The following is a 72,089-nucleotide window of genomic DNA, read 5'->3' as shown; positions in this document are numbered from 1 at the left end:
GTTTTCAAAATAAACTCAAGCCACATTTGTGATCACCACACATTTTACCAAATGTTTATCCAAATGTTTAATTGCCACACAAGTTTTGAAAAGTTAATTTTCTGACCATTTCTCCAATGTCATTCTTAAATGTGCCACCTTGACATCGTGTTGACTCTTTCAGGAAGCAGTGTTAAGAAGAGTGAAAATGTGTCAACAGGCAATGTTGTGGGTGAACGTACTCCTCTGAAGGCATTAAACTTTTATGGATGTGTTTATGTATTATACATGTACAAGTCAGCAGCAAGTCTGTATTAGAAATAATCTGCAGAAGCAATAAATTAATACTATATTATTAATATTTGTTTACATGCTTAACAAATAGCTCCAGGTTTGTGGCCAAAATCCCCCTCATCACAAGCTACCAAACACTGGGATGCCCTGGTGTCCAACCCTCACTAGACTGAAGCTGTGATGTGCCCTTTTCAGCTCTGAAAACCTCGATTTGCATAAAGATTCTCAGCCTTCTAAATTATCTTTGTTTCTTTGTGGAATTGTAAAGGTTGAGTGGTGAGGGCTTAAAGAATCCTCTTAAATAATTAACTAGAGTAAACAAAGTAACATCTTGAAGAGTGAGGTTTTTTTTCCTCCTCCCTTTGGGAGAAAAAATAGCAAAATTCTTAAGGTAATAAATTAGATAGAAAGGGGCAGACATTCTTACAGGCTAGAGTAGGGGAAGAGGGTTGAAGAAACAATACAGGATTTTGACTAGCTGCTCTGAGCAAGAAATAATTTCTTGTGGTCATCATTACGAACCCAGCAACAACAGCTATGAGGCGAAGATTTTTTAAAATACGTGGCAGGTTTGCTGTAAAAGATATTAAAAACACACTGTTAATGGCATAAGGTGTGTGAGCACGTGTGTGTGTTTGTATATAAGTGTGTGCTTGTATACACAGCAGAAAATGGACTAATCCTTCTCAAAAGTGTTTAACTAGAGAACAAAGAATCTAAGACATAAAGCATTTCTGAGGTATCAACCTGTTCTGCCCACCAGCTGATGAAGTAACTACATGTGATTTTCATGAAAGATGAGGTTAAACCATAAAAAGTGAAAATGGGAACATTTTCTGATGCCATTGATAATTTAATGAGAATACTTAGGTGGAGCTGAATTGCATTTTCCAAGTAGGCTTTTATTGCAGTCACACACACGATGAATGAGGCGGCCCCAAGCGAAACAAGAGCCAAAGGTTTTCTTCCCTCTTTTCTAGTGTGCCTATCAGCACTCTTGGGAATTGTAACTTTGCAAGACAATCTAGCATGCATTTGAGCATTCGATATGCAAAGAACATCCAGGCTCACTGTGGCATCAGAAACTCCTTGTCATGGTTAAATTCCTTTGCAGAGTGGCCTCAAACTAACTGCGCTTATTTCCTGTTTTTTTTTGAAAGTCACACCTTAGCTGAACAAAACGATGCGCCTCCCTTTACATATATTGTGTTTACTTCTTCAACATTCCATGGACACATACTTTCTTACTCCAAAAAGTGCATTCTTTCAAAGTCTGTTTAAAACTCTTCTCTTCTATAAACTTCATCCAGCTTCTTTTAATTTATAGCACTGTCCCTTCAACATTCATTCATTCATTCACAAAACATTCTGAGTATTTACTATATACAAGCCAAAAAATAGAATTGGGGGCCTCAGAGATGCAGAAGTTGTATTCTCTACTTTCAAGGAACATTCAGTCCCATTAGACAGATGACAATGCAACAGTGGAGTACACTTCAGGAGGCGCCGGTGGGGAAGCTAACATAGGAGTTTCCTGAAAGTGACAGTGTCTGTGATCAGTCTTAACAGATGAGTAAAGTTAGCCAGGCTGAGCATCCAAGGTGTGGAGGTCAGTGCCAGGTCTGGGAACAGTAAAACAGGAACTTTCATTTATCATTGTAGCTTCTTTTGCCTAAGTGTCCTTAAGGGTCTGTCTTGAGGTTGACCTGCCCTTTCAGGCCACAGGCTATCTGAAGGAGAAATTAAATGAGATAATGTGCCTAACATAAAGTAGTAGGAGATGGCTTCTAGAATTCTTCTTATTATTCTTTAAATCTGGTTTACTGTTTATCTTCCTGAAGTACCATTAATGTGATCTTTAAATGAATATTTAAATCTTGCTGCAAGCTACTTTACTCTCTCTTATCTCTCTGGTAACAGGAAGGGCAGAGGGGGCTACAAGCTAAAATGAGGACTCAAGGAAGAAGTGAGAGAGGGCGATGGAATTAAACCAGCATCCCCAAACTTCCTGTTCAGAGCCCTCTGTTAACTCATCAGGGTGCTGACAGTAACTTCCTGGGGGATGAGTTGGGGAAAGGAAGCCGTGGGCTGTAGAGAAGCACACAGCTGGCTTAATTACTCCCTCCCTAACGGAGTGCCTCTGTAAATCACACTGGAGGGAAGTCGGGGGTATTCTTTGGTCTGAAACTCAATAGAGCTTTGCAATCTCCTGATGGATCATGATCTACTGATTTGAGAACTTTGAACGAAATCTTTCACTTCTTTTCTAAGCATTACCACCAATAAACATGGGTTTTGTGTTTTGTTTTAAATGTGAAACATGATATGATTTTTTAACTAATATGTTCTTGAAGTCTTTATTTCCTTTTAAGTAACTGGATCATCACCGAAATTGCTACATTAAAATGGGTGTTGAAGTACAAGTATATAATTTTTAATAGAAATCTCTGCCTCTCGATCAATTTCCACATCGCCTGTACATTTATATCAGATTTCAGAAGCCCACTGAAAATTAGCGAGAGAAGTGTGAAAAGACAGAAATAGTATCCAATCCTTGCACAATGTCTTATTTAGTAGAGTGGGGAAGCTGAGGAAAAGAAATAATAGTACTACTTTTTTTTTTGAGTGACCCATTAACTTTTTCAAATTATTTCCCACCTTCATTTAAACCTCCCAGCTGTTTTTGATAGATGGAAAAACAGAGACAGGTAGCGGCCAATCCAGTGACACCCAAGCCACACTTCCTAGAGCTGTTGCATCCCAGGCTCGGTCCTTGCTGTTTTCTGCCAAATCCCCCTGCTTTCTGTCACAATGAAGGCAAGTCTCTGATCACACCTCAAAATAGCCTGCACATTTCTCACTCTGGCTTTGTGACCAACGTCAGGAGCCCAGAAAAGCTCTAGGCAGAAGTCATCAATTCCAGTGTAGGCTGGGACCAAAGGGGTGGGAAAGAGGGGAGAGCTGGCAGCATGGAGATGCCGTGAAGGGGTAGGGACCCAAGAGAGAGCATGCCCTGCTAAGAGCAGGTGTTGTGCTGGAGACAGCTTGTGGGGGCACCAGAGCCAACTGTACACATCTCTTCCCAGTGCCCTCACCTTGGTAGCTTGAAATCAGCTACTTATGCCACAGAAATTGGCAAACACTGCAAAGTGAGGCTTCCACCCCTTCCCCACCCCCAGAGAGCTGGTGATTAAACATCTACCTGTGTGCTACTATCTAAGCACATTCAAATTCCATTTTTATTAATGGTATTGAGACAAACAAAACTCGTTACTCCTGTATCTAGAGTTTGAGACACCTGCTCTAGGGATTAGTGTCATCGGCACTGTGCCAGATCTGAATCTTTGTTAGTTCCCTCTGCCTTTCTTTCTTTCCTCTCTTTTTTCTCTCCCCTCCCATCACTCTCTAACTTCTAAAGGAGAAGACCAATAAGGAGGCCCTATAAAATTATTACGAAGAAAACAAGACAGAGGAAAGAATACAACTTGCCAACAGGTGTTTAAATAACTCCAGGTTCAGAGTTACCTTCTCTCAGTTGAAACTCTTCAGCCACCTCTATTGTTAACACCTGTGAAATTGTTCAATAAAACAATCCCGCAAGCCCAGTTCTGTCTCTCAAATGCGTAGTCTGTTACAATTCTTGTCAATGAGGCAGCACATAATTCATTTAGAGGGCCATATGAAGTGTTCGTGAATAACAAATTAAGATTTAGTTCAAACATTCCTGATGGGGTCTTGGTGCGCTTACCAGGTTTATGGATCTGTTTCATGGGAATGCACTTTACAAAGTTGCATTTGTGGGTTGTTTATTCAGTGAGAATGGGTATCCATTATATTTTTGTCACTGCTGAAGACATGAATGGAAGGAAAATAACCACTAGAAAAAGCTATTTCATAGTTTTGCATGTTGAAATACTGTGTTTAAAAAATGGAATAGTATGTCCAGCACTAGATGCTTTGTTGAATAAAATAACATAATTCTGAGTATCACTGCCTTTTTTATTTTCATGAAATAATATTTAGCCAACATTGGAAATGCTCGATAAATAAAACCAGTGGATAATCCAATGATAGGTTCTTAAACTGGTGTTCACAGACTCCAAAGAAGGTCATGAATAGAATTCAGGATGTCTATGAACTTGAATATGAAAACAATTACATTATTTGCACTCACCACCAACTGAAATTGAGCATAAACTTTAATTCTGAATATAGGCAACAACCTATGGTATTATTAGCAGTACCTGTCTCTATCACCAAAAGAAATCACAGATATTTTCCTATCAAATTACAGTTGTTGCAGATATCTGAAAACATTGTTTATACTCTTCACTTCTTCAAAATTATAGTAATTATTAGATCTACTGCTAGATTTTGTTTTTTAAAGCACATATATTATTACATCACACATTTGACTTTTATAGATTTTGATAACTATAATTTCATATAATTGGTTTTTCTTTGTAATCTCTATGCATTTTATTTTATGCATTTAAAAATATTATCCTGAGAAGGGGTCCACAGTATTTACCAGATTTCCAAACATATCAGACATATGGCATCAAAAAAACTTAAGAACCCCTGTTCTAAAAGTGACCCCAGATTTCATATAAGAACAAAGAAGACACAATTCTTATTCTCAAAGACCTTATTTTATTTTTCTAGATAGAATAATCTCAAACATTCAGTCTAAAAAGCAACAACAGGAATTCACAACTAGCATAGATTCTTCCTATATAAAGTTTGGTGCATGAACCAACAACTTTGGTATCAACTGAGAACTTGTTAGAAATGCAGAATTTCAGGCCCCATCCTAGAAGGTGCATTTTAATAACATCCCAGGTAACTGTGAAGTTTGAAAAGTGCCGACTTAGCTTTTAGACCCCATACTACTATGCTGACAACTTTTTTCTTCCTTTTGGGCCTGAACATCTAAAACAATGAAAAAATCCACAAAACGTCAGGAGGCCACTGATAAAGTCAAGTCTAAACAGATTAAACTCGTTTTTCTGAGGCTCATCAAAGAGAATGTGGCTCTTGAAAATTCTATTTCTAGCAGCACTGAAGAGTAAAAATCCAAGTTGAAAAAAAAAAGTCATAATTGAAAATCTTCTCACATATCCTCATGCTTAATTTGGTCATTCCTCTGTACGAAATAAAACAAGCTCATCTTGTTTAGTGTCACCTCAATGGAGTGAAATTGGCTACACCGTTCTTTCACTCAAAACACTATTCATAGATTTCTATTCTCGACCATGTTATTTATACTCTGCCTAAAAGTAGGTTTCACAGTTATTTAGAATCAGGCAGCACAAACAGTGTACTACTTTAATTTTAATCCGAACAGTGAAACACATTTGAATTTCCTAATATAATATTTGAGGAGAACCCCAAAGTGTAAGGGAACAACAATATATAAGAAAAGATACTCAACCCAGTGATTGTTTAAAAGCTGAAAACTGATTGAGTTCTACGTGTGGTGGAAGCTTCTGAAATTATATGCAAACTAGAGTCATGTGATTTGATAACTAGATCTTATTAATGGTTTGGAAGCAGTGTTTTCTGTTCACTGCTATCTCTGATGCTGCTTATTTAAAATTCTGATTTTTTTTCCATCATAAATTTTGGTATTGATTTTTATTTTTAAAATGTTTCATTAAAATATTATTTATCTTGATTACTGAGTTTGGGGGTATTCCTTAAATTTTGCACCTATGGTCCTAGTCCCAACTGTGCTGGATATACAAGGTCAGAGGTGAGGAAATAATTACAATTAAAATAAATTCTAACAAGAACAAAATGTGCATTTTTTCCAAACAATTGTTTTAATCTTTCAATATTATCAATGACGTTAGAATAATTTTTTGAACAACCATAATACTTGTGCCATGTTGCATTTATCCATCATTCACAAGTATAGTTAAGATCAGTTTTCAGCACATTTTACAGTCAAGAAACTCTTCCACTTGATTAGTGGGTAAACTGAGGCTTGTATCATTAACTCACAGGCTAATGGTTTCTTTACACTTCTTCCAAGTAAAATATTTACCAAAAGATAACCCCACTGTAATCTAAGAAGCAGAGTTTTATTTTTGGACATTGTGTGAAATGCTACTGTCATCAAAGTTAATCACCAAGAAAGTAAAAGGCTAATAAATGGCTAAGATGAATTAGAAAATCTGATCTTTACTTGGATTTCAATTAATGAAATTACACAGTATCAAAACCAGCACCTCACTAGGGCAGTTTAATATTAACAACTTTCATAACAGTCCCACAGGGCATAGTAAAGAGGAACTCTGAATTGCCGAATGAAAAATTGTATAGCACAGGTATTTTTGCAAACAAAATGTAACATTAAATACAAGAGGATAGGAAAAATAAAGTTAACCCCTATTATCCCATAAAGCACAATCTCAAACATCTCCAATGGTACATAGCTAAATAAAAATAGTCTGGTACCGTACCAAATCCATAAAACACAGGAAATAAGCAAATAAGACACTGTGACCAGTCCCTCCATTTGCTATTATATTCAGATTTGTTTGGTTTTAAGCAGCGGAACCCAAATCAAGCTGATTTAAGTTAAGGGAGATTTACTTTAAGGAAGAATAGGAAGCAGTAGGAACGTAGGATATAATGGAAATGTGGCAAGTTCTGCTGTTTGGTAAGTATAAAACAAAATGAATTTCAAAAACCAATATAAAAAATGTAAACTATTTCCTTTTTATATTGATGACATGTTGATATGACAATATTTCGATATATTGCCTTAAAATACATTACTCAAGTTAATTTTACATATTTCTTTTAACTTTTCTTTATGTGGCTTTTAGAAAATGTAAAATAACATATGCGACCCATTATATTTCTATTGGGCACACAGCTCTATAGATGCTGGTACTGGGTGTAAATTAGGGGAGGGGATTCATTGTACAAAGCAGGAAAGCAGCAAGAACTGGAGGTTTCTCTTTGAAGCGAGCATGGACCTGACAAGATACAATTTGTAAGAGAAATCAGCAGAGAAAGAGACCCACTGGATACCACAAATCTCGACTGGAAGGCATCTCTTTCCCATTCCTCCTTCCATCCCCTTCTCCCTTCCTGCTTTCCTCTCTCTTTTCTTACTATTCCTCTTTCTCCTCCTCCCTTCCTTCTTTCTTTCCTAACTTTTTTTTTTAAGAAGAAATCTGATTATCTTGAATGGATCAAACAGGAAAGTGAGTGATGATTAACCACTTACTGTATAATACTTTCTAGAAAATCTACAAATGAAACAAACAACATTTAAATTAAACATTCATTAAGACGAAAACTGAAGAGGAATTACTAATTCTCTCCTAGCGATGGCAACACCTCACTTGCTCTGCAGAACCTGTTGCCTAGGCCTTACTGAATTATTCTTGATGATCAGCTCCACGATGTTAGAGGTGATTCTTAAAGGTTTGTGGAGACCATCATTTATGTGTATGTCAAACAGATTGCATTTGTAACATTTAATGCCCACAATAACAATAATAAAACATGCTGGTGTGTGCTCTCTGTGTAAACACTTTCTTAAGATAGAGCCAGTGAAATGTTTTAGAAACTTTGACATTTATGGCTATATTTATAATCTCTTTTGGATCATTTCCTCACAGAGTCACATGTTTGTATATTTTAAATCCTCTGGAGAAATAAAAATGCTTAAACATAATACAATGATGTGATATGCATTTTATAAGCCCTTGCTCACCATCTAGACATGAGAAACTATATGGTGAATTGTGAGAAGAGTTTCTATGTGAACGTTGAATTTTCTAGATATGTGCCATAATATAAGGTCCTTACAAAGAGGAAGAAAAGATGTGTATTCAACTGGACAGAGACCTTTTTTTTTGGCTTGAAACTAGACTACTTTAAAAGTTGGAAACTAAATGTTTACCCAGTTGAGAATATGCACTGTGGAGAGTTCTTTGGGCAGATATGTATACTTTTTATACTTTCTAAGAAGGTGAAAGAATCCTAGGAATTTTATTGCCACTCTACACTCATATGAATTTACCTACTGTTTATTTTTTGAAATTTTCTGATCTGTAGCACAGCAGCCCCAAATAAATACATTATGGCTATAGAAAAACTTAATGATTATTCATACAAATGATAAAGGAACTACTTTTAGCTAAAGCAAAGATAACTTTTACTAAACACTTAATTTGGTATATACCAAGTATCTTACATGTGTTAATTTATTAAACAGTCACAGCAAGTCTAAATGGTTAGTGACCAAGATAATATTCAAATGGTGGAATGCCTCACACCTAAAGCTGTTCCTATTCCATAAGCCATCCTGTAGTGAGAGAGTGTAGAGATTTTGAAACATCTTTAAACTTTTTGACACATTCCTCCTAATGCGAGGAGAGATTTATAAGTATTCCCCTTGAATCTGGACCAGCTTTAGTGATTGGTTGACCAATAGAGTATGGCAGAAGAAACTGGTGTCTTCAGAGATGAGGCCATAGTAGAAGGCCGTTAAGCATCTACCCTGTTCATTTGAGACACTCATCTTTGGAACTCTGAGCAATGATGTAAGAAGCATAAGGCTGCCATGTTGTGAGGAAGCTCAGACTAGCTTTGGAGAGATTTCTTGTGCAACTAAAACAGAAGATTTTAAGTTTAGCTGAGGATTAGGAGTCCAATTAATATGAAAAGCCTTATCTCCTATTATTGATGATTTTTAAAAGACCAATTCTTAGGCAGACTCCATTTTTTCATTTTTATAATTATGGCTAATAATAATTATGGCTAATATTTTATGCCAGATTTTGTTCTAAGGACTTTTAAATGCATTGATGTATGAAATCTTCACTACAGTCCTAAGAAGTAGATGTTATCATTATCTATAATTTTACATATATATATATATAAAAAACAAACTCGAGGCACAGAGAAGCTAAGAGTTTACCCAAGGTCAGTCAGTTATTAAATGGAAGACCCAGGATTTGAATTTCTGGCTCCAGGTTCTGTGTTTTTAACTACCTCTCTTATTGCTGTGAATAAATTCTCAAATTAAAAAGAATACTTTTAAAAAAAAGTTAACAAGTAATAAGCATTTTCCCTCTCTGGTGGTTGTAAAGTATGGTCACAAATTCTTTACCACTTCTATAGTTGACAGGTGGGGTCTATAACCCCTCCCTCTGAATTTAGGTGGGCTTGTGAATGCTTCAACCAATTAAGTACAGTGGAAGTGACACTATGCCACTGCTGAGGCTAGGTAAAAAAGGTCACACACCTTAGACAAAGGTCTCCTTTGTTCACTGGGAAACTTGCTCTAGAAAACCTTAAACTGTCACATAAGAAGTCCAACTACCCTGAGTTCACCATGCTACAAGGAAGCCTGAGCCACATATAGAAGTCACATGTGGCTGCTCCAGTTGACAGTCCCAGCTGAGCAGCCTTCGAGCCATGCCAACCTGGGCACTGACATGTGAGTGAGAAGTCCCCAGTCTTTTGAAACCCTCAGCCCTGAGTCTTCCCAGCTGAGGCTTCAGACATTGTAGAATAGACAGACACGAGGTATTTCTGTTGTGTCCTGTTTAAATTCATGATACACAGAATCAATGAGACTAATAAAATAGTGGTGTGTGTGTGTGTGTTTTTTTTACGCCCTGAAATTTGAGTGATTTGTTACACAGGAAAGGATAACTGAGATATTCTCTTTCATCAACAATTTCTATACTCTACTCATAGAAGCAGGCCCTAGAAATAGTTTTCTGTTATATTTTTGGTCAGTCTTTTTTTATACTTTTATTTTTTTATCTTATTTATTTTTTCCCCCTCTTTTTTTCGGCCCCCTGCCTCCCCCTTCCACCTTTGACATATGGATGTTGCCGTTTCCCCTTAAGAACTCTATCTCTGAAGGAAGGGTATCTCCTCCCACAGCCCGGGGCTTGGTGCTCCTGGGGCCTGGCACCCCCCAGGGCACTGGGGAGGGGAGGGGCCTGGCACACCTGGGGTGGAGGGGTGTGGGGGGGGGTTGAACCCAGAACCTTCTGCGTGTAAAGCAGACGTGCTAACCACTACACTATGGAGACACCTCTCCCCTTTGTTTATACTTTTAAACATATGTACTTATTCAGTTTTAAACATTAATAGGTCCATTATGTTTATTTATTTTTAATTTAATTAATTTTTTTATTATGATGATATTTGTTAATGAAATCCAATAAATTTCAAGTGTAAGGTTCAACAGTAAGGCATGTATATATTTATTGTATGTCCATGGCACATGAACAGATTGGGTGACAGATTTCTTTCTATCACCACATATTTGACCCCCCATTATATTTAAATTATTGGTACCCTTGCTTTTTTTCACACTCACTTATTCAAGAGATTTTTTGATCGAGAAACTTCCACATGCCAGGCATTGTTTAAGGTGATGAGGAGACAGAATGAACAAAACAAAGCCCTAAAACTCATGAAGCTTATGTTTATGTAATAATGTCTTGCTTGATATATTCATATTACAGGTTTATATAATTTCTTTTATCTATCCATATAGATTATATGGTACTAGAGGTTGATTCGTATTGCCAGATACGAATGATGTTTCTAATATTTGGCTATTGCAAAAATGTAGGTGTATGCACACGTGGGGGGAATTGTATTTTTAGTTCTGACACTATCAAATTGTCTTCACCAGTTTGTACTCTTGCCAGCAGCACGTGAGAATGCTTGTTGCCTGATCCTAACCAATACTCCAGTCAATGTTCTGAGAGCAAAACTCCTTAAATGCATATTTTCTCCAATTCCTAATGAGGTTAACACTTTTAGAGTCTAATTGTAATTCTTTTTCATTGAATTGTTTATTTTTATTCTTCACCCATTTTAAAAATTGTTTGTCTTCTTTAACCACTTTAAGGTGTTCCTGCATTAATATAATTATGAACCCTTTAGCTGTTAAATATGGTGCAAAAACAGTTTGAGTCTAAGCCTGCTTTTAAGCTTCATATTGCTTTTTATCATACAGAATATTTTGATTTTTATGTGGGCAAATTTGTCCATCTGTTACTTCATGTCTTTTGGATTTTATAGCTTGCTTATGAAGGCCTTCATGCCAAAGTTATAAAAACAGTATCTTTGTCCTCTATATTTAAATTTTTTAACAAACTCAGGTTTTTTTTTTTTTTTTCATGCATATGGACGTTTAGTGAATGGGGTGTGGTAGCATATAGATTTCCTTTTCTTTCTGGTCTATTGATTGATTCTCAGTTCCTGACTAAATCTCACTCTTTTTGTTACTATGTAGTTTATTTTCACGTTTGGCAGGGCAAGTTGTCCCTCATTGTTCTTTTACAAAAATTTCTTAGCTTTTCTTTTATTGTTTTCTTTCAAAGTTTGGAAGTGGCTTGTTTAGTTTCTTTCAAAATTTCTTACAAGATTTTTATTAAGATTTAATTGAATTAATAGATAGGTTGTAGAAAAGTGATATCTTTACGATTCAGGAACATGGTTTCCTCTTCATTTATTCAAGTTTTCCATGAAGTTTTATAATATTTTTTTCATCTAGGTTTTGGCATATTTCTGTTTAATTTCTATGAATTTAAACTTTTTGTTATAATTGTGAATGGGACAATTATTAAAGTTCTATTTAGATTACTATATGTTGATCTTGAAATCAATCTCTTTCCTTATCATTTGTCACTTGGTTTTCTTTGGGTCTCTGAGCATATAATGATATCATCTATGAATAATGATTGTTTGGTCTCTTTGTTCTCTCAAATTCATAGTTCTTTTTTATCTATTCATTACCTAAGACTTCCAGTACAGTTTTGACAAATCAAGATGATAATAAGCACATCGTTCTTGCTCTTGAATCTAACATTTCATTACATGTACTTGCTGTGTGTTTCTGGTAGAAAATTTGAGCAAAATAAAAGAACTCATTCTATTTCTATCTTGGAGTTTGATTAAAAGTAGACACTGAATTTTACCCAAATACTTTTTTAGGGGAAACTATGAAGATATTATGTGGATTGTCTCATTTAATCTGTTAAGGTAGCAAAATAAAAGATTACTTAATTTTCATTCATTCAACACATTTATTGAGAACCTGTTATGTGCCAAGAACTATGATAAATGCCGGGAATGTAAATAAAAACAAGACAGACAAGTTTTTTTTGGTCTGAAGTTGATCAATATTTGCAAATACAGGATAAACCGTTATTTGTTCTAGAAGTGTTACTCTTTAATATGTTGCTGGACTTGATTTGATATTGTTTTGCATAGAATTTTTGCATCTATGTTCAGGAGTGGAACTAGATTGTGTTGCTCTGGGCGCCATTCAAAACTGACAGATTTACATGATCTCCGTAAACAAAATGAAGCATAGTGTTTCTCTCCACTTATTTAAGTCTTCTTTTAAATTCATAATGCTGTAGTTTTCTTCCTGTGGGTCTTAAACATTTCTTATTAAATATATTCCTAGATAATTTATTCACTTCATTATGAGTAGGATGTTTAAAACAAATCTTCTAATTAATTATTGCTTGTATATATAAAATGGATTGATTTCTGTATGTTTGGTTTATGATGGGTCTCTTAGATGAATTCTCTCATTAAGGGTATTAGTTTTTTAACTACTTTTTCCCTGTTTTTGAGACTTCTGAATAGACAATAATAATGTCAGTAAATAATATACTTTCCTCTTAAATAACTAAACATTGTTTTTTCCTTTGATTTTATTTCACGTGTTAGAAATTGCAGAACAATATTGAATAGTATTTATAATAATGAAAATCTTTGTATTTTTTTTCTTTTAAAGTGAATGTTCTTGGAGTTTTATATTAGGTATCATATATTGAGAGAAATAATCTGTACCAGCTTGAGAAAAAGATTTCATTTATATTCTGGTCCTTGTTATCAGGTGTTTTTACTAAAAATGGATGTCACATTTTTTTTCAAAATAATTTTTGGCATACTTTGGGATAATCACATTATTTTTCTTCTATGACATACTGATGTGAAAAATTATATTAATGAATTCATAATATTGAATTATCTTTGCATTCTTGAAACAAAACCTGCTGTTTTCATTATTTCATAAACAGCTGGATAAATTTAGTATTGCATTTTAGATTTTGGCTTCTAAATCTAAATATCTGTGAGATCACTTTGTTGCTGTTGTTGTTTTTTTTATATGTGTTAGTTTTATAAGTTTTTAGTGTTAGAGTTTGGCCAATATTTGAATTGGGATTTTTTCCCCCAAATATTTTAATGCCCTTGAAGAGTTAACAAGTCAGAAAATTATTTGTTATTTAAATTTTGAAATAATTTTTCTTTAAAGCCTCTGAACAGGTAAATGTTTACATTGTTTTTCAAGTACTTCTTAAGAATGTGTTCAGCTTCTTCAGTAGTTAATATTCACATTTTATATGAATGAGAATGATTCATTATATCAAGATTTTCAAATGTTTTCATATCTAAGATGACACCTCTTTTATCCCTAATTTTTTCTTGTCTCTGATTTTTTTCTTAATTAGGATAAATAGAGGTTTGTATATTTTATCCTTTTTGTTCTGATCATTGTTTGCTTTTTCTAAAGAGCCATTCTAAGATTTATTTACCTATTCTATTCCTTTTTGTTTACTAAATTTTAATTTCTGCTTTCATCTGCAATAATTTCTTCTCCTTTTTTCTTAGGCTTACTTTGTTTTGCTCTTAGCTTCTCAAGTGAATGGCTTAATTTATTTGTTTCTTTTATTATTTAAAAATTGTGAAAGTATGTTTTGTAAATTTGCCCAATTAAAGCTTTAACTAAAGACCATAGGTTTCAATATGTAGTGTGTTTATAATTTGCTAAGTATTTTGTAACTATACTTTTAAACTCTTACTTGACCCAGAATTATATAGGAGAATACTGTTTGTTTTGTTTTGTTACCATTGAGAGCTTGAAGAAATTTTAAAAAATTAATTGTTGTTCAACTATTATTCTTGTGGCTTTTGATCAAAGAATATGATCTGTATGAATCTGCTCTTTAGAAAATTTTGATGTTTTCTTTGTGATCCAATATATATATAATTTTAAATGTTTCCCAAATATTTAAAAAGAAAATATATTTTCTATTTGAAGTTATTATATTTCCATGTGTGTTTTCAAATTGACTCAATTCTCATATCCTTTATTTCCTTGTTTATTGTCTACTTTAACTCTCAAGAACAGAAAAAAAAAAAAAGCTTTCTTATTATGTATTTGGCACATGAAAGCTAAATCCTGAAAGTTACATCCTTCGAATCTTCTTACCAATAGTGAAAAAGAAAGATTATCTATGAGAGACTTAATTTTTTTCCTGGAAAGTCTACTTCATCTTATATGACTGTAATTCCAACTATTCAGTGGGGAGAGTAGTTCTTTTTTTTTTTTTACTACAATATTATGCTTTTAATTTTCCTGTGCTACTCTTTCTTAGGCATCTTTTGTAGACAACTATTGCTGGGTATGACCTAATCTCTGTCATTTAATATGATAAAGTCATTATATTAGTTATATGTTACATGCTTGTTCTTACTCAAATTGATCCACATTTTATTGTTTCAGTTTCTTTGCTATTTCTTTGATATTTATCTTTGACTCTATCATACAAATTTTCTTTTCTCTTTTCTCTCTTCTAATGTAAAAGCATATACCCTTTTAATTTTCCTAAATGTCACCTTTAAAAATTAAACATCTCTATTTCTCTCTCCAGAGAAATCAGTGTCTACCACTTCCAACGCATAATAAAGACATTAGCTCGCCATTCCTTCCTTCACATATCTTCCTTACCTTGGAATTTAGACCCAACTTCTTAGTTGCTAAATATTATTATTTACATATTATATCTTCTGTTTCAAGGATTACTGATGAAGTTTGCAATCTTTGTTGTAGCTACAGCATATGTGCAATAACTGAAACTTGATCTTACATAAAAATATTTCAGTACTTACTGTTGGTCTTTTTAATAAATACAACTTTCTTGAGCATGAGGTTTTAAAAACTGAACTCATTTTATGGTTTTCTGGGAAACTTGATTTTTTTTTTCATGAAGAGAACCTGATCAATTTTAGTTTTTTTAGAACCTGATCAATTTTAGTTTTTTATGTGGTATCAGAAAATGCTTTTTTATTGATTTCAAATGTGAATGATCACATGTCCAATTTTAGTATTCTTAGATCTTAGTCCTTCCCCCAAACCGGGCTTCTGAGGGTATTGCTCTATTAACTTCTGGTCCTGATTTTTCTTCCCTAATAGCTAATTTTTTTATGGTTTTGTTTGTTTTGTTTTGTTTTTTCCTTTCATCTAGGGTTCTTTTTTGAAAAATTAAAATCCCTAACTTCCATAGGAACTAGTCTCTTTATATTGATTTTGTTTAATACTCATCCAGCCCATTTGATCTGAATATTTATTTGCTTCTTAAGTTCAGGAAGTTACTTTCTCTAAACTCGAGAATCATTGCTATTTTTCTATTTGTTCGGCATCTTCTTTGGGGACATTAGTTTTCTTCATGTTGGATCTCTACTCTCTGTCCTCTGAATCCACCATCTTCTTTTTTAAACATTGTTATTACATTTTCATTTTCTTTTAATTCTGAAAAAGTGCTTCAAATTTGTCCTCTATATGGATTTCATCATAAGCAATGCCGATTAAGCACTTTATCCCTTCTAATGTATTTTGATTTTGATATTTCACATTCAGTTTTATACCATTTTCTTTCTTCATTAGCTTTCTATATTCTAGTTTTTTAACCAGTTTCCTTCTTACCTCAATATGTTTTCTTCTCTCATTTTTCATCTCTTGCTTCATGGGGTCCTTGAATATAATTTAGATCACAAAGCATATGCTGTTTAAAATTTATTCCCATTTCCTGTAGTAAATCTTTTCCAAAAGTATGCTCTTCCTCTGCCTCTTGAGTGCTATATGTTCATTTCTTAAAGTTACAAAATTTTTCATATGCCTCATAATGAGGTTTTATTTTGCCTGTTTATTCATCCTTGAATAATGACTATTTTATCTGGCCTGTTATTTCTCTGCAAAACAAGAGTGAATAGATTTCTCTTGAATCCCATCATACTTCACTTGGTTTTAATTCTAATCTTCTCTTAGATCTTATGCTATTTGACATTTTCTCCTGATGTTAGATTTATTCTGACCTATGGGAGCTGAGTTCATAACTTTCTATATGTATGGCAAAGCCACTGTGCCAAGGGCCAGATCTTAAATAGTTTGGCCTCATTCTTTTTGCTCCCACAAAACAAGTTGAGAAAAAAGAATCCTCATACACTGCTGGTGGGAATGTAAATTGGTACAGCTACTATGGAAAACAGTATGGAGGTTCTCCTCAAAATTAAGAATTACCATATGACATAGCAATCCCTCTTCTTGGTATCTACCTCCAAAATTTGAAAACATTTATCCATAAAGATATATGTACCCCGATGTTCACTGCATCATTATTCACAATGGTCAACACATGGAAACAACTGAAATGCCCTTCAATAGATGATTGAGTAAAGATGTGGTACATATATACAATGGACTATTATTATTCAGCCATAAGAAAAGATGAAATATTGACATTTGCAACAATGTGGATAAATCTTGAGATTATCAATGCTAAGCAAAATAAGTCAGAAAAGGCTGAAAACCACATGATTTCATTAATATGTGGGATATAAAACTGAAAGCAACAAAACAAACAAGACAAACAGAGACTCATGGACACAGAAAACGGTTTGGTGATTACCAGAGGAAAAAGTGGGGGGGAGGTAGATAAGGGTAAAGGGATCAAATATATGGTGACAGAAGAAAATTTAAATTTGGGTGGGGAACACGCAATAGAATGTACATATGACCTATTATCGAATTGTACGTACACTTGAAACCTATATAATTTTATTAACCAATGCCACCCAAGAAAATTTAGTTAAAAAAACAGGTCGAGGAAGAACCTTTCGACTTCACGGAGAATCCTCCACTCAATAAATAACCCAATGGCTAGCCATACATGGTGCAGTCACAGTGCCTGGTCTCATGCTATTTCTCAGGTTCTGTAGGATGTGCAAAGAGGAAACTCCCTGCAAGTCTCACAGCAAGTCATGTCTTCCTACTCCAGACCCTAAGTTTCAGGGTATTGTTAAAATGCCTTCAGGATTTTCTTCACTTTTTTCCTATCAAGGCCATGTCGCTGTATCAATAAGTGAGTTCTAATGTCTTTCATAAATAAGGTTTATCTGCAAAAACTTACTTGACATTTCTGCATGTGAAAGGTGTTCTCTAGTTCTTAACACGAAAGTAAGATTTCCCAACTTCTGTGTCCCCTTTGACACTTTAATTGAAATTTGGAAGGCTCTTGTCTTTAAGATGCCATCTTTACCTAGAAGGCAGCAATATCTAAATAAGCAGAACATGCCTTAGAGATAGCAATCTCTCTGCTGGGGGTTAGATTTGGGATGCCAATGCAGATCTATTATCCATAGGGCCAGCCAGAACTGAGGGACTCCCATGTGGCTCTCAGAAGCGTTTTGCTGTAAATCCTAGCCAGTCTCCTGGGTTACTACTAAATTCCAATGATTTTTTGTTTTCTGTTTCCAAATTGGCTAGGTTGAGACATAGATCTGAGTTTCTACCGTGGTTTTCACTTTTTTTTTTTAAGCCCAATCACTTATGATATGCCAGACACTTTACATGTATTATTTCATTTAATCTTCAAAAATGGTATCACATAGATGTTATTATAAATCCCAATGTACAAATGAAGGAATTGGAGCTTAGAAAAGGATTTAAATAATTCAACGTCTCTCAGTTAGCAAGTGTCAGAATCAGCATTTACTGGCCTGTCACCCGTTAAGACTCATGTTTATAACCAGTATTTCAAAAGCTTTCACTAGCTTTCCCCCCTCCAAAATGGTTTTCCTACCTTAATCATGAGTATTGGCAGCCATTTATAATCCCTGCCATCATGTTATACCTTCTTCTCATGGACCAGTGATCTACTAGATGAATCTATATTTACATCACACTTATTCTTCCCTCTTATCTCAGAATAAAAGATATATTTCTCCAGAGCAACTGCTTCCCTATGTACTCAAAATTCCATTCCCTTTCTTCTCCTTCCATTATTCTCCCTCTCTTCTTGTTCTTCCATCTCAGCATATAAACATGTTCAAGTCTCTTCCATCTCTTCTCAACATCACATTGACCTCTAGCCACGATTCTTTATTTTCTTTCCCTTCATTGTCAAACTTTCCCTTCCATCGACATGGGAAACTAGTTTGTACTAGCTTTTTCTATTTCCTTTTTTCCCCTGAATCCACTCAATTTTCATCCATTACAATCCCAGTAAAACACCCAAGCCAAGATGACCTGTTGCCTCCCAACTGTGAGATACCATAAACATGCTTTGGCCATCCATTTTCACTTTCTGTTACACTTGTCAACATTTACTGCTTCCTTTACAAAATTTTCTTCTCTCTTGTTTCTATGGCTCTACACTCCTTTATCCTCTTCCTGCTCCCTTGGCCTTTATTTTTCCAACTACTTTCCATTTATTTGTTTTTCCTTCTATCCAAATGGTCAAGCAAATTGTCCTAGCATTGCATTCTCAGGTCTCTTTGTTTTCTTTATTCAAATCATAAAACAATCTCATTCATGTCTAAAGTTTCAGCTAACACTTTAATGCTGATTGCTTCCAAATCGATGCTCAAAGCCTGACCCTTTTTCTTATGCAGTAAAACCATACTTCTGGCTGAGACAGAACAGCTATATGAAAATCTTCCCTAGGTGCCTTGATGATTTTATTTCTCTCTCATCCTCTTGGATTCTTGATTGGAAGTACTAGTAATGACAGTCACAAAATCATCCACCTCTTTACCAAGCCCTGACTTTAACCAGTTACTAAGTTCTGCATTTTCTATTATTATTATTATTATTTTTAGTTAATAATTTTTCTCCACCTCTACTTAGTTCAGGCCCTTATCCTCCTTGCTTAAATTAATTTCATGACCTCCTCTGGGGGTTTCTACATTGTCCATATTTCTAAAAAAGTGGTTATGTTGAAATGTAAATGTAATCATGTTACTCCCTTCTTAGAACCTCATCATCTTCAAGATAAGAGTCATAATACTAAGATTCACACTGAACTTCCTGAAATTTCCAGAACACCTCCACATTATCTCTCACCCTGCCTTTCTCTAAGCTATTCTTTATCCCTGGAATTTATCCTCCTTCCTTCGCAAACTTGTCTTTTGGGAAATTCACAGTCATTCATCAAGACCCAATCCAAACATCACGTATGTTTTAAATTTTGATTTTGCTTCCCAGAAACATGCTCTCATGGAACCTGGTACACACATTCCTATGCTAGCATTCAACATATAGCTTAATAGTGGGTTAGTTTGCTTCTTGGTCTCCCATTCAAGACTGGAAGCCCTTTTAAGACCAGAACATTAGTTTTTAATGACTCACCTGACTCCCCAAGTTCCATCATGGCAGCCAGGCCAGGTAATCCAGCTATTCTACCTTGTCATGGACATCTATCTTAAGCCACACCTAAGTTCTTCCTCAGTTTAGCGCTTCTGGGAATAACCCATGATGTTCTATGCTTGTGTCCAAGTAATAACAGCAAACTATTGGAGGAAGAGAAGAGAAAGCCTGTTATTATGCAGAACTCAACCACTAACTTACAAAAGGGATGACTTCTTTTTTCTCAAAATTGTAGACATTCATATTAAGCATAAGACAGAACATAAAGAAACTGTACAGTGTCATTAGAAACTAAACTACCCTAATAGGGGCACTGTCCAGAGGATAAATCATTGATTTTTCAATTTGCCTCTATCCATAAATAGGACTTTGGGCCAAACACAACCCATAAAGGAATATTGTCCAAAGAAGTTAAAAATAAGTTTGCCTCATGCCAGTGGGGTATTGACATTTGACTGAATCTGGAGAATTCCATAAGGAACTTGCTGTGAGACTGAGTTTTCACCAAATTCTAATTCTGCGATGGAGAGCCATCTCCATTTTCAAGGTTTTTGTCTTTGTTGTGTATTTGCCTTCTTGCCTATATCTACTCCATTTGTATTAGCTTCCTTGGTTACTATTTATCTTCTTGGGTTCTGGATTTCAATATTTAATCATTTCTATGATAAGTATCTGTTCACATTTTAACATCTCTGAAATTGGAATGTGCCTTACAGTTACTAATATCTATTAGTCATTGGTTGGCCCAGACCATTCATGATTTTGTTGCCCTTGTTTGTGCAAACTTGGTGGTTATTCCTGTGGCCTGACTGAATAACTGCAACCCCTCAACCCAGAGGTGAATATCTGGGCTGCTTCCACTCTGTACTTTCCCAGAGTAATCTGAATTGTCTATTTCTTTCACCTGTTGTCAGGAAGCTTCTTTGCCAGGGGCCACAAGGGCTACCATTTCAGGGGAGACATGAGCTGAGAAAAAAAGAGAGGAACTGTCCTGATCACCATTATCTCTGTGTGAAAACAGATGCAAGAAGGACAGCTAATCTCAGAGTTTCTCCCTGTACCACAGAGATTAGAAGCAAGCACTTCTGTATTTCAATAATGCAATGTAAGTGTTAGCCTTCCCACATTCCAGTGTTACCAGACATATTTGGAGAAAGAGAATGTTACCTCATTATAAACTCCCAAACAAACCACTTGGTGGGTTCCGTTATACTCTGCCAGCTTCTGCCTATTACTCTCAGCTCAACCACAGGTATAGCTGTCAGGGTTCACTCAGGAAAATAGACGCCATGCAGGATATTCAGAAGGGATTTAATATGAGCAATTTTGTTACACAGGTGTTGAGCAGTAAAAGAACAAACAGGCGGCCTGAAAACAATTGCATCTCTAGGAAGAAGCTACTACCCCTACGGTTGGGGAAATCAAAGGGGAAATGTGTATTTACCAGAGCCTAGGAGTGGAGAGGAAAAGTCCTGTGTTGCTGCTTCTCAGGGATGGGGATGCCACACTGCTGATAGCCAGGTGTCTGGGGAAGGTCAGGTACAGCTGGTGTCCTTATCACAAAGGGGCACAACCATAGGGCTGGTGATGCTCTTTCTAGGGGAGTGCCACAGGCTGGGTCTAGAAGTGTTTTTAAAAAGCTGGAGACTGGAGCAGTAGCTGCCCTCTGCTGCTGAAGAGATGTGCCAGGAATTGGAAACAGGAAGGGAGTCCTTTCTCACATCCTCCCACTTGCCAGTCGCCTGTCAGCTCCTCCTATTAACAAGATAAAACTAATTCTCAGAAACAATGCAGTTCACACCTATATTACAAAAAAGGAAAAAATCCCATATATGCAATGTGATCTTCTTGCCTTAGAAGATATAAAAATGTTCTACTTTGTGGTGTGGTACATCACAGCTTTTCCTTTATCCATCCTCTGGCTTTTCGACTATAGCTACAGGCTTGCTGATGGATAAGGGTCTCTTTAAACAACAAAGCTACTTAGTCTTCTTTAGCTAAAAGTACTTTGAAATGACATCTTTTTTTTACAACGTAAAAAAAAATCATATTTTTAAGTAGGGTAACCCCTACAGTCCTAAGTGGAAAGTGATAACAATGAGGATATATTTGCATTGTATCCAGAATTAGGAACTGGGATGAGGGAATGGAAGATTGTGCTTTCAGTTATGCTGTCACTGGATTAATGACCTCTCTGTAGGGTAGTGTCCCAGATGTTTATATGGACATTCTAGAGCACTAGCTTGTGGTGATACTCATGGATAACTAAAAAGAGCAAAGGTTTGTTTATAAGCATCTTTGGTTTGGTTCATCATTATCATAATCTGGGAGAGATCTTAAATATAAGGGAAAGAATTCTCTGTCAAATATGGAGTGAAAACTGAAAGATGACCTCTTTTCTCATTTTAGAAATAAAAAACCCTATGTTTCACTTATAATTTGAACACTCTACCATATTACCAGTATGTGTCTATTTCAGAAAGTACGTTGCACTGCCTCTCTAGGCTTATAGAAAAAAACTAATTGTTATTATTCTTCATAGCATAGTACAGTGGAAAAGGATGCTATATTTGGAATTAGGAGACTAGAGTTCTAGACAAGCCTTTGCTATTAGCCCAATGAGTCTCATTTAATCTCTCTGGCCTTAGTTTTCTCATTCGTAATAAGAAGGAAATGAATGAGATGATCTCTTAAGTTTATTTTTCACTTCCATAATTCTGTGAACCAAAGATCATCATGCTTCCTCTAAAGAAAGGACGGCATTAGTTACTGTCATTATTCAAAGAAAAGTCGACTTATTGTGGTGAAACCATATAAATCTTTGTCAGTGGCTTTGGTTTGAGAGTTACCCAAATCCACTTTCATTTTAGACAATACATTAACATGAATAGCCAGATAGTAAACAGAACCTGGACAATTTAGGCTCATTCATTCATGAAGAGATTTATACAGTACAATATTTTCCTTCACATAAGCTGTTTTTGTTGTGGTGGTAAAAATAAGAGATGATGAGATGAAGCAGTAATCTAACACTTTAGTAGAATACACTTTCCTCCAAATCAGTGAGAAATCTTTATTACAAAGTATTCTCTTCTGGTATGAATAAAAGCTGATCAATATGTAAACATTGAGATTTCTTTCCATAAATTGTGGATTTTGCAGAAATAATTGTTATATGCCTAAATAGTATTTGTTACTCCAGCTCATAATTACTCCATTTATTTCCCCATTCTCTCTTCATCAGTTTGATAATTTTTTTTCTCTTTTGTGGCTCCAAAATACAGAAAGAGTTACAGCAAGTTTGTGAAAACAGCTTTACATGAGGGAATGATTATATTTTAATCACCAACAAAGAACCAAACAAAGACTGAGTGAGTGCTAGAAGAGCCACCACACATCACTGATTCAGTATCTCTTTGCCAACCAATTATTTTTTAAAAATTGAGAGTAATTTCAGTTTAAAGTTTTGTTATCTCCTTGACTCTTCTTTTAAATGAAAAACTCTCCATCTTTATATTTGCTCCAAATATAACACAAAGTTAATTACGATCAAACGATTCTATACCCGATAATCAGATCTTAAGAGTGCAGAGCACTCATAAAGTTGCTATCCTTTGCATATGTAATAATACTAAATTGGAACTACTTTTAGCTAAGGTCCCAAGACAATAGAGGTCACTTTCCAAATCAAAGTGTGAGACACCTGTGTAGGATGTGTAAAGGAAGCAATTGTTTGAGACCCAATACTGAAGTTCTAGGTTGATTACCCACTTTTACCTCATGAAAAGGTTGAAAAAGATAAGGGGAAAAAATGGATTAAATGAAAAACAGAATCTTGAAGAGAGCTGTAGGTATACTATGAAACCCACCCCATCCTTAAAGTGGAGGCTGAGAGGGGAATGAGATGGGTTTTGGGGAAACACTTAGAGAGCTCAGTATGTGTCCTTTGGATATGAGTGTCAGAGGAGCTTTGTGTCTTCCTCACTCCTGCAAAATCTACTATTTGAAAAACTGTCTGGTGATAGAAGAAAGAAAGGTAAGTATGTTGGAATCAGCCCACACAGCCAGTTTTTTCTCACTTAACGATTTGAGAGTTTTCTATGAACCAGAAACAGGCTCCTTTGCAAAGAAAGAATGCTAAAATAGAGGTCACCTAAGATACTGCCCTAGAGGATTCTGCGAAAAAAGCCAAAAAGATTTTAGCACAGAGAAGTTGAAAGTATACTATGGGATGCCAAGAAACCTACAAGGCAGTTAGGGATCAGCTAGGAGAGTGCATTTACTCATGCCGAGAAAACTGTAGGTGGGAGTACCCTACTGATGAGGTGCCTTTGTTAGGTTTCCCTAAGAAGCAGAGTCTGAGACAAGGGCCTGCATACAGGTAGCTTAGTTTGGAAAGTGAATGAAGAGTGGGGAACAGGCAAGAAAGAACAAAGAATGAGGAAAGCCTATATGAGTGTGTGTTATTGAGCTGGACTATGAGCACCTGGGACTCAAGCCCATCGTGACCTCCTGGAGCAGAATGTACCTCAGAATTGTCCACATGAAGGACAGAAAAAAAAAAAAGAGTATTTATTTGTAGTACATAAACTCCCTTACACCTGCATGTGAGTTTCAAGTGGGTTCCCAGCTTCAGAAAATTTTCAGCACAAAAAGCAAGAAATGCATGCATATCAGGTAAGATAGGTGAGATAGCACCAGGTTACACCTGCACTTTGTACTTGTCACAGCAAGGTCTGAAGCAAATGGGAGATGTGAGGTAAGGCACAAGAACTGTCTGATTCATGGGGCATCTCCAAAAAATCTGAAAACAAAAACAAGAAAACAAAGAAAGGGTCTGCTTTAAAACTAAGAAACCCAAAGAATGGGGAAGCTAGATTATCACAACAGTATTTGTCAAGTTAGAAATTATCTGCTGTTATCCTCTCAGTCTTCCCTTCTTCCTACAATCCTGATTTTTAAAATTATTATTATCACTACACTGGACTGGAGATATTAATTAAACCTGAGTCTATTTTGTGACTTGGAGAGACCAGAGGACATTTGATTACCTAAGATGACTTGAAAAGTCTTGGGGCTTGCCCTAGATTTTATGTAAGGACAAGGCAAGAGCTAGCCCTACAGAATACATTTAAAGGAACAGTAGATAAAAAGGAAAGTACCTTTATGATTACACTCAACACAATATGTTTGTTCAACACAACAGTTGCTTATGTAATAAAGTTTTGGCTTTGGCCCTGCTATCACTTTTAAGTTTAAGTACAGTCCTCTGTGGTATGTCCACTTTTTTTTTTTTTTTTGTGGAAGGTAACTAGGAGGCAGGAAAAGAATCTTTCCTGTATTTTATTCAGTTGTTTCAGTATAATAAGCACCTGGAGACTCAAATGTATGGAAGGCACCTTTCCCCTGTGCGAAACTGTTCCCATACAGCCTCACCCAGCTCTGGGAAGCACAATTCCAGACGTTGTTATTCAATAGACCAAAATATCAGGGATGAAAATGCTAGGAACATTCGCTATCAAACTCTAAGTTGTATATTGACTATATCTTATATCCTGCTTATTGCATTGACCCCCGAATTCTGAGCTTCTGTGGCCATCCGTCACCAGCCAGCTTCCCCTCCCTGTGTGGTTGCAGACAAGCCCCAACCTGGTGTCACCTCACATACCTTTCCTCTTTCTCAGACTCTTCCACTGGTGCCATCTGGAACTCCAGATAGGGGGGGTCAGCTCATGTCAACCATTAACTTTTTCTGATCATTCTTTAATCCTTCCTTTTCTTTATCCTTCACATCCAATGCATCGGCAAGTCGTGACAGTTCTACCTCAAAAAATGTAACTCATATACATGCATGCCTCTCTGTTTTGTCCTTCATTTCCAAGTCTCTCCACTTTAACGTTTGTCTCTAGATACCCATTTATCCTTCCATAGTCTAGCAAACTCCCCATTACTGCTTCCAAATTACTGCCTCTGGAAAAAAAAAAAAGTTCCTTTGAGGCTCTTACCACTTGGTTATCCTATCCTCTTCCTCCAGGTCTCTGTTATCTCTCAGTCACTTCCTCTAATTCATGGAACACACACAAGGTTCCCCAACTAGTGTTCCCTAAAACACCCACGGTGTGTGTCATTTTTCATGACTGCACTATCTAAATAAATGAGCCTAGCTTCTCAGTTCCTTGACCTCCTCACCTCAGTCCGTCCTTGATCACCGTGTCCATAGTCACATCCTATATCTTCCTATCTTCCTATCATTAAAAATTTCTCCAACTCTAATATTGAAATATTCTCTTCTTAGACTTGTATCTTTCCTGCTCACTTAGTCTAGTTTCTGATCTCCTGCAATTCTTTAACCACACCGAGCCCTCCAATAGATTAACCCACCAATCACTTACCTCTTTTTCCAGAACCTGTGGTTCCATTTTAAAATTAATCTCTACTCTCCTCACAAATGTTGCTAGAGAACACAAACAAGTTGATTAATTTCACTTTAATGATCTCGCAAGCCAAATGGGCATTTGCAAGAATATTGTTATGTTTCTTTATCAAATCCACTTTTACCATTATGGTGGTTCTGCTAGAACTAATGTCGCTAAGTCGTAACTCTGTTTCTCCGAATGCCCTTTCCTGTATAGTAGCAGGTCACAGTTGACCATGAAGAATACATGTGGGATTTGGAAGGTGGATGTGAAACAGCAGTCATTAGGGCTAAAAGTCAGTGTAGAGATTCTGGCATAGTCACCGCTCGTACACAATGCCACTGAACTGCCTCATCCTGTCGTCTCACCCAGACTTGTGGCTCACCAAGTCCCCAAACCACATCTGGTCCAGTTCTTACAGGATCTCCTCCTTCGGCTTCACTGAGTCTGGGCCAGGTGCTCACCCAACGCTACCGTGCAGGGCCCCAGCCTCTCCCGCAGGAGAACCCCACCGTCGTCGAGGCTGGAGGTGGTGAGAGACAGACAAGGTTTCACTTCGTCGTCATAGGTTCCAGTTAGTCCACAGGGGTTGAGGTGTGTGTCCATGCGATCCAGTTTGTCCTTGCTCTCTCCCACTTCATGTCCAGTTTTCTAACTCTCCTTCCCAAGTACCACCCCTATTCACCAAAATTGATTTCAGGTCTAATACCAGATACGAAAGCTACAGCCCTGCATGATTATACCAGATCCCACAATTGTGTAAAGTCTAATCAATATAATATGTCCCTTATTTTATATGACACATAATAGTTCTGCTTCTTTAATTGAACCCTACCTGATAAAAGCATTCTCTCCTTAACACATTCAACTTCCCCCTGCCATTAGCTGATGATCATTCTTCATATTTTATTGCAAAAACAGAAGCCATCAGAGAGGAAAATGCCTCCCTCCTCTATCATTACACCACAATCGCGGCAGACGCGTTAATTCTATTCCCCTCAAAGACTGATCCCTCCAGACTCCATTCCTTATCATCTCCTTCTCTCGATTCTTCCTGCATCATCGACCCTTTTTGTTTCCACTGAATCACTTCAATCAGCTCTACTACCTCTTACCTTTAAAAACCCTTTCCTAGACCCCACATCTTCCTCCATAACTCTATTTCCCTGACTCCTTCATAACTCTATTTCCCTGACTCCTTCACAAGAAAACTTTTATGTACCCTCTCTCTACATCTTTATGATCTAGGCAGTCTTGAGTCCACTCCAAAATGGCTTCATTTCCCTCCTAGTTTCCCTAAAATTAATCTTCAGAAGTCACCAACAATTGCCACATTGCTAAATTCAATGGATATTTTTTGTTCTTGCTTACTTAAATATGAAGCTATATTCTGTTGACTTGGCCACTCCTTCCCTTTCAAAAAATTCTTCTTCTGTAGCATCATATTTTCTCATTTTTTCCTTTCACCGTATAGACTGCTCCTTCTCCATTTTATTGCTGCCTTCCCTGGCTCTATTCCATCATTAACTGTTGGAGTTCTACAGAGCTCAGTCCTGGGTTCTCTAGTGTATTTACACTTCATCCCAAGATGATCTCAACCACTTTCACATCATTAACATGCTGTCAGCTCCCCAACTTTCTCTCCTTACCAAACTTTGCCTCTCCACTGAAGATCCACATATCCTATTTACTTGATGTTTCCTTCAGATGTCTCGTCAGGAACTCTTGATCTTCCCCCATAAATCAGGCCCTCCCCAAGTCTTCCCTATCTCAGTAATGACATTAACTATCCATCCAATTACTAAAGCCAGAAACCTGGAAGCCATTATTAAATGTAATAAACTACTTTAAAATGTAAAGCAGATCATGTTAGTTCCCTGTCCATATTCTTCAGTTGCTTCTTACTGATCTTAGAATAAAATCTAAAGTTTAATCATGGCCAAAAAAAAAGCCCCACATGATTTGATCTCTACTTACATCCCCAACTTCATCTTGGGCTCTTCCCTTAGTGAGCCCTTCTTTTAGGTCCGAGAACATCCTTCCAGTTTAAATATCACCTCTTCAGAGAGGATGTCCCTGGCCACCCATTCTTAGTAAGTCTTGACTTTTTTATACCACCCTGGTCATTTCCTTCTCAGACTTATAAAATAATTTGTACTTACTGCATGTAATTTTATTTTAAATTCATTTGTTAACTTATTTATTCTCAGTCCCACCCATTAGACTGTAAGCTCTATAAAGGCAGGATTGTGCTACAGCTGTGCACCTTGCATAGTGATGGGCATTTAGTTAACACACAATAAAAAGTGAATTAAAGAATGAATGATAGCAGATAAGTTTTGAGGGAGAGGCGACTTCTTTGAGAATTTAAAATGTCTCTTGAATTTTCATGATGGAGCTATAGTGAGAATTATAGCCTACACATAGAATCTTTTTTTAAAAAGAGCATCTAAGAGGGCTAATGCTTCGTATAACATGCTCATATACTTTGAAAGTGGTCAATCAGCTTAATTTTTCACCACAAATGACCAACATTTTTCTTACTGAAGAATTAAGAATCATAAGTACATTTAGAGATTTTTCTCAGTACGTGTCTTTTTTTCCCCTTAAGAGTTGGAAGGCCTTAATGTCACAATCCACTCACCACCACATAGGCTGGGACGGCTATTGAGAGGTAAGTTTGCTCTTTAGAACAGATCGTCTTTATAAGGCTTTATTTGTGTTTTGGTTTTAAATGGTGAGTCACCTAATCTTTATTAGACTGGGGCAAAATACCAAATCATAGCTCACCAGTTTTAGTCCTTATTCATTAACTGAGCAATTGTTATGTGCAGTTAGTTTATGTATAATACATCCTAACAACCCATCCACAAAACACACTTTTAAGCTTTGAGATGATTAAATTTTCTTAGATTTTCTATAGCCGTTCATAAATCATCGTTAACTTCCCTGCTGATGGTGTCGCAAGCACAGACTAGACCATTCGCTTGGAAATGGTCACTTCACCTGACCATTTAGAAGGCTGTCGTTCCATGGGATTTTTGAACAGCAAAGATAAAATGAAATATAAGACTATTAGGTTTAATAGTGACAAATCCAATATCTTTAGATTACATTATCTTGACGTTGATCATTGTAAACCCCCAAACTATCCCAAAAGAGGACCATGAAAGGCCAACAAAAGGATGAATTGAAAAAAAAAACAATCACCCATCTAACCACAAACATCTTTCTTCTGGTGTCATAGGCTCAAGCTCTGAGAGACTCATTTATACCCAAAATGCTTCCAGAAACAGAGCCTGCTGGTCACCAATCCTCTTGACATAGAGCAAATGGTAGCTCTTCTATGGAAAAGGGCTGACTGAGATAAGAGTATGAAGACCAGAGTCTATACACAAAAATTATAAAGAAAGAATGTTGGAGAGACAGAATTTAAATAACAGCCCTGTAACTCAAAAGGTCTTGTCTCTCTTTCACAAGATTTAGTCCTGCTCTTTATGGAAGCCACCTCCAGCAGCTAATGGGTATTGTGGTGCTTCTGAGCTGTGACCTAAAAAAGAAGGAGATGCAAAAGCGACATAAAGAAATTCCCATTCTGGTCCTAGGGTTGTCTGGCGAGCTATTTCTATACTGTATGTACCTAAACAGCTCTTCTTGGGTGGCGGTTTAATGTTGCTATACCTTCACTTGCAATTACACTGAATGGAGCCGCAACAAATCTTCGTAATGCCAATCTCATCTTTCCACCTCATTGACAGCTCAGGAAATGCATCTAAAATTCATAGTAGCCTCATAGCCTATGGCAAGAGAAATCCATGCTGCTAAAATTTTATTTTAGAATTCAAGCTGGTTTTCCTCAGTTTAGGATGCTCCGTTTTTTAATCTTTTGCTGCCTACCACACTGTATCAAAATAACCAGCCAATATTGTTCAACTGTCAGGGGCCTCAGCTGCCTCCAAATTTTATCAGTGCAAATAAATACTGGAACATGTTAAAAATAATTCTAATAGATGGGAGCTCACATTAATAGAATTAAAAACAGGGAAAAAATAGCGTGTAAACTTTGACTTGACTGCCCCCCTACCTTTCCTTTACTGACTTAAAAAAAAAAAGGTTGATAGATATTCAGACTGATTTAATGTTTAGGCTGATAGGGATGCTAGGCTGGGTCCCAAATTTGTGCAATGTTCAAAGGGAGAGCGATTTTAAAATCCCAGAAAAAGAGATATTTCCAAATTAATGGCATTGCCCGAATGCCTTGGCTCCCTGCACCCCACCAGGAAGGTTTATTATTTTCTGGTAAAATGTTGCTCGGATGGGGAGTGGTAGTCAGCGATGCGTCAGAGCTGCTCTTTGAACACATTAAAAAGCTGAATGCACAACAAAGAACAGATGTTCCAGCATGCCTTATTTATGCACCCATCAGCAATCTTCCAGTGACCACAAAACACAGCCTTCCCCCCCCTCTTTCTCTCCATAATATTATTTTCTGATAAACTCTCCCTCTTTATTAATTAATTTATTTTTGACCCCAACTGAACTCCTGGGTAATTGTCTATGTGTGTGTGCACAACTGTGCACGTGTGTATGTGTGTGTGTTATTTGAAAGTCTGCCTCCATCAAAGCTGAATTCTATTGAACTGTGGAACAGGTGTGGATTCTGCAATTAGATCACATTTCAGAGAGAGAGACACTGAGGGTAATAATGGCGGTGAATTCTTCACAGTCGAATGCAGCACCATAGCGACCAGCAACAATGAAGGAGAAGAGATATTAGTATTAGGGGTGATTATTTTTAGTTTATGGGATCATCTGATTGAACGCTGGCCATAAGGCACAGTGAACGTGTGTTTGGGGCTCACCAGCTGTAAGGCAAACTTGTTTTACGGGCACTTATCTGAAAAGCCTCACTCACCCACCCTCTCTGCTTACAATTAGAATGGAAGTAGCGATTAGGAAGTGAGATATAATGCAGATTAAATGTTATGATGGACCAAGATCCTGTTGGGTTATTAAAACCCATTTGCTTTCACTGGCTTTAAAGGCGTAGTACCTTTATTTAAACCTCCAGCTCTAGATTTCTGAGCTTTAAAAGGTGGGAGGTAGAGGAGTGAGGGGGAGGGTTAAATAGAGAAAAATAATTTAGAATCTAAAGAGAAGCAAGAATATTTCCTCTTCTAAGACAAGAAAACTGCATTTTTTTTCAGTGAGTGAATCTAATCCGCGACCTCAATTTGAGCTTCAGAAAAACATGATACATTAATACAGAAAATGCTCACCACCACAAATTGATTTAATAGACTGAAAATAAATAGTGCGAGCAATTCTCACAACAATATTCGGTCAATTTTGGAACTTCCGATTCTAAGTGGTATTTCCTTAATACATTTTCCATGAAGTGGGAAATATTTGGTACCAGACTCAGTGGTGTAAAATCAGCCCTTGGGAGTGTTCCAGCTGTTCCCTGAGGCATCTCAGAATGGTGCTGTGGGCTGGCTGGCGGCAGCTGCTGTTCCTGAAAGAATAAAGGAAGCCAGACAACAGAGGGGAGGGATTTGCACAAAATGAAGTCACGGGCATCCTATAGGCACATCAGGAATTTGGTCTCAGAAGAAAGAGACGAGGGTAGCTTGATGGGATAAAGATTCTCCAATTCCATAGGCCTGGGAGGTCAGTATGAGAACCTTCGTTCTTTGCCCAGTGGTCTTAAACCCTGGATTGCCAAGTTCAAGGGTCAGCATCATAGGATACGGGATCCCAGCCAACATACTGCCAAGGGCAGAATTCTTTTTCTGACACTGAAATGAGTTCTTCAGATGAAACACCTGAGGGATGGGAAATGGTTCTATTGTCCACAATGTTACCTCGTACTGAGAAATGTTTCCACGACAGAATATTTCTGATTTGTATAGGTGGCCTAAGATTCCTAGCAAAAAGCCGCATCTTCTGGCTAAGAAACAGTAAAGCAAGTATGACAGCAGACAGGAATACCAATAAAAAAAAAAAATGTAGTTTTTCTATTACTATTCAATTAATTAATTCTCCAGCTACCAAACTGTCTCCAACATTTATTATTTTTCTCTCAATTCCACAAAATAGTTCCCATATTAGTAGCTAACTGAATTTAGTCACATGGCCTCGATGTTGGGTAAATCATTTCCTTTCTCTGGTCTAGGTTTCTGTGAAACCAGGGGATAAAGTTTACAAATGTAGTCAGTAGTAGAACCCCTTTTCTGAACAAAATGTGAGCTAAGATTTGGAGCTGCTATATTTAGAAGAGGGAGTGGGGCTCCCACTCAGTTCTCACTCTTCTTTGTGAGACCCGAGCTGCCTTTATCAAATTCCAAGATTGCTCAGAATTGGTATAAAATGTCTGAATTAGGTGCTATTGAACAGGAAGTGAGACTGACTATCTGGGTCTTCTCTGAAATATCCCCGGATGGGGACTGAGGGGCAGTGACAAGGGGCTGCACTGGTGAATAGTCTCCGCTGCAAGGAGACTTTTGTTTCCGTGAGCCCAGCCACCCAACTTGACAGCCCTTTTTCATTATACGCTTTGAAGAGACTGACTTCTAGTTGTCCTGAAGACACAGGTTTTTGTTTCATTTCTTTCTATCTGTCATTGGAACAAAAGTTTTCAATGAGGTCTGATCTTTTCATTCGGCTTGGCTATCACATATCATGTCATTTTAATAACCATATTGAGAGCCAAAAGATTTTTTTCAAGATCCAGACAGCTTCGCTGGTCCACTCTGGGTCTTGTCCAATCACCATACTGAGTGTTTACATTTAAATGTTTGAATGTACCTTCTTTTACTTCCTTTTGTTTGAAAATGACCTTTTAGAAAACCAGAATAGATAAATCATTTCTCATATTGGCTCTATAACAGTATCTTTCTTAGCTGAAGCAATGAGAAGGAAATGGAGAGATTAGTTATCATTATTGATAAGGCTACAACTCCTTTGCAGATGTTACAATGTCAATGTTTTGTGGCTAATTTGTATTGTAGCTTTAACATGTGTTGAAACACCTTGCCATTTAGTCACTTGAGGAAACACTGACAAGAGGCATGGGAGCTCTGCATTGGAAGATTGCAGGAGATACTACTCCCAAGCTGTGAAAATGAGCAAGTCAGACTATAGAATTCTGATTGAAAGCTTGACATTGTGAGACCAAGTGATCCAAGCAAGACATAAATCATAGCCTCTGAATCAGAAGAATTTATTAGCTCTCTGGTATTCAGTGTAGTAACAAATCAGTAATGACATGAGCTGGGAATCATATATTCTTTACCCAGTAAAGAAAACTGGATTTATAATAGAATAAGTGGTTAGTTTGAAAAGCAAAGAAACCTCTTTAAAAATTTATTTCTTCTGAATTCTACTAAGCCTACCCACCCTTCCAAAAGAGCAATGACATCTGATGAAATAACATACTTCTGATGAAATAACATACTTCCAATGCCGGCTTAATACATAACAAAGTAAATGGCTGATTATGGGCAAACATCTTTCTGATGGATCTAAACTGGAATTTCTGAATGTTGCTCTTGATACACTTCACTCTCTCAAGCCTCAGCTTCAATCTGTTTTGCATTAAGACAAGCACAATAAATCCAACCAAAATACAAGGTATAAATAATGTATAATTAAGCTTTGATTCCAAATTCTCAAGTTTGAGTAAGCCATTTCATTCACACACTGGGATGAAATCAACAAAACAAGTGGCTAGGGCATTTGGTCAAAGGGCAATTTTTTCCCCCTCTGGCTTATAACCTGTTTGATAAATTATAAAGGTGACCCTCACCCTTATAATGCTGACCACGTGAGTCATGTGTGCTAATAAGTCATACCAGCCCTTGTTTCCAATCGTTGACAATATAATTGCTAAGAAGCTATTTTTCTCTTAAAATATAGAGAAAAATGGGAAATTTCTGTATTAATGACATGATAATGACATTGTGAAAATAAAATGGTGATGACATATCCACTGTGGGAATAATATGCCCTCAGGTTAACAAAAGCAGCTTACCTGTTTAACTTATTAGAGTATTTTATAAACATATTTGAAATGAATAACTCAGATCATTCTGAAATAAAACAATACTACATTTTCTTTTATGCACATAAAGAGAGAAGATGCTAATTGCTCACCTACAACCCACCTAAGAAACTGATGGAAATACATCTACAATAAAATCAGAACAATATCACTTCCAGTATCTGCAAGATATTTATTCTGGTGAGTCATCCCCAAAGACTTTTTAAAAGAAAATAGAGTTCGATTCTATGTTTGCCATTAATTTGCTACAGAGTTGGGCAACCACTTGGTTCCTTCCATCAAAAAGAGTGGAGTGTAAAGTAGATAGGTGTGAGTTAAAGAACTTTGAAATTGCAGAGATAAAAGATTTTTCTCTCATGGAATGCCATTGTTATTAATATTATCGCCATCATCATTATTTATGCTCCCAGCACACGTATTGCGAAAATGTGTTATTCGTGTAACTGCTATGCCCTCACCATGTCATTTGCAAAATCACCATGTTCTTCTCACAGAAATGTCACTGAAATGTCATTTTTACAATAGCTGCATTATGAATCTGCTATAACTTGAATTGCTTTACAATGAAAATGCAATTTCTTAGCAATTAAAATTATTCCACCCACCCCAGTCAAATAATAGAAAATCGCCTCCCTGTCCGATGTTGCTTACAATGCACTGCAGAATACTGAAGGCTGAACAGAGTATGACTCCTCACATGCCTTATGTCTTAGGTACGTGTCTTAGCCATACCAGTTGTTGCATTATACCACATGTGTTTATCTGCTAAACTTGATCTGAACAAGTGCAGCAAATTGCTGAAACTCTTAAAAGATTGGAAGATTCTCACTCAGTCATGTTCTTTTTAAGTTTATCCGGGACCCTAACCACATCTAAGTTTTCAGGTATAACAACATTAGATCAAGATACTTGAGAAACTAATGTCAGTTTTTTTTCATTATGAGAAGAAATTCTTATAAATGTGACACATTATTATTAGGTCTACTTAAATCCATTTTTAGTATTAATTCAAATTTTCTCCTTAATAACTGCCTCTCAGAAACTGTTGGCATGTATTAGCAGCATCATTAAAAAGAATATAGCAATGTACAAAGCAAGATACAAGTTATTAGTAGACTGCTCATAGAGTAAAACTATTAATGGATAAAGGATCATGTTTTGGAGATATTTTTAAAGGATAATTTACTGATTCATTTCTTTTCAAGTAAAATCTTACAAGGAAACCCAAAGTGAAAAAGGCTAAACTGTAGGGCAATGGAAGGTGTTTGAAATGTGAGTCTGGGCCCAGACCCCTTAAAATAAAGGAAAAAAAAAATATGTGTATTTATAAATATACTTAACCAGATTGAAAAATAAAGAGCATGCAACAAATATACATTTATGACCATGTACTAAATATAATGTAAGTATACAAGAAAATGGTTTTTGGATAGCATGGCCTTTTGACTTCTCTCTCTGACCCTCCTTTGGGAAAAGCAGTACATGTGGTTGGTGTTTATCTCCAGACTAAAGTAGGTGGTGTGGTGGTTTGGGCCAGAGACAGGACAATGCTTCAGAAAGCTGAAGCATTAGGAGAAGTAGGGAGGCTTCTACACGTGAAATATAAGTTACAGGTGTATCCCATCTGGAAGCACACCCTACCCATTCCCAAAGGCCATAGATCATGTGCTTTATATCAAGGCCAGAATCTTCACAGAAGCAGGTATTTTCAAACATAAAATGAGCACTCCAAAGTTCAAAAATGTTTAAGGAAATTCAACATTATAGAAGACACGAATGAACAGAACTAACTCATGAGGAAATGAAGCTAATAAAGGAAGCAAAAAAGGCTTTAAAATAAGTATGTTGAATAACAGATTCCAAAAGTTGTATAGCAGAATCAGTAAGGATGAAGAGCAAATTAGTAAGCAGTAAGATTATAGCTAAAGAAAGAATTAAGACCAGAGTAAAAGGGAGCACTGAATGCCAAGCAAGATAAATAACAATAATTTTTAGAAATATCTCAAAAAAAAAAAAAAAAGAAAGAAAGAAAGAAAGAAAGAAAAAAACTTTAGAATGTAAAAATGAAGCTTCTAGAAAGAATTTGGAAAGAAATTGGTGGGAAAAATCAGATTGGAGTCTGAGTTCTCATAGCAAACACAGCTTCTAGAAAAGGACACAGTATTACACTTATGAGAGAAATTTGTTGTACACTAAGTCCTACATCAACGAAAACTAGCATGCAGTAATTTATTCATCTACAGACCACCTCAGAAAAAAAAATATTCTAGCAAAATGAAAAATGACTAAAAAAGAATAAGATGTCAGACATAAGAAATGGTAATAAACAAAAGAAACCACTCACATTCCTACTTAAAACATATTTTGATATACATGGAGAAAAAATTACTAACAGTCTGGAGCTGAAGTCCCAAATGTTACCAACATAGGAGGAATTATAATAAAAAAATCTGACTCGATTTGTGATATTTGACTGCTGACAGCCCCATCACTTCCCCTTTCCCTTCTGCCTCACATATGGGCAAGCTGATAAGAAAGTTCAGATTATCCTTTTTTGGTGCTGGCAGGAAATTCAAACCACACAAGCGCCCCTGCCAATGTGCAAGAAACCTTACCCAAGCTCCAAGCCCTAACCACAATAAAAGTTGAGCCAGTCTCCTTTCCCTGCCTTTTCAAGCCATGTTCGAGAGTCCATCCTGCTCTCCCCAGAAAGCTTATTATGTGAGTAATAAACCTTTACATTTTGCTGGGTGTATGATGTCATCGGTCTTGATATCCAAACCAAAGGTGGGAGATCCATATCACCTCTAAGGGTGACCATAATAGGTTTGGAGAGAGAGAGAGGTAGAAATAAATAAAGTGACAGAAAATATATAAATACTAGTTAACTCTACAGAGTGATTTTTAAAATCAGCACATTTAAATTTTGAATATGAAAAATATATCCTAAAAAATAGAATGTATATAGTTAAAACAATTAGAGAAAAAGTGCAATAAGGAAAATTTGTTCAATTCAAAAAGGAAATAAATTTAAAAAACATAAAACATGTAAAAAAACAAGAATTTTCATGAAAAAGTTAATAATGCAATAAATGAATCGAATGACTCAAAACCTTTATTAACAAATAGTGACTTTTTGGTTGGGGTGGAAAAAACAAAAGAAAGCACACATAATCATTATTTGTAGTAAAAAGATTACAACCACTGCAAAGATTAAAATTTTAATAAAAGAATATAAAGAAAATTTTATAAAAATAAATGTGAAATTTAAATGAACCAAATAGATTTCATACACATATCAAAACTGACCTAAATGTTCTTTCTGAAGACACGCTATGTCTCAGAACTTCTCTGCACAAGTCACAAGTTTATTAAGTATATTTCTGCTAAGATCATGGCCATTAAAATACAGACTAGGAGAAAACATAAAATAAAAAATTCTGGCTGTCACACTTTTGTAAAATCCTCTGATTGGATGAAGATGGCTCACTGTAAACCCTCTTCAATAGAGTGGTTCAGAGACTAAGACTAAGGCAAGAATCCTGATAAACTCAAATGACCCACAATTAAGCTTTGAGTAAAGTCTCACAAAGGAAATAGTGTGCTTCATTTTGCACAGTGAAGAGAATTATCTTTTAAAGCATTTAAGATAATTTTGTTTTTAAAAATTCCCCGTGGTCTGGATTAGAAGGCACTGTGACTGTTTAGTACAGCTGAGCTATAAACATTTTATTGGCAGGAAGTAGACTGAGAAAACCCCTGTGTAGATGTAACTGAAGAAAATTATGAAACAGGAAAAAAAATCTAAAGAATACAGTTAAGAGCCAAGAAGAACAATGGATTGAGGGTAGGAACATAAGAGCCATGGGCCAAATCAACTGTGGCAAACATTATATTTTCTTATTATCCACTGGCCAAAGCAAGTTACATGGACAAGCTCAGAGTCAATGAGGTGAGACATTACACTCTGTCCTTTAGAGATGTTTGACAATGACAAAATGGGAACAAGTAATTGTTAATAAATAATAGCCTACCAAAGTCATACCTTTAGTTACAAAATTTTTCTCCTTCTACAGGTAAAATATACTCACCTGCTCACCAAGACATCCAACAATCTCACTGATACCTTCTACAAGGCAAGAAACACTGATGACTACTTTAGGCTTTATATTTCAAACTTCTCTGCAGACAGAATGGAAACACTTTCTGTGGAAATCAAGTTTAAAAATCTCAAAGAAGGGCTTAATTGGTCTAGCCTAAATCAGGTGCCCATCCCTGGGCTAATCAACCATAAGTGGGGGGTAGGACCTGTAAAAAAATAGTGACACCAAGTCAAGCCCCATTAATCGAATGAGGGCATGTTCCTTTTCAACATTCAGTGCTCATCTTAAATATCACCTTCTCAGGAATGCCTCTCCTAACTACATTACCAAAAGTAGGTGCCTTATTCTTACCTTGTCTTACATCACTCTGCTTCTTTTGCAGCACTCCCCACAATCTGTAATTATTTCATTTGTTTGTTCACCTGATATAGTAGGCAAAATAATGGCCCCTAAAAGTTGTACATGCCCTAATTGTCAGAACCTGTGAATAAATTACCTTACATGACCAAAAGGAACTTGGCAGATGTAATTAAAGCTACCGGACCTTGAAATGGGGAAGATTATCCTGGTGGGTCCAATTTAATCACATGAATCCTTAAAAGCAAAGGATCCTCACTGGCTGCGGTCATAAGGAAACATGATGACAAAAGAAGGGTCAAAGAAATGTGACCTGAGAAGGACTTGTTCTGACATTGCTGGTTTTGAGAATGGGAGAAGAGGGCCATGAGCCAAGGGAAATAGATAAGGAAATGAATTCTCTCCTAGAGCCTCCAGAAAGAAACGCACCTCCAGAAAGAAACCTATAGCCCAGCAAGATCCATGTTGGACTTCTGCCCTACAGAAACGTCAGGTAATAAACCTGTATAGTTTTAAACCACTAAATTTGTGGTAATTTGTTACACTAGCAATATAAAACTAATTTCCCCAGTGATTGCCTTGTACTAGAATGTAATCTTCATGAGAGAGGGTATATGTCTATTTTTTTCATTGTAATCCAGTTTGTAGCACAGAGTCTAGCACATATTTGTTAAATGAATAAGTAGATGAACAAGTGAATGAACTAAGAAATCTGTGACTCATATCCAAAAGTTCATCTTGCAGTCTTCATTTGAAGTGTTTATCTTCTCTGTATGGGAGTCACAAATATGGAGAATCAAACAGAAAATGAAGCTGATGATCTCAAATTTGTCTCTATGGGTCAGAAGGGAAAACATTGATTGAGAGAATGTGAAAAATGAGCTCTCTTCTGCAAAGAGAGAAGAATTACACCAAGCCAAGAGAACAATCAAAGATGCTAGCAAATCATAGATCTGGGACAACACTTGCTCTCTATTTGAGCCTTTAGATGGGATATGTTTTCAGTTAGCCGACATTTCCTATTTAATTTCCAGAAAGATCCCACTGTCCCAAGCTTGGTAAAATACTGGGTCATACACGTCAAAGCCAAAATGGTCTCTTTTCTGGTGCAGTAAGATTTTATGATTTATACCCATTAATGGGAATTAGTACTTTTTCCAGAAGAAAAAATGATGGCATGTTCTGAGGAATGTATCCTTTTCCAAGCAATTTGTTTTTGAAGAGAAAGTTCAAATTACTCATCAGATAATTCACTCTGTCTCGACGGGTTTAGCATCATCAGAATGCCTTTAGTCTCAGAATCAACTAGTTAAAACTGGCAGCTTTCATCACTTGGATGAATAAAATAAGAGTTGTGCCAGATGAGCAAACTACAGCAAGGAAGGGTTAAAGCAATGTCATCTAAGAAGGACTAGGAGCCACTGAACTACTCTTCAGGAAAAAAAAAAAATATCTAGGAAGGATAAAAGAATGGTCTTTGACTGTTTTCATACAAAACTTACATTGCTACACCATATCCTTAACTGAAGAATATATATACCAGCAGTAGCTGACATATAATTTCTTACTCAAAACGTGCATACGTAATGGCTTTAAATGATGGTCCAGCCAACCAGCCAAGCTCTGAGTAGAGAAAACTTGCATTACCCGGAGTCCAGGAGCACAACAGGCAGTCAGTCGTTATTCCTCTCTGCGGATGAACTCCACATCTGATCCAGAGGCCTTATTCTCACATTCTTCTTCCCCTTCCCCACCAAATATTCTTAAATTCTCGACTCTGTCTTTCTTCATGGTAACGGTGAGGAAATGATTTTGGATGGAATTAAGTGGGCACAGGTGGTACTGTACTGCATTCTAGCTCCCAGCATAACATCTGCTTCAGAGTCCTCAAAGCTTCTAATTCTTACAACAATCCTCTTTGTCTCTTCTCTCTTTTTTATAGTTCTGTGGAATTGTTTTTTTCCTTCCTATTTCAAATCCCTGGAAGAAAGAGAAATGGGGGTGGAGGAAAAGGAATTTCTGCATGCTTCATCAGATGATGGCATGTGGTTATGTCTGTTGGTGTGCGATGCCAAAGTGCTCCCACCTTCTAGACCAGAACTGTTTGACAGAGCTTTCTGCACTGATAGAAATCTTCTGCATCTGCACTAGGTCTGTCCACTAGCATCCTGTGTTTAGCAAGCACTTGAGATATATCTAGTCTAATGACTGACTAAATTTTTAAATTTTGTTTTAAGTAATTTAAATTTAGCGATCTGTAGCCACCATTTGGGGTAGCACAGTTCGAAACACTTAATCAGCATTAGAATTCCTATACTTTGCATTATACTTGATTTATTTAAGATACATTCCTTAAACGTTGACATTTGCATCTAGAGACATTAATGTTTTCTCTGGCATAACCTCTCTACCCACTCACACCTCAAGTTCACTGGACCTCACTTCCTCTATAACTCTTATTCTTTTCCCACAGTCATATGCAATCGGTCTCACACACACACACATACACACACACACACACACACACACGAGAACACTAGACATCATGAAGAAAGAGGTACCTGTCATTCCTATGTATACTGCCTCTGAAAAAAGATCTGAGAGGAAAAAAAGGGGGCAAATGTGTGATGGCTAATCTCATAACACTTCAAATGTAAATATTAGGGAAAGTTTATAAATACAGGGCAATGTGTACTCATTACAGAGTACTTTCACAATGACAATGCTTTGTCCAAAGCGACATGTGTGATGAAATGTTCCCATTAACAAGGAAAGAAAAAGCAAAACAGAATTGAAGATTCTTTTTTTAAGGTTCAGACCTTTAATAACTTTAGAGTTTGTGAAACTCTTTTTTCCCTTCGAGAGATATTTTTCTTCTCTTAAGCCATTGTTGGTCAAGTGAATGTTTAATAAATAACTTGCTTTTTATCCCTAAGTGGGAGGCTGGACCGTGTAACTCATAAAGCCTGTTGTTTGACAGCCTTGTCGACTGTCTTTCTATCTTAGAAATAAAAATGGTGACATGCCATGCTTAATCCAACCAGATCTAAAACCTCCCACCAGAAGTTAAGGCTTGGTTTCTAAATTTAGTACCCGTAGTTTCTCAATTGTTGCCACTAACAAGAACAATAAAATGCTTCTAAGAAAGACGTGAGAACTAGCATGCTCTTCCAGCAGTCCCTTCTTACCGAATGCTGCCTCCGCCAGCAAATATAGATGTGGAGAAACAACCTACAAGGAGGCAGGGCAGGTATTCACCGTGATCCTTCAAAGTTGGTCGGAGCCTCAGTATCCTTTTTAATAATGGTCTGATGTTTTAGAAAGGAGATCTGAAATAAGTCTGAGGTGTGCTTGGTTTATCTGAGAGGTGCAGGCACACTGGTGAGCCAGTAGGCAAGTGATAAAGGGGAGGATAGACAAGCAACAGGAGTGCGTTGTTAAGCCAGTTACAACAGTGAGTGGCTGAAGATCAACCCCAGGGATTCAGTGGGATACAGTGTAATATTGCCATTACTCATCGTTACACATTGGTTGTGGAATGCCTTAGAGAATATATCAATTCCCATATACTTTGAAGTATTTGGGTGAAGGGGGTTCTTTTAACCCAAGGGTGGTCCTCTGATAAAGGTGCAGGTTCTGGCTGTTAGAAGTCAGGCTGGCATGCACCAACCACTAGGGTGAGAGGCTCTGAGGGCACATGGGCAGAACACTGAGAGAATCTTCTACATAAACATTATAGAAGATGGATTCTTATTTCAGATCTGCTTTCATGATTTTTTTTCAGCCACACGGTTTTCCCTAATTTGCTTAAAACGTTCTTCATGTGGAATATTTGACTTTTAAAAAATATCTTAAATTCGAATCTACTAATGGATATGTCCTATATTGAAAAGGCACAGAATTGCATGAAATTTCAGTTGTGGATCTCCTACATTGCTGAGTCAGATCAGGAAAAAAGATACGAAGAGTATAAAGCTTTCGTCTAAATTATGTGTATATGTTGGTTTGGTGCACCTAAAACATGAAATGATTAAATAGTAAAACCCCACATGGCTTTACTCGGGCACATGTAAAATTGTCGTAGAACCCACCTTTCATGGATCATACTCATAGAGAAATTTTACTCTCAGAAAAAGTCAGGACTTTATATAACATCCAAGGTAAACAGCATGACTCAGACCCCCAAACCCTACCCATGAGCAAGAGACAGTTTTGGTAGAGGTTGGCCTATGATGGTGAAGTACAGAAGAGGGAGATGGGGACTGGCCTGAACTCCGGGTAGTTACCATGCAGACCACTCACAGAGCATAACAGGCAGGTGTGATCAGGACTCAGAAAGCGGAAGCAGGATGGAGGACCACAAGACAAATCCAAGTATCCATTGGGCTCAGGCATTGGTAGATGCATGGTCAGGAGAGGAAGAGGCCTTCTCGAGGAACAAAAAAAAGGCAAAGAGGGATAGAAAGAGGGAAAAGAACTACGAGGGCTGTAATCTGAGAGAGTGGTATAAAGAGTTTCAGGATCTTGTCTGGAAATTGCAGTCACCATTGGGGGCTCATGTGGCCTTGACACATCCGTCTAGCCAGAGCATTTTTAACAGAACTCTGTTGAGAAAAGGAACACATGGGTACATGTGTAAACAGTACCATAAATGACAAAGCTCACTCAACTTCGTATTTCTTATAGCTGTTATATAAGACATTATCTGCTCATTTGGTTAACAATTTTAAATATTTATTGATGAAATAGCACGTATTTATTGTAGAAAGTTTGGAACATGCAGAAAAAATAAAGAAGGATATCAAAGTCTCAAACAATCTACCTTCTCAGACATATCTATGTGTTCTATAGTTTTAACAAAGGGTAGATGGGATGGGATGGAAAAGAATGGAATAGGAATGTAATAAAACATAATATGATGTGTTGTTCTGTAACTTTTTAACTTAATATTTCAGGTTATTATTCCATTCCATTGAACTGCACATTGTCCATTTGTGAGAAAGTCTTCAAAGAATATAATATTTTAAGAAGTAAAAATGTCACCACCACCACATCACACACAAAACATCTGAAAAAGTACAATGTTGTTTATGTCACTTCCTAGCATGCAGGGTTACTGTGTAACTCGCACTGTTAACACTTCAGTGTCCCAGCCGGGAACAGATTGCACATTCAGATGAGAACATTTTAAAGAGGGTTTGGTAAAGGGTGCAGGAAAACTGCCAGGACAGAAACAACAGGGCTACTACGTCCCCTAGACCTGAAAAGTAGAGGAGAGAGAGCAGTCACCAGACTGTGGAAAGAGAGTCATGTACAGATGGCTGTCTTGACAGAAACTGTGATCTGGGTCAAGGGAGATAGCCAGCCTGAGATAACCCTGCTGGGAGGGAGCTGGGAAGATGTCCAATCCTAGACCTCTCTTCCTTTGACCTTCTGCCAGTGTTCCCTCCCTTGCTGAATCCACCTAGAAATCAGCCATCAAGGAAGTCTTTCGATATAGTCCAAATAGGCCAGCTTTCTTGGGCAGAAAGCAAGGCAGAGAAGGCTAGAAAGTGGAAGCTCTCAAGCACTAGTGCCTAGGAGGGGTACTTTCTCTTGACCAAACATTCTAGGTAGCAGAACCTATCTGTCTATCTTTAATTCATTCATTTAATTATTCACTTATTCAATATTCAACAAAGATATTAAAATATCATTATTATTAGCAAAATATTGGGTGGGGGAGGTAGCCTAAATATCTGGTGATAGGGAATTGTTAAATATTAGTACATCAAAGGATGAAGTTCTATGCAGGTAGTAATAATGTATATTATTCAAATAATTATGTCAAGTCTCTTTTACATTTTTGCAGGCTGCCATAGCCACATTTGGAAAGAAGTTAGATCGTAAGGAATTGAATTATGGGTCTAAAGGTGGAAAACATTTCATTCAATCAAATGTGAATAATTTTTTAAGTGCAGTGTCAATTCTTTTCTATGTCCTATGTTTGAAAAAGAAAATTCTCTGTAGTTTGGTTCAGAGTTATGATTTAATTTTGATTTCTTTCTTTTATTCCGGGGAGTCAATGTCCAAATTTGATGTCAGAGAAATATGTTTGAGTACACATATTAGAAGCAAGTAATCAACAGACAAAGGTTTACTACAGAATAAAGATAAATCCCAACTTGCCCTGTTTCTATTGACTATCTATCTAGTTATTCTCTCCCTTCTACTTAGTACTTTATCAAGTTTTCTTTACAGCCAACGTAAGGTGTCAAATTAAGTAGCCAAGTCGTAATACAATAGTGGAGTATATACAGTACATATAAAACAATATATTTTGGATTCCAATTGTCCTTTGTATGAACCTGAACTGATCACCTAAGTTGCTTTTCTAACTAGAAGCATTTTCTTGAAAGGCTACAAAGATTAAACGTTTTATCCAAACTCTGAGACTCTTCCATTGTGGGCATTTTATGTTGCAAAAAAACAGATTAAATATTACTCTCCTGTTTGATTCAATAACCTATATTGCACTGTGACAAAATACATGTGTTGGTACGTTCAGACTGACATAAATGCCTTTCTTCTATTCTAGCACATTGTACTTAGGATCATATAAATGAGAAAAAGTAATTTGAAATACAAATAAACATGATATTCATTATTGATAACAATCTCAGAAAAAATGGCATTTGCTTTCTATGGCATTTGTTCAATACTCCTTCAACTGACAGAGGGTTTTACTCTGTCCAGAGGAGTGAGAAATAAAATTTTCCTGGGGAAACGTGCCTTATTGTGGGCAGGCGCCTCTATTTTCTCAGCCTAGTGAAATGCTGTGACAAATTTCCTCCTGCAAGTGAAAACTGACATTATGTATACAAAAACCCAGGATGCTATGTATACAAAACCTAGATAATTGTTACTGTAAATCATTCCTCCTTAGATATTAAGGTGTTATTTGTGGGTTATTCAAAAAGTAAGTTTACGGAGTTATTTTTAAGCAATTGATTTTATTACAAGGCAAGGAATCATTATAAGTATTTAAACTACTAATTAATGCTTTTCAACATTATCCCCTAACCAATTCAAGCATCTCTCTTAGTTTGAGACAAGCTTTTTGCTGGTGGTTGAATAAAATAATGACTCCTTAGAAAGTACTCACAGACTTCTGTTTATGTAGCATCATAGCAACCTGAAAACTTGTTCCCTGTTTTGCTACCCTTTGTATACTTTTGAAAGAGTCCAATACATTGTCAATAAGCTTTTTTTTTTTTGAGTTAATTTTTTTATGTCCATAAAGGTGGGGGGATGGAGGAACACATGTTTAGGATTGTGGCCATTTTAAACTAAGGGGACGCCAACTCACAAACATTCTTGCAGCTGATCTACTTTGCAATGTTGTCACACATGCCTAACAAAATATTGTACTACCAACACAATCGTATTCTGCTCTGGTAATTAACCTTGTAGAGTTATTTTAAATAAGCCTCATACATATGTCATAAAGCAAATGACAAATTAAATGTTCAGATATGATTATGAAAGCTATTTTCCTTTTGGATTTAATTCTGTTCCAGGCGAAGCTTCTGTTAAGTAGTGTTTTATAGATCCATAATGCTGGAAAGAACTTTAAAGACTCCACACACCATTTATGTTTTGGTTTTTGTTTTCTTTGTTTTGGGGGGAGGCCCAGGGCAGTGATCTGATTCGCCTAAGGTCACACAGGTTTGTGCTGGAATCAGTAACAGATTCTCCAGAGCATGAGGTTAGTGCTCACTGCTCTAGTCTTTGTCTTGGTGGAGTAAACACATGGCCCAGTGTGAGGAGAAGAAATATCTGGCCTTATAGATTAAAAATAAGCATATGTATTTGCCTCTGAAAAAATGTCCAAGATTCATTACTGTTCTATTTCTTTTTTGCTTTTTCATTTTTCCGTGTCAACCAAACCTTGTCTAAAAACATTCTTAATTTTTCCAAACTCATTAAACTTCAAAATTCCTTTTACCTGAACTAACACACTTAGGCTTGGTCCATATACTTCAGTACTATCTCTTGTACTACCTCAGTATTTTGTTCTCCATCCCACTAGTCCAAGATGATTTAAAACACACACACACACACACACACACATACACACACACACACACACACACTTTCCTCTTGGAAAAGAGCACATGAAAATGTAGTCCAGACAGGTAAAATATGAGACACAAAATACTTTCAATCAGGAAACTGAATATCATGTTCACATATAAGTGTAGGGGAACAGCTAAATAAAAGCAAACTGGAAAAACAGAGGCTTTATTTTCATTAAGCTTGTTACCTATACAGTTCCAGGACCTAGAGCTATATTTATCAGGGTTGACATATCTACCCACATCATCTTGCCTGTGACCCTAATATTTCTACTCCACAATTAATGTACTTGTGACAAAGGTGATTTAATACCAGCCAAATATTCATCTAACTACAGTCTTTGGTTATCGTTTTCATCTTCATGTTCTAAAATACAGGGATCCATCCCCAAACTACAAATCGTTAGCAATAAAATAAATTCATCTATTCTTTGTTCCAATCTCTTACAGCAACTCCGCCTGATCCTGAAATACCACTTGAAATGGAAAAAAATAATTATAAGCATGAATTTTACATGTTATTATGTATGTATGACATAAAAGAAATCGAGAGATAGACAGGCAGAACAAATTTAGAATGATTTTCACAGTGATTGAGAGGTTCTAAATCTCTTTCTTAAAACATAGTTTCGGCTTTGGACTTTAGCACTTTGTGAAGATGTAGCAGGGCCGCTGAGGCAGCCCCAGTTCTTTACAACGGTTTTACTCAGCTGGTTGTAAGTGGATTTGAATGTCTGATAAATGGACTGTAAAATAAATATTCAATTTTTCTCCTGACCACGATTGACCACATTGAAGCCATATATCTAACATCCCAGTGTTGGTGGAAAGATACACGAATAAGCAAGTGGATAGAAAGAGACCATTCAGCAGAATTAGGGAGACTAATTCTTTTTCTCTCCTTCTTTATCATTCCTGAAATGGCACACTATTCTCTCGACTTCGCTTTTGCAAATTCTAAGTCCGTTTGGTTTTACACTCATAGACACACATGTGCACACATGTTCCTTCAAATGACAGCACTTCAAGGAAAAAGCTCTTTTGTTTGTTATTCCACCTATTTTGTGATATTTCTTATAGTTAGTATCTGCGTGCAAGGGAGGAGGCTGTTATTGCCCCTCCCATGAGCCCTCGACATTCGACATTCGCGTCTGCGCACTGAAGGCTGCTTGCTGGAGACAGACACCTGGCACTCTCTGCCCGGGTGCTCTTTTCTGCTCATGAGCCATACCTGGCCCATTTTTAGGTCAAACCAAAAGTGCCAGGGAATAAATACCCTTGGAATCAGCCCCCGACATATCATAGTCAAGGATTTAGAGGCTCAATACTCCAGCTTCTTCACCCCTCAGCTGGGATAACTCTGAAGCATGTTGTGCTCTGTGTTTCTGGGCTCCTCAGCAGGACTGACCAACAATGGTAAAGTTACTTAATAACCCACCCTTACTGGCTTCCTTCCCTTCTCTGCTTTACTTCTTTTACATCCCTATTTGTTTTCACTGTCACTAGCTTCCAAATAAACTACTTGCCCTTGAATTCTAGTCTCGGAGATGGCTGTTGGAAGAACTCAGACTGCAGAGGGCATGGTGGTTGAAAGTAGAATAAGCTCTGTAGTAACCTGGACCTCAGTTCCGACCCTAGCTCCTAACTGTACAGCTAGGAGCTCATTACTTAAACTCCCGGAACTTCAATTTCCTGAACTTCAGTTTCCTGATCTTTAAAATAGGAATAAGAATAATATGGTTATTGATAACAACAGCTGAGGAAACACAGATATAGTGTTTATCACAGTAAATGGCACATACTAAGTATTTAATGCATATTATTTTTTTCCGGTTATTTATTGCTATGTAACAAGTTAGCCCAAAACTTAGCTTAAAAAAAACCCATTATATTTGGCTTATGATTTCATGGAAAAGACTCTCTTGGGTGGCTCTCCTTTGGATTCTGTCATGCAGTTACAGTTGAACAGTCTTTAAGAGCCCCCTGAAGGCTCAGCTGGGTTGGACATCCTAAATGGCTTATTCACAAGGCAGGCAGCTGATGCTAGTGCTGTAAGAGCACCTATACATGGTGTTTTCATCCTTCTAGTATTTTCTGTTAGAGATCTTTTTATTCTCTAATTTGCTATTTAGCAATTTGGGGCTTCTCTCAGCATGGCGGCTAGGTTCTCACAGGGCATTTCCCGAAATTGAGAGTTCCAAGAGACCTGGGTGAAAACTACATACTTTTCCTGACCTAGTTTCAGAAGTCATACCTGTCCACTCACGCCACAATCCTGCTGGTTACAACTGATACTGGAAGGCCAGTCCAGATGCAAGAGGAAGAAAATTGGACCTCCGCTCTTGAGGGGAGAAGAGTCCAGAATTCAGAGTCATTTTAATCTGCCTTGTTAGTATTGTTACTTTTATTCTTATTATTACCATTTATTGTGATCAGCTGCTTTCGGCTATAAAAATTCACCAAGTATCGGGTGAATTAATTAATGTAATTATGTATACATTACCCCATCATCAATCTCTTTCAATCAGTTGCCAAGACTTATCTATTCTATCTATCTATTCTACTCACAGTCCCCCTTAACGCAGACACAGTATCTTTGGGTCTGTTCCATTTTCTCTGTTGTTATTGACCCAACTCTTGTGATTTGTGCCTGCATTATCTTGCACCTGCACTCTTGTAATAGGCTCCTAACTAGTTTCCTGATCTCCAGCTTTGCCTTTGTCTAGTTCATCTTATACCTGGCCCCCATCTTCCTATGGCTCAACCTTAATCAGGTTGAAATTCTTCTCACAATTGTTCAATTCTTTCTCATTGGCTGCTCAATAAAATCCAAACCTCATGGCTTTGAATTCAACATCCAAACCAGCTTTACAGCATCACCTCCAATTGTTCTCTTTCCAGAACTTTTTGTCTCTACAAACCAGACAACTTATTGTTCTGCATAGTCAATGATCTCATTCATTTTGCCCCTAAATATGTCATCTCATTTAAAATCTCATCAAAACCTGTGAAGTATGCATTATGGTCTCCTTTTACAAATGAGCATAGCAGGAAGAATGTATCACTATCCCCTATTATAGATGAACATTGTGAAATATAGAAGAATTTAAAGCTAATAGTAATGCTATTATTACTTATACTTATATTAAAACAAAATTACTCTAAATGTTTTGGAAATAATCAGTTGCTTAATCACCATAAAAACCTTATGAAGCAGATGTTACCTCATTTTACACTAAGGATCAACCTGCAGCTACTTGATACTTGAACTGATCATTCCATCCCTGCTCTCTCCTCATACCCACACCAAACACAGAAAAATGCTGGATGAACACTAGTATATTCTAAATACAAAAAAAATAAAAAGAAAACAACACTTAAAATAGAAAAAGAAATCACCAAAGTGTTATAAACAAAGACGGACCTAAAAGCTTAAACTTCAAGTCAGTATTATCACGACCTGGGAAGCATCAAAACTCATTTGGTGATAGGATATCTAGCCTTGAACCCACACAAGTGAAGAAACTGAAACTGAGAACCCAAAGAGTGTTTTTTTTTTTTTGGGGGGGGGGGCGGAGTGATTAGAAATTCTTACTGTTTACCCAGTAAGTGTGTTATTATGCTCAGAGCTCTTGGTAGAAAAAAATTCTTCATTGAGAAATTAAGATCTCAGGCATGTACCACATGCAGATGTGTGGTCTAAATTTAGATATTACAAATGGTCAAGAAAGGCCAAAATAAGCAATCAATATAAATATTTGTCCTAAAGTGATGATTACTTTGGCCCCAGACATCTAGACCCAGACAGAAGAAACAAAAGCCACTCCAAGGACATCTTTGTAACCCCAAAACACATGAAACTCCCACAAAGAAAACATGTCTGCACTAAAGACAAGCTTGCAATGTGATTTAAAATTCAAACATTTTGAGTAAATAATTCACCGTAAGAAAGACTCAAAGGTACAACAAACATATAATAGAAAAGTCATGAAAGAAACTTTAAAACTAAGAATATTTTTAAAAGTTAAAAAATTAAAATAATAAATATAAACCATAGTGAAAGACCATGATTATATTTCAAAATCAGTAGGACTAAAAAATAATCAAATAAAACATTTAAAAATAAAAATTATGGTCATTGAGGTTAAAACTCAGTGTATAAGTTAGACTACAGAACAGATGTAGCTACAGAGAGAATTACTGAACTAAAGTAAAATGAAGAAATTATTCAGAATAAAATACAGAGAAAGAAATGTAAACGCAGAAGAGCTTATGAGACACAGATGCTAAAATAAAAATTCAACATAGGTCTAACAGAATTTTCAGAAATATAAATAAATAGGAAAAAGATGATATTTAAAGAAAAAAATGGATGAAATTTTCCATTATTGAATAAAGAAATGAGTTTAAGATTGAAGAAGTCCTCTGGCTTCAAATCAGCATGAGTATGATACATATTTAGTCTTGGACACATTGAAATAGTATCATAGAAAGAATATTTTAAAGCGACAACAGGACTTCTGTTTCTGCTTATGGAGTAACAAGTTCTGTACTAGTCCTCCCACTATAAACAACTATGGGCCTTGACAAGATAAATGAAATGACTGTTTTGAGACATTGGACAATAGAAAGAGTGTGAATGTGATCTTTGAGAGAAATTAAAAAAATGATCACCTCAGCTTTCTGTCCGGAAGCACTTTTTCGATTCTGATGCAGGTAGAAGTCCAAGTAGAGAACTAAAGTCTCACTGAACTGAACCAACAAAGATCTGGCTACTGAGACAATTGGAATATGCAGGGCAAAGTACCAGAGAAGAATGATCACACAGAGAAACAGCTCTAGTTTTTGCATAGAGGTTCCCTTAACTCTTTGGGCAAATACTAAGGTGTACTTGTGTAGGATGAAATTACATGAGACTGGGCAATGAATAATTATTGAGAAAAGAACAATTACTTAGAAGATTCCGGAGATCACATCAGACTGAGCAATGTTTTGGTTCCAATCAATAAGGGCGAGGAACTCAAATGAATGTCTTAGAAATTCGAAAGACCATACCTTGGGAACAGAATTAGCGTAGCTCTAGAGAAAAATCTACTCTAAATTTGGAAAATTTTCAAAATTTTAGCTTGAATAGATCCAGGCGACTTGCAAGTAAATTAACTGCCATAAAAAAAAATAATAATAAAAATAAGAAAACCAAACCAAAACGAAAAACATGATTCTTTAAAGAACGATGACAAAATTTAGACACTCAAAAATATTGAATTGACAATGTCTGGCATATCATCAAAAATCACTAGTCATGTGAAATAAAAAGAATATTTGACTCCTGATCAGAAGAAAATAAATTGAACTCATAAGAAGCAGTGGAATACAGGAAGGAATGAAAAACAAAACAAACAAAACATACTAAATAATTAAATTGAGTAAAACTAAGTAAATATTGGCTGTAAGAAGAACAACAATAAAATAAAAATGATTAGAGCAATATAATCATTTAAGTGTGGAACTAAAATATTAGAGGACAATATTTTGGGAGATGAGAACATGAGTTAATTTAAAGAATTATAAAATTCTTGTAAATTAATTTTTAAGAGAAACAGAGATATCTTCAGACTTTAATATTTTCTCACTGAAATATAAACTTTAACCTTTTTAAAAGTCAACATTTTATTTTAAATATGTAAAGGGAGATTCTTAAAAATGAAAATAAAATTTTAAAGAAGGGAAATCTGATCAATTAAGGTAGGAAAGGGGGCAGAAGCAAAGATAATACATGGCAAATGTAAAATGCAAAATATAAGTGGGAATATGTTCAAATATGTAAGTAAACTTCCATAAATATAAATAGACAAACAACAAAACAAATATTCTCATTTGTTGTTTCTGAGACATATAATTATATAAAATATAATTAGACTGAAAGGTTATAAGCATCGGAGAAGGAAAGGATGTGCTGGGAAAAAACTGATGAAAATAAACTACTAGAATAACGTTAATATGAGACAAGATACACTTTCAGCCTAGACCATGATTAGATAGAGACACGTTACTTAACGTTAAAAAGAATAGTTCACTCAGAAATACGACTATCCTGTTTCTCAACGTATATTTGCAAAAAGAGGATTCTAAAAAACTGATAAATCTTCAAACACAGACGGAGGTTTTTTTACATACTTCTTTCACAAACTGATAGTTAGCTAGAGAAATTAAGAAACTTGCCAAGTTTACATGAGTGATAAAGATTCAAATTGAGCTGTCTAAACTAAAATCTGACCTCACTCCATTGATGTGCTTTGTCTCTCCCATCTGGAGAGAACTTAAAGTTACAATTTAACTGTGTTTTTTGGTATCTTTCCCCTTTACCTTTTCCATACCAGTGAGGCATGCTGCTAGTAATAATTACAGTGGTTAACAATGTTAAAAATGCTTTACTTATTAATCCTCACAACAACCCTATGAGATAAGTACTTTATCAACTGCATTCAACATGCAACCCTATGCGATAAGTACTTTATCAACTGAATAAACTCACATACGATGAAGACATCTCTTTACTCAGCTCTTCCCAATCTTTTGCCACTGCCGTTCCGGACATATACCTTTCTGTTTGGCTTTATTATTTCCCATACACATGTGTCTTATCTTTCCTCATAAAGATGAAGCTCTTTAAGAGAACATGACATTCTTTATGCATCTTTGTAATTCCCATCCTCCAGACCCAGTTCCCCACTGTCTACCAAGATTCTTCATCCACAATAGGTACCTTAATATATATTTTGGATTATTGTTTTGTTTTGTTAGATGAAATTTGCTTGATTTCCCAAGGAAACATAATGTAATCACAGGGTTGGCATAAATCTATTTTGGCAGACAGAGTACATGTGGAAAGTAAACAATTTTTACTTGTGTTTAGCCACTATATATTAAGCTACTTGCCAAATATGATGATTTATTGAAAAATCCACACTATATGTAAAGCAAATAAGGATGCTGCCCTCCAGAAGTTTATATTTCAGACACAACATAATTAATAGAAGATGGAAGAGTGAAATGGCCACATATTACTTTGGGTGAAGATGATTGTTAATTTTCCATGGTAACAGTTACATACACTAACTCTAATCCTGACAACTACCCTATTATTGATTTCTACCTTTATAGATGAGGAAAACAAATTTCCCTTACCCTCATCATTTATGTCAGGTTTGGCCGAATGTTTTACTTTGGCTAATGCGAGCAGACATGACAATGTGCCAATTCCAAGGTTACATCTTACAATGTGTCATATGTTTCCATTCATCTTTCTGGCATATGTGCCACTGCCACAAGAACAGGCCTTGGGTAGCCACTGATCAAAGGAATGTGAGACTCTTGGGACAAAAATTGACCCAACTTGCAATATGGAACCAAACATAACGGAGCCCAGCCTTGATCAGGCAAATCCTACCTGACCCACAGACACTTTAATAAGTGATTTTAGGCAACCAGGCTGGAGTGGTTTGTTACACAGCATTCTTGTAGCAATAGCTAACTGATACAGGCTGACGCAGGGGTTGTAGCACTTACTTGAGCATCAATGACTACTGCTTTCCTCTACCTTTTTAACAATGGAAATGTCTGAAGCCAGTGGGTGCGGGGTCCAAATTAGAAGAATAAATGTCAAAATCAGAAAAGATACATTTGGGAGTTTTCATTTTCTGCCATGTTGGCATTTTACTCACATATTAAAAGTCCCTGAAATATCGCTTGTTGGCTGTGCTGTCACGATCCGTTCTATAGACATTTTGATGCACTTTATTACAAACTTTAAAATCATATTAGCAGCTGTTATTTTATATCACAATGGATTAATAAGATGCATTTTCACAAATAAGACACATTTTAGATAGTTTTGAAAAAATTTCAGTGTGAAAATCTTATGCCAGGATTCCGCATTTTAAATGACACATTTCCAAATAGCCTACAGTGAAAACGCTCAAGTAATATGCCTATTTGTACTGTGCTTGAAACCATCAGCTCCCCAACAACCCAGGAAATACGTAACCTTGCCACATATTGTGTTGTTTTCTATTGTGGCATATGAAATGCAGGGAAAAAAAAAAACTCATGGTTCTTGTTGCAGGAGAGGTCAGTGATTGGCACTGAAAAAAATGATACAAGTAAAATTAATATTTTTTAAGGTTTCCATTCCAGTACTTGAATAATGTACATGAGAATTCTCAGAAAAGCATTGATTCCCCTTCAAATATTAGAATAATGGAATGTTCTGTTGCCTTTTCATGTGGAATAATCAGGAAAGATAAGGATTTTTTTTTTTCTTGGAGGCAATCCTGCTTCCTATGGTGTTGCTAAGGAATAAGGAATCTTCCTTCCAAAGGATCTTAAAAAAGATATCTAAGATCTATATCGCCTGTTTATGGATTACAGCTAACTTTACAGTTGTGCGTAAACTGTACATTTGAGTGCAGTAATACACATCCCCTGTCTCACAATAAAAATATTATGGAACATTATATTTTCATATAGTAATGGCGCTCTTATTTTACTAGTAGAAAGGTACAGTACTAATTTAATTGACTAACATAAAAGTCTCTCAAGTAAGATCAATACTTTATTTTCTCAACAGTTTTCATAAACGAAGATTTAATCCAACCTGTTTTCCTTAGTCTCCGAGGCAGAGACAAGGGACAGATCTGCTGACCACCCTGCCTCTGTCACAGACAGAACACCTTTGGAGTAGTTTTATTATGTGAGCGGTGGTCCTCAACCTATCTGCACATTAGAATCACCAGGGAAGCTTTTAAAAGATGTCAATGCCCAAACAGCTCCTTAGCTCAATTAAATCAGAATCTGGGGGTGGATGTGGGGTATTATTATGTTTTTAAAACTCCCGGGGAGAGTCAAACATGCTGCCAGACTTTCCATCCATTGATTCAGGCTCTAAATTTTAGGGAGACAGGACATAAGCTAAGATCTTGGGAAGATGGGTTCACTTGGTGTCTGTCCTGCATTCCCGTTCTGGTTGCTAAGGGCAGAAATTCTTTGCTCAGTACCCACACTAGGCAGGTTTTTTTGGTCGTGGTGGTAATGTTTTCCTTTGTACACTGTGGATCTTTATTGCCATTGCTTCGATGCTTTTGAGTGCAGATCTCCCATTGACATCGGTGGGGGTGCTGCTCCTGGAAAGAGCTTGGAACGCACAAATGAGAGCTCCTTGGTGCAGTTGGAGAGCGAATTTTGCCCTGAGCTTTTTACAAGCACCAGGGTTTAGGCTTCTTTCCTTCTTTTTTACTTCTTTTATTTTAATCTTGCATTCTCATAGCTATGCCTCGTGACTGTAAATTTTGACTTTGGAGTCTCTTGCTCTTACTTTCTCCAAACTTTACACATGTCATCATTCTCCATTTCCATCTCAGTGAGGTACCTCTGGGGTGGTGTTTTCTCTGAGTCAGCAGAAAGGAAGAGAGAATAGGTCCAGTTTCACTCCCACCCAAAGCCGGATCTTGATCAATGAGGTTAATCGTTTAGGCTTCATGGTCCTGCTCACTGTACTTATGTACTGAATGAAAAAAACTTTTCCGTTCCTTGTGATAAAAAGTCTTTATAAATCCAGATAGGGTCCTCAGAGTCTAATGACACTGGGCATATGGGGAAAACAATATTTCATTAACTTTTTAGGAGGATAAGGGGGAATGGGGACAGTTGCCTGGGAATTTCTCTAGACTTCCATGCAGGGATACTCATGAATGTCTAGTCTACTCCAAGAGAGTCACAGTTCTGTCTTCTCCCAACCTAACAATAAGGACACTACCCTATCAACCAAGGTGGCCAAATCGACAGTGAGGTTCTTCCCCAGAGAGAGAATTTCCACCAGAATTCTATCATGTTATAATGGACAATATGAAAACGTATGGCTGAAATGATGCATCCAATCTTATTATAATTAAGTCCAAATTTGGCACTTATTGGGTAGGAGAGAGGCACCCACTCTTGCTATACAAACAGCTTTGCATGTGTAAGATTATTCAGTCTCTCAATTGGTCTGTAGAGTATGTATTATGGCATCAGGTTATATAACATGGTACCGCTCCAGCCACTTTCTCAGAAAAAAGTAAAAGGTGTTTTTTAATGGAGAATATTTGATTTATCATCCTGCTTTCCTTGGATAACTATTCTTCAAATCCTCTAATCTAGACAAATCCAGAAATCCTTGATAGTTCCCATTATTATAAATCCAAATTGCTGATTTTTTTTTTCCTTAGAGGAAAATGGATGTTTTCATTTATATCATGTTGCCCCATTGATACTTTTTGCTCCAAACTCTTGTGATCAAAACTGATGGCAGAGCTCTCACTGGTGTGGGATCAACTCCAATGGCTGAAGCACATAAAACCTGCCAGGAGACTCCACTGTGTTGAACAATTTCTTTTTCTCTAATTAGTCATTTGAGGGCTTTTTTCAAATAAGATATTTGGAGAAATGAGAAAGGCAGAATTCAGAACTTAGTTGAATACATATGTCTTTATTATTTTCAGATAGGAATCACAATAATATCTAGTGTATTACCTTCACAAGAACCCTTGGGAAAATGTAATAAGAATAAAGAATTAATACAAAAGCCTCCATGTTTCGACTGTTATTTTTTCCTGCTTGCAACTAAAAGGAAGCAGACTGTCATCAATGTGGGTTGGTAAGTGAGACTTAAGACACAAGGTTGGTCAAGAATATTTCTGATAACAAAAGAAAAGGGAACCAAATTGCTGTTTTCTTATTTGTTATTCTTTACTTTAGTGCTATTTGAACTATAGAAAGAACTTTGAAAACTTATGGATTTTTCCTCTGAATTATTTAATGAAACAAAGCAAAAAGATAAGTCCATTTCCTTTCATAAATCTGACATACCACTGACTTACATTTGGCTACAAGATTTCCTTACTGTCTCATCAATTTTTGAAAATGGAAAGGTGGTAATAAAAGGCAAGGAGAAAGAACTAACTTAAAGGAAATGTGTATGTGGGGTGGGTGGAGTAATTTACCTCTAGGGGTACATTTTTAAAAGGGCTCGAAACAAATCTACAAAATGTGGGTGAATATGCTACTGTACAGCAACTGTCATTTTAATGTGAAAAAAAAAGAAAAAAGAAAAAACATCAAGACACACACCTCACAAGACATTCCTCTGTTCCGTACACAGAGCTTCACACAAACTGGGAGTAAGAGGTTGTGAATGGGCAGAATCTCGAGCAAGGAGTTCACTGGGCAGCACTAAGCCTGCAGCAAATTCTCACAACATGCTGAGCTCAGAAGGCTGAGCAGAGATATTTAAGTAAGCAGTGAGTGCTGAAAGTACAACTACCTTTATGTTAAAATGAATCAGATCCCTCGTTCGGCTGAACAAAGTGCTAATGCAAAAATGAGTCCATAAGAAGCCCCCGAAATATATATCCAAACATTGTCCTGATCAATAGCTTTCTTATAAACGTGGCCAATGGGTTTAGAAGACACAATGTGAAAGAGAGGGAAAGAGGAAAGAAAAAAAAATGAATGTGAAGGAAGAAACTAATTCAAGTATAGCTAGTACATAATTGAGAATAAAAAAATATATGGATGAAAAGTAACAGAGTAACAGAACAAAGAGGCTATCTAGAACAACCCCTAATTTATGAATGGATTATGTACCCAACCTAAGTCCCCAAGTCTTATTCTGTCCACATCTCAGGTTCCTTATACCAAGACTCCTCAAACATTTTCACTGGCAAAGGACAGTGGATCTCATCCCTGGAGGCCCTGGTGGCACAGCCTGAAGCAATCCTAGAATCTGTTGTTTTTTCTTTAAAATAAATGCAATTTTATATTACAATCACAATTTCACCCGTACTTATCCATACAGGTTTCCTTCAAATCTAGCTAGGACAATGCTCCCCACTAATAATAGAGCTTCTCACGGCCTTCAGTGTACACATTATAACCCTGCACACACACAGTCCAGTTTGGAGAGTCAGTGATAAGAGAAGAGGAAATGAATTCTCAGCTAATAATAACGGCCAACTCAGAATAAAAGAAGCACCTACTTCTTAGAGGAACAAAGAGCCTTGGTATCTATGAACATTTCATCACAGGTTCTGGGCCACACGACCCTGAGGTGTGAAAGCAAATCAGTGCATGGAAAAGAAGGACTATGAAAGTAAATACGAACACAGCAATGATGAGAGTGAAATATTGACGGATCACGTTAACAGACTGCATTTTAGATCGAATGCTTTCTTCCAATCTCTGCTCCCAACGCCACTCATTCTCACCCAAGTCTTACCTAACTTTAGCCCACATCAGAATTGCTTGAAGATCTTATCAAAACACAGATTCCTGGGCCTCATCCTCAGAGCTTCTGATTCATAGGTGTGGAATGAGGACTGATTGCCTTTGTAACACATTCCAGGGTGATGTTGATGCTACCAGCCTATGGTCCACACTTTGAGAAACACTGACCTGAACTATCCTTTGTTCTCTGCCTCAGGGAAGGGAGACACAAATAAAACTTTGGGGAACAATTCTGAGATTTGAATTTTAAATCCTGGACATTGGGGGAAATAAAGAGACACTTGACATAGACAAAGACTTAGAAAAAGACCCAAAGAACTAGAAGCAATTTCCTTCCCAGGGGTATATCAATTAGCTCTTTGATGCTGGTGGAGTCCCTAAGAAATGAGCCTCGATTCCAACACCTCCACTACTGAGTCTGAGGATAAACAAGGAGAAAAACAATAGCTGATGGGATGTGAAAGCACAGGGAACCTACGCCCCTGTCCCCAAGCAGATCCCTGGGAAGGTGGGAAGACCTGAGAAGATACAGTTTCATGGTGTGTCTGAGCCAGGAGTTGGGAAACTTTTTCTTAAAGGTTCAGACAGTAAGTATTTGAGCCTTTGCATGCCATATAGACTCTGTCATAACTGCTCAATTCTGCCATCAGCACAAAAGTAGCCACATAAAATTTGTAAATGAATTAATGTGGCCATGTTTCAATAAAACTTTATTTACATAAACAGGCAGCAGGGTGGGTTAGGTCTATGGGCTGGTAGTTTGCCTACCCTTGGTCTAAGAGGATAGCCTGTGAGAGCTTCCTACATCCCAGCATGTTCCAGGAAACCCAGAATAACACCATGTGAAGAGAACAGCATACAAATTGGGAAGAACCTCGGACAGGTTCTCTGATATTCCAGCATTCAGCATGATGTGAAAGTAGCTTAGGAAACTTCTGGACCTGAGGGGCCTTGCCAAAGTGGAGGGATGCTAGGCTCCTTGTCCCCACAGTGTGGGGAGACCAGGTAAGCCCCCAGAATAGTTAATAACCCTCAGCGAAGGAGACAATGGGAATGTGACTCCAAATGTACGGTTTTCTCTATTTGAGTAGAGACTCAAATAGAAATTGACATATTTTCACAAGCCAGGTTTTTGTCCTATTACGTTTGCAAGAATGAGCTATTTTACTTTTTCATTGATTTGAATTTTTTTTCTTTGAAATCTGATGCATGTTTTAGACTTCTAGCACATCACTAGCTACATTTCAAGTGTTCAATAGCCACACATGGCTAAAGGAATACCATATTGGACTGCGCAACTTTAGACACCAAGATCTTCCCTTTTCCCCTTTTACAGAGCAATCAGACCAGTGGCTCCAGTTCCTCCCTGACTGACCTCAGGATGAGTTGATGGTTGTTGTGCAAGGAGAGTTCAGGCTTCCAGCTGCTACAGGCCAGGGAGGAGGATGAAGAATGAATCCAAAAAATCTTCTGTTCACAGGCACTGGTGAGAGCATGAAGACAAAAGACCTCATGGGACAGCCATTTGTAGGGAATTTGAATAATTCAGGTTAATATTAAGGTCTGTGTATATGGCCATTCTAGGAAAACCTGCACCATGGGTTAATTAAAAAATCTAAATGTAGCAACATTTCCAAGCTATTACTTGCTTTTAATAATTTTCAAGTAAAAGATTAATAGGACAGTAATCAAATTATGTTACTAAAATAATTTACCATCCATCAAGAATAATAAACAGAATAATTTAATGTTCACATTTCTAAGAGAAACACCATTATATATATATATATATATATACATATATGTATAATACATATGCACAAATATAATACATATCACAGCACATAGTTTATAATTCAGTTACCATACATGGATAAAAATCGGAGTTTAGATGGTTCACCCAGACACTAGTGTCTTAGGTTCACTAATGGGGTACCTCATAATTTAGGATGCACTGACAGTCCTGCCACGTGTTGGATGGTTTCACAAGATTTATGTGCTTTATCTTTAGTTCAGTGGATTTGACAGTTTAAGTAACACTCAGATATTGGATCCCTAGAATCTTACAAATCAGGCCAAATCTGGGAACACAGAGTCTAACGAGGAATTAAGAGCCCCTCTGGTGGGTTGTGGAGTTTGGGGGGCGGCTGGTTAACACTGTGCTATCGAGGTGGCAAAACACTGCGTTTCCATGGACTGGAACAGCTAATAAAGATCACTTCCCTTCAACTTGTACCAAAACAGAGAATGAATTGGTCATAGATTTCTGGATAATCATGAAAATGATATTTTTAAAGTCAAGAGAAAACATGTTGCTTCATGTTTTAAGAAATGAAATTCATTAGGTGACACTGGATTATCACAGATTTCTGTTAGGGCAACACCCTCCCGATCTCTCTACGTTAACATCATCCTACAGAAAAATACTGTGAGCCACATACATTGTTTAAAATTCTCTAGGAGCCACATTTATGTAGGTAAAAACAATTTAAATAATACTTTATGTTATCTAATGTATTGAACATATTATTTTAACAAGTAATCAATAAAAAATGCTACTAATGAGATACTACTTCGTGTTGTTTATGCTAAGTCTTTAAAGCCTGGTGCATATTAGAGCATGCCATGGGTCACATTTCAAATGTTCAATAGCCATAGGTGGCTAGCGGCTACCATATTGGTCTGCACTGCCTCAGGGAGATACTCCGTGATCACCCGGGAGCAATGAAAACCAAGACCTGCTTTCTGCCAGACATGGCCAGAGTGCTCTTCCCCTCCAACCAACACAAAGCTGCTTCACAAACTGAGTTTAGTGTAGTCAGCAAGTTTCACTGAATGGAGATACTTAATATCACTGATTTAAATGGGTGACCTGCATGGAGCCCCTGATTATTTCTACCCGCAAAATAGGAATAATGCTGAGCTGCTGATGACAGCTAAGTGCCGAACAACAAACAGCATGACACCTCGAGCTGATCACATGTCCTTTATCTTTTTCCTTTTAAGAAAACCGAAATCTTTAAAAGTTTTCTTGAAATTGCATTCTTTTTAGTCTTAGATTTGATAAATAGCGTATGTGTTAGGAGGTGGGGAGCAGAGGAGAAAAGATTCATGTTTTTATAGTTAACATATTACCTGGGAAAAAGTCTCAGGGAAAAATAGTGGAGGAGAAAGAGAAGAATTTCTCTGCAGCCCCCTTTTGGCTAACTTGTTAGAGCCTCTTGCGGCATGAATAGTTTAGCCAAGGTGGTAGGTATTATTTCAGGTCACACACTACCAACTAGGGGGGTGACAAAGACAGACACAATTGAATTCTATTATGAAAAATGGAAAGTATGTATATGGATTAGGAAGCATGTTAAAGGGGCAGATTTTCTTGTCCCACAGGGAAGAACAGGCTACTTACTCTCCCAAGTCAGCAGACAGCTGTGCTTTGAAAGGCCCAGGATTCAGAAGACAAGATTTTTAGAATCACACCCATCAATGTATTCACAGCAAAAGCAGTACCTCGCTAAGTTTTCTGGGGATTCAGAGGAGGGTCAGTGTGTCTTTCTCTTCTCTCACAAAGAGAACAAAAGGTGCAGGCCATTTGGGCCAGGTTATCTGGTTTTGAATCAAACCAATGATAATCTCACAAAACATCCCCAGAGGAAGACAAACAAATGGGTGTGTCTATACAACCTTAGCCAACATGGACCAGGCTGAAAATGTTTTGTCACCTGAAATGAGCTGTTGGGCGGCTGCACTGGCTCGAGAAGGCACGGCCAGAATCAGTGGGCAAAAGCTGTTGGAAATAATTTCCAAGTCATTATTTAAAAAGGACTATAAAAATCAAGAGACCCATAATGGTATGAACTATGGGAAAAGAGAGCTTTGAATCGAGGGGTCTATGCAAACAGGGATCAGTGGTCATTTCTCAGGCAAGCTGCATTGGGAGGCCCTGTTCTGTAAGGTCCCTGCATTCCATCAACATCCATTGAAAACCTCTATGTACCCAGCACTGGGTTCACAGAAATGGAAAAGGCGTGGTCTTAGACCTCAAATAATTCTAATGTTCATGATTCTATCCACGGCTAATGTCTAAAAACCACGGGATTAAGTCTCACACTAGGTGGATTTGAAAGGGTATGGCCAATTCTGGGCCCCACATTCATATAAGGCAGCCTACTCCAATGAGGCAGAGAAATCAATCAAACTACTAGCAATGATACACGCCCTGAGGTCATGCCAGCCTGCCTGCCTGGAATCGTTCTCTCCCTCCCCTCACTCTATCCATTATCTTTCAAGTGCCAGGTAGGGTCTTACCTCTCAAGTCCCCTCTTTGACATTCCAGACTAAGTTGATTTCTCTCTTCTTGGAAATCCTGTTACAAATACAATCAACACCATCATGCTCTAATCATATCATGAGTTTTTGTCAGTAAGATTAGAAAGCTCTTAAAGTTCAAGGGCAAACATAATCTGCATTTTCTGTATCTTTAACTATGATAGTTCTAGGTTTCTGAATGAATGGTGAAAAAACATTTATTGAATAAGGTGAAAATTCAAGAGTGTTAAGAATATTGACAAATCAAGTATAAAAATAAATAACATCAAACAAGAAAAACAATGAGAAAAGTACTTCCTGGTACTTAGGAAACTAGAATATAATATATATGAGTAGACACAGGAAAAGACACAGAAATGCAGAGATCCATGTTATGGAAACTCAAATATTTGTTGAATTATTAAATTAATATTTGAAACTCAATATACACATTAATTAACATCAGGAATTTTATACATACCTAGTTTTTGGTTGTATATATGCTCAATATAGAAAGCTTAACCAGATAATTGGATTAAAAAAATTATGTCCCTATAATGTTCTCCTTTCCTAACAGAATTTTTGTTGTTATTGTTTACTGATTTAGATATAAAATTGACTCAAATCTCTCTTTACATCGTCTAAGTTTTCCTTTACGTTGCTCAAACATTCATTATTGTGGGCCAATCAAACCACTATGCAAAAGCCAACCAAAGTTTCCTCTCCAAAAAAAGCTTATCCTACTCACGGTCTCAACTGAAGTTCACTTTCAACTGGTATATTTCTATCTTCCCCATCCTTCTACAAATTCAACCCATGGTATAATTTTCATTAAAAAAGAAAACTCATAAAAAAGTTATGTTTCTTTTTATATGTGTAGGAAAGATACTAAAAGTTAATTGCTACTGCATTTTAGCTCCTAGAGAAATACAATGATTTATCTAGAGATAGTTTAAAGAACTAAAGATTTTTTAAAACATTCTTATTATTCAAAAATATAATGATTGGAGTCAAGTTATTTGTTTGTGCTGATAGGAAATAGAGACAAAAAAAAAAAAATACAGTCAGCTAAAACTTCCAAACCCAAGTGGAATCAGTCATTCTCTCTCTCTTACCTATAAGGACTGGTTCAAAGCAAATTTCAAGTAACATGGTGGACAGAAATAAGATACACATCCTTTTATTTATCTTCATTCCTTATGCAGATATTCATGTCAATCATATAAAACAAACAAAAAAGAAAACAGAGGAATAGGTCATGAGTAGTCAGATATCGAATAATTGTTAGGCATCTATAATGGCCTTCCTATCACGTCTGAGAGGGATAGAGGAATGACCACACTGTAGACAGCCTCGCTCCTCAAAATGCAAACTTCAAGGAGGAAAAAAAAATGTAAATAATAGATCCAGCTTTGCCAACTTGGAGTATTGAGGTTATGCTTATTAATATTCACATTACAAGGCTGTTGGGTCTCAGTGTGCCTATAAAGAGAATATTTCTTCCACATTCAGGCTACCCCACCTTGGATTTCTCTGAGACCTCCAGGAATATTTACACAGCCCAGTGGTCCATGTCCTAATTACTATCTTTGCCTGAGAAGAGAAAGCTAAAATCCTTGCTCAGTCACCCCCAAAGAGCCCGATCCCCTTTAGCTCTTGTCATTTCTGTGTCCCACTCAGTGCCTTCCTTGCCCCCTGGCTAAATAATCTCCAATGACCTCAATAAGCCCTGTCTCTGATACCTGGAGACCAGCAGTCACGAAAGAAAGGGGCCTTAGTGACCTAGGATCTTCATTACCTTCACCGGTCTAGCAGTACTTTCTCCAGGTTCAAGGGAGAGGAGGTTGAAAATCTGTCCCAAGGAACTGTATCTTTCACAGCTTCATGCAACCTTATGCTTAGGTTCTTCTGTTAAGGCCCTTTAGTCACACACCTCTTTCTGTTTACACACACACACACACACAGCATAGCCTTATTACCTGAGGCATCATCACCATTTTCCTATTTATTGAAAAATTACTGTGTTAAAGGTTTCATGGTCAATAATTCATTTAATCTTCACTACAACCCTTTTAGGTGGATTCTACTATTAACCCCATCACACACAAAAGGTAAGCAGCATCCTCAATGTCACACAGCTGGGAGGTATAAAGCCAAAGTCTGATTCTGGAAACTATTCTCTGTTCTGTGTCCCATACTACTCATCAACCCTATTCCATCCATATTCCAACCAGAGAGAGAAAGAAACTACCACAAAACCCATGGATACTTAGTGATATGCTCCAGGTCATGAAGAGATGGTGAGAAATCAGTTCCTGTAACAGGTGAATCACCCCCGTAATATAGTGACTGGGTTCGTGTTTTGGGCAGAGGTCTGGCAACAAATACTCAGAGAATTCTGTCTCTCCAGAATCTCTATGGATGAGCTCTGGTGAGTCTGATGTCCCAAGTCACAGAGAAATCTTTCTCATCTATTTCCTGTATTAGCAGTCAGCCTGCTATATCTTCTGAGGCCTTAAATTCCCTTTGTAAGGAGTGGCTCTGGCTTTGTCTTATAGGTTAAGAGTCTGCTCTTGATTCAGCTGGATATCCTAATGTGCTCTGTGTCTAATGTTTATTTGTCAGATATAAGGATTGTTGAAAGCATTCTAGAAGAACCGCTGAGAGTCTGGAGTTTGTCTGGAGACGATACTGAATAGAACAGCAAAATATTTCTACAATATCTACTGAATACAAACAGTGTATTTTGGGGCTAAAGCTTATGTATTTTCTGTACCATCTTGTGATTAAAGTGGCAAGTAATTATTCAGTTCCAAAGTGTGTGGATGGACTAAAAATTATTGTAATTTTCTTCCACAAGACAAACTGGGTACAAGAAATACCCTGATTCCATTTATTTTTAATCCCCCACCCCCTCCTCACCAAAGAGGACAGAATTTGCCATTTTGTAAGAAACCATTTGACTTATCTTGAACCTCAGTGAATCCAAAGTTTAATTCTATGTGACACTTCTGGTGGTGCACTATATTTTTGAAAAAATAAATTCCCTTTGATTAAAATTTCACACCTAGCTGAGGACCATGAAAAGCTGATTACCTGGTCCAGTCTTAGCCCAGCATTGCCAAAACGTTTACAAACCTCAGTACAACTTGAGGGGAACTTGGCCTAGGTTCGAGTCAGTGGAATCAGGCAAAGCCCAAGGCATTTGCCAGGTGGCCTGTTCCCTGCTCTGTGTCAGCAGCTCCAAATTAGGCACATGCTCCCTACACCAGCCATGAAAATGAATGGCCAACACAGCCAGAGCCCAGAGGAAATATGAGCAGGCTGGCCATGACTGAGGCCAAGGGCATATAAGAAGTTCGAGTTCTCTCTCCTTTGTCATCTTCCCTAGATTTGAGGGCAGAAAGTGAAGTTTATTCTCTGAAAACAGATCCTTGAGTTCCAGTAACATTGAAAGAAAGAGAAAGAATTGCAAATGCCCAGATCTGCAAACGTTGGTGTTATGATGCAGAAGCAGGGACAATCTTCAGGCTAATGATATTATAAAAGTGTTTTCAAAGCCTTGGGCTTAAACATCTCTCGTGCCATAACTTGCTACTGTTTTAAAAAGGACATTAGGCTTATATTTGCATGTCTGAGATAAAGATTTTATGTTGCAGTTAGCCCTCTGGACAGCATAAAATCATAAGAAAATGCTGTCGAGGAAACACCAATTGTCCATAAGTCCAGCATTTGGGCTTTGATGATGGGTTGTGGCCCAAGAACTGTGTGACCTCACCTCATTATCCATAAGCTTAACTCTCTGAAAGTCATTGATGTTTTCAACTCGTATTGCTTCCATATGCTCTACGTGTTATATAAAACAGTATTTTCTTATGTTTATTCTTGAGCACTTGCTAGTTTGAAGGAGGTTCATTAGTTCTCTAATTACCAAAGTTGGTGAACAAGTTCTACAATCACCTCTTTTGATTAGATTTTAATCATATCCAAGTCAGACCCTGGTGGCAATGTGGAAGACGAAGTGACATGTGTTGAGACTGAAAGCAGCAGACCAGTAACTATAGCCCAGAAACGGTCCAGGAAAAGCACACAGAGAGGCTGAACCTTGGGAGTAGCATGAGGCTGGGAGAAGCAGGGGTGGCTACGAGTTACATTACAGCCCTAAAATCATCACAATTTATCTTATAACCTCCAAGTAGAGTCAAAACCTTCTGAGACCCTTTAGAACTATTTAGAGCTCCTTAGCTAAATAAAAGGGAACTGCGAAATAAGTAATGAGAGGAAGCAATGGGTGGAATCTGGGACAGAAAGCCTGCTAGGAAACCTGGAATTTGAGAAGATGTCGTTGAAGAGCATGGCAAATGAAAAGGGTTCATTTAAAAATCTTTGGGAGATTTTGATCTGAACAAGTATATGACAAAAAAAATGGGCATATGAAATATAGACCAAAAAAAACCCATGAAATAGTGTAGAGGATGGAGGGTTGAGACTAGACAGATTTTGATAAATAAGCATTAGACACTACAGGCAGGCACTGGTGGGGTCTCTGAGAATTAGAGACAGACAAGACCACCTGACAGATGCATGGAGGTATGACCCATGCAAGTCCCAGAAAGGAACAGAAGAAGCAAAAAAAAAAAAAAAAAAAAAAAAAAAAAAAAAAAAAAAAGGCAACTGATGACTTTAAAATTAGAAAAACTAAATTTGGGCTTATTATACCCAAGAGGAATATAGCCTGATGCACAATTTATGCAAATTGATAAAGCTGATTACACAAATTAGCTAAGGCTTTGGCTTATTTTTTCTTTGGTCAATAAATACCCCCTCCTTTCTTTCTTTCTTCCTCCCCTCCCCAAAAATCAGTCTATCACTATTGGCATTTGCAACGAGCCCTCTTGTTAACTGTGGTGGTCAATTACTTGAAAACGTTAAGTAGAAATAGTTCATTTCAGGCTTTAGGCCTAAACTGACAGGATGCCGAAGGAGCAGGATAGATTAGAATAGTTTGTTCTCCTACGACAGGACAAAGTTCATTTCACACAGCACGAGACCATCCCTAAGGAGATTTTCCTTTCAGATGACTCTTACCTAAACCCACCCAAGTTTCACTGAACAGAATGAAACACATTATTTTAAAAGTATTATTAATATGCACCTTGGCCAATCCTCAGAGCTACCCTAGGGAGCAGAATTTATGATCATTCAAATGTAAGAAACTGAGTTTTCATTATGAGTAACCTTCCCAAGGTCAGAGTCTGTAGGTCGTAGAACCAGGACTCACACTCAAGTTTCTACTCCTCTATCAAATAAGGCTTATCACTTAGAATCAGTCCCCGTGGCTTGAGAAGCAAAGCTGAGTTTTCCGGTTCAAATGCTCATCTTCGTGTGTGAATTTTTAAAAGTAAAAATACACTGCGGGGTGGGTGGGAAGTCTCACTATAGGATCCTGGTGGGAGCAGTGTGGTGTAATGGTTAGGAGCACGGGGTTTGTGGGTTCTGTATTGACCAACATCTAGCAACCTAGAGTTACCATCTCTAAACCTCAACTTTCTCATCCATACAATGAGGATGCTATGTTACAGTACTTTTCTTATGTAAAGATCAAATGGAAAACATTTAAAACACATAAAACAAAGCGATTTGCCAATAAATCATTTAGCTCTAAGATCATTCTTAACGACAGACAGAGCCTATGTATTATTTAACAAAACACTCCTGTAGTGCTGACAAAGCAGCAGCTGTCATTCACATATTACTCACTGAATCCTCATAACCAGTCTATGAGGTAAGTAGGATCATCAGCCCCATTCTACAGCGGGGGAAATGGAGGTCCAGGGAAATAACAGAGGCGACCGGGCTGGAGAATGAATGGTGAGTGGGGCTCACACTCCATCAGTTCAGGGTAGGGCAGCTGTGTTCAAGCACTCTCCCCTCCCACATGGCCTCTCACCACAGACGGCTGCTATCTCTACCCTGTTTTGTTTAGTTTCCACATGAACTTAAGCGACCTATTGGAAGCCGATCTATCCTACAGAAAAGTACAGCCCACTACAAACAAAATAGAAGCCACGTTGTCAAAATCATGAATTCTAACAACAAACAGAAACAGGCACTCTAAGGCTTTAAAGATAAAAATTCCCAAATAGCCCGATCTCTCAGTGACTCGTTTTATTCAACTTCCTTCTCTTATATTTTGAGCATTCTCTTTGATGAGGCATACCGTTTCCCATACACAAAAAAAGATAAAGTAACAAGGAAAGGAAATCTTGTCCCTGAAAAAAGCTCTGTTTTGTTCTTTCCTCTTCAACCTGCCCACATATTAATTGTGGGGTTTGATGGCTTAATAGGACCTCCCCACAGCCTAAGGACAGCCAAAGGACAAAGGAGCTGTCCATCAATGTGCCAGGACTGGTATTGCTACCAGGATACAGATTTAATTTCTCCAGTTTGACGACATGTGACTGATGATGACGTAGGTCACCAGGACAAGGGAGAATGCCTAGAGGGAAAACAAACAACAACAACAACAACAACAACAACAACAACAGCAACAAAAACAAAGCAAAACAGAAAACGTTTTAGCAAGAGATTTAAATAAAAATGAGCTTCTTTGTTGCTGGGTTTTTCTTTTCTAAGCATTCACAAGCCATTATTAAAGCATTTTTAAAAGTCCACCTAGTAAATGGAGATCACTTATTGCATTTCACTGTTACTGTTCTTAGTAGTGGCAATTTGTCCAAAGAAACAATTGGTGACATTTGGGACATGTTTTTAAATCACAGGAAACATGATGAAATATAATACTGCCTATTTGAAATGTAAAGAGGAATCGCTGAAAAGCACCATATTAAGAGAAGCAGAGAAAGGTCTCCAGAGTGGGAAAAGCAAAAGCCTTGATAAGAATTTATCTCCATACAAAGAGAGGAGAGCTGAAATAAGAGAAAGTGGAAACAAGTTACTCTGGTATAAAATTATAGCTTTGGAGAGAAAGTGAGACGGAGGAATTTTGTGGTAATATTATCAGGACAATGCCTTTTCCTTTCTTCTAAGTATTGTGTGGGAATAATGTACAACCCCATGACTGTAACTTAAAGTAATTTTGAGATTTCAAAGAGTTCACGGAGAGGGCAACCAAAAATCTGAAGAGCCTCAGGTCCTAAATTACTAAGGAAAATTAATGGGAAAATTGGTCAGCGGTCTCCTGGGACAGTTACCTTTAGCTTGGGCAGGTATGGGAAAGGACATAATAAATTCCAGGTATTACTAAGAGACCCACGAAGTAAAAATTCTTTCCCTCACTTTCTCTTGCTAAAAGTTTCCTAGTCTTTTCTTCCCTCACTAATATGAAGATACCAAATTTAAAATCCTATAAAAAACTATGCAGTGTGTGTGTATGTGCACACGCATGAGTGTGCACATACACACACACGTATGATGGAATATTACTCAGCAATAAAAAGAATGAAATCTTGCCATTTGTGACAACATGGATGGACCGAGAGGTTATTATGCTAAATGAAGCAAATCAGACAGAGAAAGACAAATACGACATGATTTCACTTATACATAGAATCTAAAGAAACAAAACTAAACAAACAAATAAAACAAAACCAAAATAGATTTATAGATACAAAAATCTGATGGTTGTCAGAGGAGAGGGGATGAGGGAATGGGTGAAAAATGTGAAGAAGAAGAAAAAGTACAAACTTATAAAGTAAAGAACTTATGGGTATGTAGTATACAGAACAGGGAACAGAGTCAATAATACCATAATAACTTTCTACGGTGACAGATGGTTACAAGACCTATCGTGATAATCACATTGTAAGGTATGTAAATGTTGAATTACTATGTTGTACACCTGAAACTCATATAATATGGTATGCCAACTATACTTTAATTAAAAAAAATTCTATGAAAAAGATTGTTCTACTGAGCTTTAGAGAAGGATGATGGACAAAGTAGGTCTGGAGGTTATCTCAAAATTTCTAATGATTTTCTGAAACAAACTGCCTTTTGTTTTGGGAAAACTGTTCATTTTCTCTCCTCATACTTTCCACTGCTCAGCACCTACATCACTCTCAATAAATTTAACAGCGACTGCCATGTCACTGAATCCAATGGGACATTTTCCCTTCTCATATTCCTTGAGCCTTCAATTATAATCCACAATGTAGACCATTAGAAGGACTCACTTCCCTTCTATTCCATGACACCATGCTCTCTTGATTTTCTTCCTTGTTATCTAGACACTCATTACTATCCTTCACTCTTCTTCTATCCAAATTTAAATTTCAGAGTTTCTCGAGGCTGATTCCTGAAGCTCCTTGCCTTCTTGCTATCGATTCCCTTCTTGGGGGCCCTGTTGATGTCCATGGCTTCAATTACTCTCTACATACTTATGACTCCCTAAACTTATATCTTTAGTCTAGCTGTCTTCCAGCATTCACTATCTCAAAAGGCACTCACATGAAGTATGTCTAAGGCCAATGTCATGGTCTGTGACCTCATCCTGGACCTCCTCCCATATTTCTGAGCTCAGCAAATAACACCTCTATCTAGTTATCTGCAGAGGCCGTAAATATGCTGCTTACTCATGTGCCATCAATTTTACTTTCTAAATATTACTAAGGTATT

General features: G+C 37.0%; 1 long non-coding RNA gene across 1 annotated transcript; it reads right to left on the bottom strand.

Moving 5' to 3' along the window:
* Positions 1-21,249: 21,249 nt before the first annotated feature.
* On the bottom strand, positions 21,250-63,515 carry LOC107498794. The gene is made up of 3 exons (XR_001594134.2): positions 63,453-63,515; positions 60,523-60,630; positions 21,250-21,526 (listed from the first exon to the last, which is right to left on the bottom strand). It is a non-coding gene; the product is annotated as an uncharacterized LOC107498794 (long non-coding RNA).
* Positions 63,516-72,089: the final 8,574 nt, after the last annotated feature.

The sequence above is a fragment of the Rousettus aegyptiacus genome, unplaced genomic scaffold (assembly GCF_014176215.1).
Source record: "Rousettus aegyptiacus isolate mRouAeg1 unplaced genomic scaffold, mRouAeg1.p scaffold_m13_p_4, whole genome shotgun sequence".
Taxonomy (NCBI): domain Eukaryota; kingdom Metazoa; phylum Chordata; class Mammalia; order Chiroptera; family Pteropodidae; genus Rousettus; species Rousettus aegyptiacus.
Note: the sequence above shows the minus strand (reverse complement) of the source record. Positions and strands in the feature narration are given on the sequence as shown.